Source organism: Zootoca vivipara, chromosome 2, assembly GCF_963506605.1.
Source record: "Zootoca vivipara chromosome 2, rZooViv1.1, whole genome shotgun sequence".
NCBI classification, from domain to species: domain Eukaryota; kingdom Metazoa; phylum Chordata; class Lepidosauria; order Squamata; family Lacertidae; genus Zootoca; species Zootoca vivipara.
The window spans coordinates 15,575,685-15,631,053 of NC_083277.1; the positions used below are offsets into that span (position 1 = coordinate 15,575,685).

The 55,369-nt window shown below is 45.5% G+C and overlaps 3 protein-coding genes across 6 annotated transcripts; all 3 read right to left on the reverse strand.

Annotated features, from left to right (window-relative positions):
* Positions 1 to 10,137: 10,137 nt before the first annotated feature.
* LOC118081058 (uncharacterized) lies at positions 10,138 to 26,226 on the reverse strand. 3 transcript variants are annotated; one of them, XM_035107193.2, is made up of 6 exons: positions 25,820 to 26,226; positions 24,348 to 24,446; positions 22,417 to 22,572; positions 18,195 to 18,593; positions 15,573 to 15,650; positions 10,138 to 11,723 (listed from the first exon to the last, which is right to left on the reverse strand). In XM_035107193.2, exons 1-5 carry the CDS (start codon positions 25,899 to 25,901, stop codon positions 15,616 to 15,618), a joined length of 771 nt encoding a protein of 256 aa, XP_034963084.1. In that variant the 5' UTR covers positions 25,902 to 26,226; the 3' UTR covers positions 10,138 to 11,723; positions 15,573 to 15,615. The 3 variants fall into 3 exon arrangements, with proteins under 3 accessions (XP_034963084.1, XP_034963083.1, XP_060127180.1); XM_035107192.2 differs by lacking the exon at positions 10,138 to 11,723 and adding an exon at positions 13,536 to 14,732; XM_060271197.1 differs by lacking the exons at positions 10,138 to 11,723; positions 15,573 to 15,650 and having other exon boundaries at positions 15,657 to 18,593.
* A 5,688-nt stretch (positions 26,227 to 31,914) lies between these two features.
* LOC118081059 (zinc-binding protein A33) lies at positions 31,915 to 44,816 on the reverse strand. 2 transcript variants are annotated; one of them, XM_035107195.2, is made up of 4 exons: positions 44,437 to 44,816; positions 41,295 to 41,390; positions 39,275 to 39,373; positions 31,915 to 36,274 (listed from the first exon to the last, which is right to left on the reverse strand). In XM_035107195.2, the coding sequence occupies exons 1-4, from the start codon at positions 44,516 to 44,518 to the stop codon at positions 35,751 to 35,753; spliced, it is 801 nt and encodes a 266-aa protein (XP_034963086.1). In that variant the 5' UTR covers positions 44,519 to 44,816; the 3' UTR covers positions 31,915 to 35,750. The 2 variants fall into 2 exon arrangements, with proteins under 2 accessions (XP_034963086.1, XP_034963085.1); XM_035107194.2 differs by having other exon boundaries at positions 41,280 to 41,390.
* A 6,172-nt stretch (positions 44,817 to 50,988) lies between these two features.
* Positions 50,989 to 53,583, reverse strand: LOC118076158 (butyrophilin subfamily 1 member A1-like). Its single transcript, XM_035098772.2, has 3 exons — positions 53,490 to 53,583; positions 52,162 to 52,257; positions 50,989 to 51,750 (listed from the first exon to the last, which is right to left on the reverse strand). Exons 1-3 carry the CDS (start codon positions 53,557 to 53,559, stop codon positions 51,227 to 51,229), a joined length of 690 nt encoding a protein of 229 aa, XP_034954663.2. The 5' UTR covers positions 53,560 to 53,583; the 3' UTR covers positions 50,989 to 51,226.
* Positions 53,584 to 55,369: the final 1,786 nt, after the last annotated feature.

The window sequence follows — 55,369 nt, forward strand, 5'->3', positions numbered from 1 at the left end:
TTATTATATTTTTCTCCAAAATATACCCCCCCCCAAGGTCTGAGGGACAGGGGACTGGCCGCCTGCTGAAAAAGTTTGCTGACCCCTGGTCAACATGGCTAGCTTGAAAATACTGAAAGAAGAAGGATGCTTTTGCCTCAGTTAGAATAATAGAATTGTAGAGTCTGAATAGGCCACAAAGGTTATGTAGTCTCTCGCCCTGATCTGGCCACAGTGATCCATGCGATGGTCACCTCCAGGCTTGATTATTGTAACTCGCTCTACGCGGGGCTGCCCTTGAAGCTGACCCAGAAACTCCAGCGGGTGCAGAATGCCACGGCGAGGCTCCTTACAGGGTCCCGGCCGCGAGATCACATGCATCCAGTGCTTTACCAGCTGCACTGGCTCCCGGTGGAGTACAGGATCAGGTTTAAGGTGCTGGTTTTGACCTTTAAAGCCCTATGCGGCTTGGGACCCTCGTACCTACGGGGCCGCCTCTCCTGGTATGCCCCGCGGAGGACCTTAAGGTCCACAAACAACAATATTCTGGAGATCCTGAGCCATAAGGTGGCTAGATTGGCCTCAACTAGGGCCAGGGCCTTTTCAGTATTGGCTCCAGCTTGGTGGAACGCTCTTTCACAGGAGACCAGGGCCCTGCGGGATTTGTCATCGTTCCGCAGGGCCTGCAAGACAGAGCTGTTCTGCCTGGCCTTTGGGTTGGATTCAGTCTGACCCCTGTGTTGTCCTCCCTCGTGGTTTGGATTTATGGACTACTTAAAATGAGGCTGCGTTTTAAATTTTAATATTGTATTTTAATCTGTATTTTAATCAATTCTTTTCTTTTCTTTTATGTCTTATTGTAATTTTATTGGTGTTAGCCGCCCTGAGCATTTATTATTATTATTATTATTATTATTATTATTATTATTATTAGTCCAACTTTCATTGTTTATTGCATCAGATTTCCATACATGCATGTTTATAATTTAAAAACAAGGCAGTGTTAATTTCCAAAACCAATAATTAATCGGCTGAACCCATAAATGCAACAGCTCGACTTCCCGCAGTGAAAATTCCCAGTGTTCAAGTATTTCATGCCAGTCTCTTATAAATCATAGCAAAAATGTTCCCTGCTTAAGTTTGAAGACTGGACTATACTGCACTGCTGAAGAGCATGCTGACTCTACAGCCAGCTATTCAACACCAGGCTATTCTGTGCTCACCCATTTAGCTTATGTTAACATAAAAAAAAAATGCTTGTAGGTTTCAGGCAGGTGACATTCCCAGCCCTTCTACCTGGAGATGCTGGGAACTGAAAATCTGGATCTTCTGCACCCAAAGCAAATGCTCTGGCCGTTCTCTGCCAAGCAAGTGCAGCCAGTTCTGAAATCATTCAAGTTTGCAGAAACATTCTCGTTGGTCATATTTTTACTCCTTTCTTTTTTAAAAAAATACTGAAAATTCAAATAAGAACATTATCTGTTGCTCTAAAAAGCATATCTCCAGGGCAGAAGTGGCAGCGAGAAAACAACCTCAAGACAGAGGAAAGTGTGTGTGCGGGGGCGGGGTGTGTGTGTGAGTTAGAGGCAGAAATGGTTGCCTACCACATCAAATTGGCCACTTTTATCTGTTCTGTGTGGCTTTCCTCCACCTTTCTTTTTAAAAAACCCCACAAATAAATAAAGATCAGTTGCAGGTGGTGCATTCTTCCGCAGAGGGGCGGTGAGTGAACTGAGCGACGTCTTCCCCTCTGACTGTTTCCTCACTCAAAATTGCCTTCACTGGCTGCTTCCCCCTTATAAGGGAAGAGACTAAAAAGGGGAAGCAGCTGCAGGGAGGGGGTAATTTGAGAAGTAAGAAACAAGGAGAAAAGGGTTAAGCAATTCCCTGCTCCCACCTACCTCCATCCAAAATACAAGTTGTATGCACATAGTTGGGGGCTCCCATGGCTGGCTTTGTTAAAAAGAACTTTGGGACAGATTGTCTGTCTGTCTGTCTGTCTGTCTGCCTGCCTGCCTGCTGCCTGTCTGCATCACTGCCTGCCTATCTATCTACTGTATCTAGCTATCTAGGTGCAATGTGTAGGTTCTTTGTGAACCTCCCTGCTACATTGCTTTAATAAATAATCCTATCAGTTTATGGGTGATTGTGTTCTTTGTTGTTTGATTCTCCCTCTTTCCTCTGCTAGACAAAATGTCCAACTTAATCAGGATTGCCAGCTTGGTCCTGCAATCGTGGGTGCCTGGGGCCCTGGGTGCCATGCAGCATGCATGGCCCTGGCACCAAAATTTGTGGGTGCCCGGCACCTTCATGGGGAATTTTGTGGGTGCCCGGGCACCCAGGGCTCCAGGGAAGTTCATTATTAAGTCTTGTGCAAATCTCGTGTTATGATACTTACCCCAAACTCCCATCACTATCACTGCCGCCACCAGGATGATGTTTCCAGCCCATCCAACCTGCAGCATAATTCCATGCCAGCGTGGGCACAGTTGGTGTTCTGCAAAAACGCAGGTGAAAAGATTGGGGATAATGTTCCAAGGCAGGCCTGCGTTCAGCTTTTATGATATGCAGGTAGGGGTTTTACCTGGCCAGAGAATGAATCAGGGGCTCTTTGCCTGCAAAACACCACTGCCTCCAATAGCGAGCTCAACTGGTGAGAAGGAATGGAGCCAAAATGAGACCACTAAGAAATGGGCCCAGCCTCCAACAGTTACCAGTGGATCGAATTGTGCCCAGAATCCTTTAGCTACATGCTAAAATGTACTGTACTCTCTACTGCCTAAACTAGGGCTAGCCCAAGGCATTTTGGCACCTGAGGCTAACCAATTTTTCTCACTTTGCCTGATGGTAGGGCCGCCTCTACTTTGTCTCTTCTTTTCCTTCCTTTGGTCATTTAGTGCTGCCCCCACCTTTTCACCCTCCTTCTTTATTAAGCCTGGTGCCATTTTTTAATACATTTTTTTCTTAATTTTGTTCTCTGATTAGTGCAGTTTGGGTTTTATTGTACTTGTTTTCAGGTTATTTTGTGAGCCGTTTTAGATATCCCTTGGCCAGAACCACACAATTCTAGAGTTGGAAGGGACCACAAAGACCATCCAGTACAACCCCCCTGCAATGTAGGAATCTTTCACCCAATGTGGGGCTCAAACCCACACCATTGAGATTAAGAGTCCCATGCTCCTACCAACTGACCTATGTGGCATAGAAATACATAAGAAAATCAACGAGCAAGCAAGCAAGTAAGTAAGTAAATAGCAGCAAGGCATTTGTTTCTCAGCTGCCATTCCTCAGAAACTCCAGAGCCAATGTACAACAAAATACATAAAACCAAATTCAGCAAAATCACAGCAGCGTCAACCACAAAAATAAATCTTTCAAGCAACAGAGCACAAACCAGCTCACCACGCACACGCAAATGTAAATGTTTCCACATGCCTTCTAAAGGCAGGTAGAGATTTGCTCAGAGGGGCAGTATCTGGAAGAGAGGTCCAGAAAGTAGATACTGTACAGGAGTGTGTGGTGTGTGTGTGTGTGTGTGCACGACACACACACACACACACACACAGAGAGAGAGAGAGAGAGAGAGATTATTCTGCTTCCATTACCATCAATTTAACATCCCCAATAAAGGTAAAGGTAAAGGGACCCCTGACCATTAGGTCCAGTCGTGACCGACTCTGGGGTTGCGGTGCTCATCTCGCGTTATTGGCCGAGGGAGCCGGCGTACAGCTTCCAGGTCATGTGGCCAGCATGACAAAGCTGCTTCTGGCGAACCAGAGCAGCACACGGAAACGCCGTTTACCTTCCCGCTGTAGCGGTCCCTATTTATCTACTTGCACTTTGACGTGCTTTCGAACTGCTAGGTTGGCAGGAGCTGGAACCGAGCAACGGTAGCTCACCCCGTCGCAGGGATTCGAACCGCCGACCTTCTGATCAGCAAGCCCTAGGCTCTGTGGTTTAACCCACAGCGCCACCTGTGTCCCTAACATCCCCAAAAGATGCCACCTTTTGCCAAGTCTTCCTGGAAATTCTAACAACTTTAGATGAATTCACAAGAGTGAAAATACTCCCATGCAAATATGTTCGGGTCCCAGTTTGTAGATAATAACAAGTATCTTAAATTGCACATGAAAAAACCACAGGAAGACAAAAATTGGTGTTATGCTCATGCCGATCTGTTCTCGGCAGGATATATATATATAATCACATGAACTTCTACGGTATCAGGTCATCTGTTGAAGTGGCACAAGTTCTCCAAAGTTCCTGTTCACCAGTCCTTTACATTTCAAGAAAGTGCATGAGGGAGCCATACAATCCTAACCATATCAAATGGATACGGGGAATTATTGCTTCATTTCTTTACATGTGAGACTGAACAAAAATTCACTACAGCACCTCAGTCAAAATGTGTTGGCCGACCGCAAAGGGATTATCCACAGATTATCCCAATTCTCTTTAGAATCAGAAGCAAATAATGCGGCAAGTCTTTGTCCCATACTTCAGATGCAGAAACACCTTGCTCATCCCCTTTTGCGGGTACCACTTCAGAAACATGGTGAGAAAGTGTTACATTTTCTCCCATTTCTTCCTTCAGTTTGCGTAAAGCTGCTCTAACTGAGGCGGAAAAGGACAACATGTTTCTGTAAACTGATTTCGAGCCCCCTGACAGATCCGGCGAGGCCTGGCCCACTTTGAGCTTTTTGAGTTACAATAAAAATGTAAGAAATGTCGACGCAGAAAAACAAAACAAGGCACCGAACAAAAATACCTGCTGAATAGAGGACACATTCCCCATGGTCTGCTCTTGTGCCATCAGAATGGACGTATTTTATATTTAATCATAGAATCATAGAATCATAGAGTTGGAAGAGACCACAAGGGTCATCCAGTCCAACCCCCTGCCAAGCAGGAAACACCATCAAAGCATAATATTTAGGAACTTTTAAAAACTTTTCAACATGGCATAATTCATATTATCTAGCAAAAGAAGGAACGAAAGAAAGAAAAATGACGAAAGGAAGGAAGGAAGGAAGGAAGGAAGGAAGGAAGGAAGGAAGGAAGGAAGGAATTTTACTAAATCACACCACTTATTCACTTAAATGTACAGCTGTAAGCTGAGACAGTGCCACATTTTGGTTTGCCATGCAATAAAAAAAAAAGGCAAAACTTTGCAATTGCCAAAACACGAATGTGTGCCTGCATTTGAGGCCTGGGCCACATGGCCCTCCTACGTCAGCTTTTAACTGGTCCTAACCTCAACCCCTTACGTCTTGCACAAGCAGTTCAAGATAATTCGCCGATATCAACTCAACATACCTGGCTTCTGAACTGAATCTAAGTTTCTTCCGCATGGGGAAACTTCAGGTAATTTTATGTCTGCATAGACAACTGCTCCATCCATGTTGAACTGTCACTCTGGAGAGTAGAACTATATGTGAGTGAGAAGCTTTCTTCACACCCACGTAAAACTCACGGAAACTGAGCTGCTCATGTTATCTTGCTTACATATCAACTCCCTTTTGTGTGACAGCAGCTAAATGATATCCCTTCTTCCCCAAGTACAGTTGCGGTTATATTCATCTGTGCTTACAGGAGGAGGAGGAGAAACATTAAAGAAAGTAGCTGCAGTCGAGAAAGACCCTTGCGCATCTATGGCCTCTGCTGTTGTGGTCAAGAAGGACACTGAAGTCAAAAGTCCACTACTTTCTTTTAAAACCTTTGTGTGCTTTCATTTCATTAACCAGGTCCTCCCCAACAAGAGGGCATGTGTTGCGGTGTGACCTGGCAACCAGACCCTGTGTTGTGGGTGGGAACGTTTGGATGGCCACAACACCCTATTGGAGGTCCCTCGATGCTGGGTGCAATCAGACCAATGGGATGCCAGCAAATTTGTATCGAGGGACCTCTATTTAAGCCCATGCACATGTCCCTGAGCTTTCTCTTTGGGGCCAGTGCATCGGAACACCCGCCCACCTCTCCCTATATTTAGTGCTTGCACACATGACCTTGCTATGCCGTCGTATGTTGTCTGTCATTGGGACAGGGGCACAGCAAGAATTTTCCCCACTTGGCTGATTGGCTGGTGCCATTTGGGTTTCGCCTGCCGTGTAGCAAATCGTCACAACTTGTAAGGTTGTGGATAGGCTCTGGTTTCAGGTGATAGGGGTGGCAGAGCGGTCCTGGGACTCTTGGTTGGTCAACCCTGAGAGGGGTTGTGCCCTGAGCCAGAGTCCGGGGGGGGGGCATCTGGCTGGTGGACTGGCTTGACCCCGCCTTCCACTGTGCCGGGTGTCACTCAAGGCTGGGTCAGCACTGCCTGCAAGGGTGCAGGGAGCTAGTCGAACCAGAGCCTATGCAACCACTCACTTGATTGTAATCAAGTTGTGGCCTAAATTCTGCCAAAAAACAAACCAAAAATTTGAGTCTTGTCTGAATTTATTTGGGGAAGGTTAAAGGGTCTACACACGCAAAAGCCAGTTGCCTAAATGCCAGGAGATGGACTTGTGACCCTCCAGACATTTCAGGGTTGCAACTCCAATAATCTCTGGTTATGTGCCATGTAAGCTGGGGGCAGCTGGTTTGAGTTGGATTCCAACAGCTTGGGAGGGCCGCATTCCCCACTTGGAAACCCATATACAGTGGTACCTCTGGTTAAGAACTTAATTCATTCCAGAGGTCCGTTCTTAACCTGAAACTGTTCTTAACCTGAAGCACCACTTTAGCTAATGGGGCCTCCAGCTGCTGCCGCACCACCAGAGCACGATTTCTGTTCTCATCCTGAGGTAAAGTTCTTAACCTGAGGTACTATATCTGGGTGAGCGGAGTTTGTAACCTGAAGCGTTTGTAACCTGAAGCGTTTGTAACCCGAGGTACCACTGTATTTATTTTACAGTAATGGCAACACACGAATGGCAAGTTCTTAAACAGCACCTCATTCTTGGTCAGGCCTTGTCCAGTTCATTTTGCTGCCTGAGGCGAAGCAGCAAATGGCTGGCACACACACACACACACAAACACACACACACACACACACACACACACACACACACACACACACCACTGAGGCAAGGTGCATCTTTCTGAAAGCCAGCCAAGTTATATTGGCACCTGAGGCAGAAAATCCCACAAGTATCTCTCCCTGGAAGAAAATAAAATGACGGCAAATTAAATAACTAGCAATTTGCTACCCTTTCTTTCCAGGCAAAAATCAGCTACTTGAGGTGCCTAAGGGTAGGACTGGCCCTTGAGTACTATAATTCAGAACAAAAATGAGATACATTTTCTCAATTAGGGTCACATCCGGAGGCCCACACTTTGGGGGTGTTGCTGTTCCTTTTTATAACAGTTATTTACCGCAGTAGAGGCAAATAAACAGGCTGCGAATGTTGACAAGTCTCTTCTGAAGCTTTGCAAAGTGTTAAAAAAAAAAAGGTTTTGCAGCACAAATAACTGGTAACTGGTGGGAGCGGATGGGGGGCAACGGAAAAAGCAGAATTCTATGTACTATTCTTAAGAATAGTAATGAACTGCTAATTGTATGGTGCAGTGTACAGTAAAAATATCAAAGAACCATGAAATTATAAAATCAGAAAATACAGAACAAATGACCAATGCTAAAAAAAAATTCAAGTCTCTATAAATGCTTGCTGAAACAGAAAAGTTTTCAGCAGGTGACAAAATACTGCAATTGTAAGTGGCCCATTGTATCAGTGTTTCAAAGGACTGGTGCCGCAGCACTAAAAGCTTTAGTTCATGGAGAAACTAAATGAATAATATACAGTATATCTGTGGGGAAAGTCAAGAGGGCTATTCTAGATGATCACAGTGATCTGGCCAGTGAATAAAGTGCAAGGCAGCCCTCCAGCTAACCTTGTCCTAGGCCTTTTAGTTCTTTATACACTAACACGGGGATTCTCTAACGAAGTGCTCCCAGGCCCTTGAAATGACTGAAAGTGATTGAGGCTCAGCAATCACAAAATGGCGTTGCAGGGACAGAGCTGGTCACGAAATGGCGGCTGATGCAGGACGAGTTTCACAGAACCAGGTGGAAATTACAGACACCACTCCATCATTGGAAATTGTTAAATTCTTCCTTGTGGTAAGGAGTTCTGTGCATAGCTCAGCTTTCCTCAGGTTAAATGGAGGCATTTGCTCTGGAGGGAATGTGATTCTTATTCCACCACCACACCCAAACTTCTAGTTTTTTCCATACATCCTCCCTTGTCCTTTTATCTTCATTTCTTCCTCCTGTAACAACTTTCCTCACTTCTCTTCTGTTTCCACCTGATTTATTGATGATGATTAAAAGTAAAGGTAAAGTGACCCCTGGCCATTAGGTCCAGTCGTGACCAACTCTGGGGTTGCGGCACTCATCTCTCATTATTGGCCGAGGGAGCCAGCGTACAGCTTCCGGGTCATGTGGCCAGCATGACAAAGCCGCTTCTGGCGAACCAGAGCAGCGCACGGAAACACCGTTTATCTTCCCGCTGTAGCAGTACCTATTTATCTACTTGCACTTTGACGTGCTTTCGAACTGCTAGGTTGGCAGGAGCTGGGACCGAGCAACGGGAGCTCCCCCTGTCATGGGAATTTGAACCGCCGACCTACTGATTGGCAAGCCCTAGGCTCTGTGGTTTAACCCACAACGCCACCCGCATCCCTATTGATGATGGTTACCGTATATCAAATATTAACATTTCCCCCTAGTTTTCTTCAACATCTCCTCTGGACATTTTTCTTCATAGGAAGGAGACCTTTCTCCCCATCCCTGACCCTCCGCCAACTTCTCTGGCTCCCACCCTCCTTTACTCAGCATTCAAGGAGTTGTTGGTGCTGCCATTGCTCCAACAAAAAGGCTGTGGGATGGCTAGGAGGTAGAACGGGTTGAGGAGGCACTGTAGGGTAGGCCATGGCACTGTGACACACCTGAAAATGGCCCAAGGCCCACATGTAGCTTCCAACCCACCAGAAATGCTGTAATATCTCGAATGAAGTCATTCAAAGTTACTTTGTGCCTGACAGGAATTAGGAACTTTTCTTTCTTCAGGGAGAAAGAAAAGGTGCTTCGTCCATGTCAACTTTCCTAGAGTTGCTGTTTCCCTCAACTGCTGACTACCTTTGAGGCTGCCCTAGATTACTCTCTAGGCCTCAATTTCCTGCGGGTAAATGTAGCGTCCAACCTGCACTTTGAGAAACAGCTCGTTCCTTCCAGTGTGTGGGTTTGTTTGGTCCGCATGCTTGAAGAAAGGGGAAGCTGGGGGAAGTGAAGTGAAACATCCTTTCATTGTTTTGATGAGGACAGAGGCATAGAAAAGTAGAAGTGGAGATAAGTGGTGCCAAAATGAGCAGACTGTCTCCACTGTGGCAAGTCTCAGGTTGTGGTCTGAGGGACATTTGACAGAGCAACCATGCTAAGGAGGACTGGGTCTGAAAGAAAATAAAAAAAACATCCTTCCAGTAGCACCTTAGAGACCAACTAAGTTTGTCATTCGTATGAGCTTTCATGTGCATGCACACTTCTTCAGATACACTGAAACTGAACTCACCAGACCCTTTTGAATAGTCAGAGGGTGGGGAGGGGTATAACTCAGAAGGGTGGTGGGAATGGGTGATTGGCTGATAGGTGTGGTAAACCTGAAAGGACGACACTTGGGATGTCTGCATACACCACCTTGAGTTGCATAAGAAATACAAAAATGGAACAAATATGTAGGCCAGGGGTGACCAACCTAAGGCCTGGGGGCCGGATGCGGCCCAATCGTCTTTTCAATCCGGCCCGTGGACGGTCTGGGAATCAGCATGTTTTCACATGAGTAGAATGTGTCCTTTAATTTAAAATGCATCTCTGGGTTATTTGTGGGGCATAGGAATTCATTCATATTTTTTTCGAAATATAGTCTGGCCCTCCGCAAGGTCTGAGGGGCAGTGGACTGGCCCCCTGCTGAAAAAGTTTGCTAACCCCTGATGTAGGCCATAAACTAACGACTAGTGCAACAGCACTACTAGGGTCTAAACCACCCAGGGTCTAAACCACACAGCCACTTGGGCTTGCAGATCGTAAGGTCGGCGGTTTGAATTCACATGATGGGGTTGTTGCAGGTCTAAAACCTGTTCTTCCTGGATCTTGCCAATGAGACACAGGAGACGGAGAGGAGAGAGAATCCAGCGTTTATTAGTTTGTGCAAACTAACTGATTTGGGGGCAGAACCTTAGTTTAGCAGAATTTTAGTGCTTTCAAAATGTTAATCTGGTTGGTGTTCTTCTGACACCACTGCACACACTTTTCCCTGCAGTTTTTTCAACAACTGCCAATTTAACTTTCTAGGTTTTTAAAGCACAAGCAAACTTGATGAAAATCATCAGGTGCAAACTCAGAAAGAGCCCTGTCGAAAGATAACGGAAAACAATGTAGGTGTTGCTGCTGGGTTGTGCATAACCCCAGTCAGCCTTAATCTCTACCAGCAAAGTCAACATCAAAGGAGGTGGAGGTTTTGTTTTTTTAACAGCTGGGGCCCCTTACCGTGAGTAGGAAAGAAATTGATGATGACAGCAATTAGAAAGAAATTAGTGCCTGCAAAAGAAAGGAACTTAATGTGCAACTACATGAGTGCTTTAAGGCAGAATGGTTTCTCAGGGATTTAGACAGAGTAAGGGAGAGGAAAACAACACACTGTATATGGTAGCAAACTTGACTCTCTGTTGGAGAGGCTTATCTTGAGACTGGGGGCAGTGCAGTAAACTAATTGCTCAGAGTAAAAAACAATTAAATGTGTTTTCTTCCACACTGACTTTGTTATTTCACAAGTGTTAGAAGAATGGAGATAGATTCTGGGCTGAATCCAACAAAACTAGAAGTGCTTAATAATATTTAACCCTATGCATGCCTACTGAAGTGCAAATCTCTTTGAGTCCAGCAGTCTCTTCTCTTTCTCTTTGGCGATCACTCGTAGCCGAGTAAGATTGTCTTCCATAAACACGGTTTAAAAAATGGGTCCGTAAGTGACTGTGGAGGCCAATTCTAGATCCACACGTCCTTCCACAGTGGGGACATTGGTTTCCAGGCGGGAGTTGATCATGGTGAGGGTTTGCCAAAGGTTCTTTCCTCTTTGCACATTTCTCCCTTGCGTCCTGAGATCGAGTGTATTCAAAGCCCATGACACCTTTGGTAAAGGCTGTTCTCCAACTGGAGCGCTTGCAGGCCAGTGTTTCCCAGTTGTCAGTGTTTATACTACCTTTTTTAAAGATTTGCCTTGAGACAGTCTTTAAACCTCTTTTGTTGACCAGCAGCACTACGCTTTCCATTTTTAGGTACTCACTCCCAGACCATGTAGTATCCTAGTTGTAAGGAGCCTCTGGGCAAAGGGGCTGCAGTCAGCAGAGGCTAATTGTTGTTGTTGTTTAGTCGTTTAGTCGTGTCTGACTCTTCGTGACCCCCTGGACCATAGCACGCCAGGCACTCCTGTCTTCTACTGCCTCCCGCAGTTTGGTCAAACTCATGTTCGTAGCTTTGAGAACACTGTCCAACCATCTCGTCCTCTGTCGTCCCCTTCTCCTAGTGCCCTCAATCTTTCCCAACATCAGGGTCTTTTCCAGGGAGTCTTCTCTTCTCATGAGGTGGCCAAAGTATTGGAGCCTCAGCTTCACGATCTGTCCTTCCAGTGAGCACTCAGGGCTGATTTCTGAAGGAAATCAGCCCTGAGAGGCTAATTAGTGTGCGCATAAGGGAAGCAACAGGTGACTTCTACCTAGGGATGGGGGGGGGGGAGAAATTCAGGTCTGCATTTTAATGTGAACCTTCTTAATTTGCCATCCTCACATCAAAATTCAAACGGAAATACAGCTACCCTACAAAATTCACTATTGTATGAAATTTTGGGAGACAGTTCTCCAACCCAAACGCCGTACAAAAACAAGTACCAGTATACTGGGAGAGAAATATGCATTAAAAAAAATGCATACATGAATATATTTTTCCTTGCAAAAATGTGTATATTATGATTGTGTTAAATGCTGACGTGTTTCCTGGAGGACTTTAAAAAAAGGGCATGCTCCAGAAATGTGGCAAACTGGACTTAAGAATGGGAAAAAGAGAAGCTCAGAAAAACAGAAACTTGTGCTTAGTTAGTAGAGCACAAGACTCTTAATATCAGGGTCATGGGTTCGAGTTCCATGCTGGGTAAAATATTTCTGCACGGTGGTGGTGGTGGGGTGAACTAGATGATCCACATGGTCCCTTCCAGCTCTAGAAGTCTATGATTCATTGATAGATTTGTCCCTTCTGTGCAGAAGAGCATATAATAGCCATTCAAAAAACAGCCATGCACAAGCCAGAGGTTTCTATACTGTCCCTCATCTCTCCATCCAGGCACCCAAGAAGCATTTCCGCATTTCAAGGACATATTACAGTCAGATGCAAAGGCACTTAAGGCAGGTGCAGAACAGGTCTGGTGAGGGGTGTGGCCTGGAGAGAGACCCAAAGACTGATAGGAAAATCTGGCCCTGGATGGCTGCATCTGGCTTGTGGTTGCCTGAGGTTGCCCAGGCTGCTGTCTATAGGATGGCAGTCTATAGTTGCCTGGGAGTAAGTCTCATTCACTTTAATGGGCCTTACTTCTGCTTAGACACCTATAGGATAGGCCTGGCCCTCCCTGTCAGGTGAAGAAATGGAACTTCCAACTCCAGTTCTGCCAAAGGCTTTAATTTTTAGGTCAGATCATAAGTACATAAGGCAAGGCACAGAGTGTAGAAATTAACAGGTACATGAGAGTTTAAATGCATGGCTGAGCGCGAACTAAAACACTGATCCAACAAGTGACACTCCCCACACCTTTCTTTTGAAGAGTGGGGCAGACAAAGCTATTTGCATGACAGGCAGCTGGTGTCCCAGGACTGGGCAAGCAAGTGGGCATCCCTCCTTCTGCATTGTCTAAAAGAGGTTTGTTCACGCCAGCACTAGAGTTTCCCTGTCAATGGTGATGGAGGTGGAATTGAGGCTGGCTCCACATTACTCTCAGCTGCTTCGCCTAAAGGCAAAGGATTTTGGGTGACAGGAGGAGGTAGACTAGGCATATCTGAAGGGAGCACAGTGGGACACTCCCCTGTTATCTCACTGTTATCCAGATATCCTACGCTGCTATGCCCCTCCTTGGAATCCGAGATCTCTTGTCTGGAATCTGCCACCTCCACCCTGCAGCCCACCCTGGGATACTCCAGCTCTCTGAGCTCCTTCCACTCTTTTCCAGATCTTACTATCTGCTTCAAGACACCACCACCATTTGTTTATTTATACTCCGCCCATCTGGTTGGGTTTCCCCAGCCACTCTGGGCGGCTCCCAACAGAATATTAAAAACACGATAAAACATCAAGCACTAAAAACTTCCCTAAACAGGGCTGCCTTCAGATGTCTTCTAAAAGTCCTTGAAATCTAGGGTTGCCAGACTCAATAGAGGACAGGACTTCTGTGCCTTTAATTGCCCTGCTCTCTTTTGAGTCTGGAAACCTTAAAGAGAAACCAGCAGAACCTTTGCTTGGAAATTAAACAAAGGGTCTGCTTGTTTCTCTTTAAGGTTTCCAGACTCAAAAGAGAGCAGGTCAATTAAAGGTACAGAAGTCCTGTCCTCTATTGAGTCTGGCAACCCTATTGAAATCTGATGGGATGGTGTTCCACAGGGTGGGTGCCACTACCGAGAAGGCCCTCTGCCTGGTTCCCTGTGATCTCACTTCTCGCAGTGAGGGAACCGCCAGAAGGCCCTCGGAGCTGGACCTCAGTGTCCGGGCAGAACGATGGAGGTGGAGACGCTCCTTCAGGTATACTGGGCCGAGGCCATTTAGGGCTTTAAAGGCCAGCACCGACACTTTGAATTGTGCTCAGAAACGTTCTGGGAGCCAATGTAGGTCTTTCAGGACTGGTGTTATTCTTACATGTGCAGTGCTGAGGGTGACAGAGGCCCACCTAAGGAAATCTAATGAGTAATGGATGGGACAAGATTTTCACTTGGGCCTTCCTGACAGCTTGTACACTTACAGTCCCATCCTATACATGCCTGCTCAGAAAAAAAGTCCCAATTACTTGAACGGGATTTAATTCCAGTTAAGGTGCGTTTATAATTGCAGCCTTAGTTACTATGCTGAGGCAACTGACTAATGAGCAACACAAATGAAACATTTCCAAATAACTACACTTTTTGCAGAAGGTACATAAGCAATGGTTTGAGATAGGGAGCTTTGTATAATAGCGCGACTTTGCAATTTCGAAACGGCTACTAGTGTGCAAAGTTATGCATTCAGTTTACTTTAAATGCATTTATTCCACTTATGTTTCTGTCCTGAAAGTCAAGCAGCATACATATGGATGCCAGGTGTCCAACATTCAGCCACTAGCCAGTCCCAGATTTAAGTGTTTTTGTTGTGCGTTGCTCTCACAAACTCATAACTTATGATGGAGATAATTTACTGTTACTCCTGTTTTACAGTTGAGGCTGACAGCTAGGGACTTAGGCACTGAAGGCTGACGGTGCTTGAATTCCACTCTACATGATCAAAGGCCAACTCAGTTACTAGTACACACTGGGTCACACTGGATCCAATCTCTCCCGCCCATGACTAGCAAAAATGGTCATTTATGGCCAAATTCTGAGAATGACTGCTGGAGAAGAGGAATTCATGCGTTGCTGTCATCTTCATTTTACTGTGTCTGGTTTGGCTTGATATAAAGTTTCATCTAGTTCTGTTGATCCACCTGCTACCTCTTTTGCTACGGAAGAGAAAAAAGAACAGAACTATTGCACAAGAAGAAAATCTATCTTAACTATCAGACAAGTGTAGTTATCAAAGGGGATGAAAGATGAGTTGCCTCCTCATGATGGCCACCTGAATCATACTGGGGGGGGGGGCTGAATGCTGCAATTTTTTACCATTCAATGTCCTCCCCTCAATTTGATCTTTGAATGGAGTGATAAACTGGAATAAAGTCTTTCTGCAACAGTCCTATGTATTAAAAGATTTCTAGATACCCTGCATTTAGGGCTACATCGAACAAGCAGATTCCCTTCCCCATACAAAAATCAAACACAATGATGTTTGAGTCAAGTCCTGAGAAACTGGGTCATCTGAAAGTGTCTAACACAATGGATTCTAGGACTGGTTTTTGTTTTGTTTTTGTTTTGGTGCACAAGCTGGATTGCAAAGGTTGCCTGATGTGAAGATTGGGTAATGTGAAGTCTGGCATGGCATTAGTGAATTTATCCCAATTAATTCAAGAGAACTTAAATCACTTATTCTTCAAATTATATGGTGTTGTGGACTGGACTGCTTGAGCTTCTAGCTGTATTTTTGTTTGTTTTTAGTTTCAGGTTTGAAATACAATAAATGCACTATAGGATCTGGAATTTTAAAGGTGAAAAAAACAGACAAGTAAACAAGCCAAAAACTCCAGAAGCTTCCCTAGGTATAGTCAAATTCAGCCCTCCAGATGTTTTGGGACTACAACTCCCATCATCCCCGACCACTGGTCCTGTTAGCTAGGGATGATGGGAGCTTTAGTCCCCAAACATCTGGAGGGCCGAGTTTGCCTATGCCTGGTATAGTCACTTACCTCTCCCAACAACAGCTGGAGAAATTCTCCTGACAATCTTCAATTAGTGTGATGGATGCCTGCTTCCTTCACCATCTCCTAACATATTTGAAAGGGAAAAAAGAAAAAAACATGGACATCATCACTCACAAGGTTGGAGTCAAAGGGGCATAGCAGAGGAGGATAAGAGCCAGACCATTGGCCCATCTAGCTCAGTATTTTCTACACTGACTGGCAGCAGATCTCCAGGATTTCGGACAGGTGTTGTTATCTAGTCAGTGTAGACAAAGCTGAGCTAAATGGATCAATGGTCTGACTCAACATAAAGTTGCTTCAGATGTTTCAGGCAGAGGTGCAAGTACACTGTCCCGTTCCTGCTCAGAGCCATTCTCCCTTCCTCCCTTACGGTGCTGGAATGATTGTCATCACCCTGATTTGGCTTCAAATTCCATCACACTGCCCAACTTCATACCGTTACATGGCACTGTCATGAAGTCCATTTAGAGTGAGAGCAATGCTGGATGGGAAGAAAAGCTTGCAAGGGCTCCCTGAAAACATCATGAGAAAGGAGAGAGCCCCGTTTGCAGTCTATGAACATGGTGCAACCCTATTTTCAACATTTTCATATTTCAACATGAACCCTAATTTCAACATGCAAGCGCAAGAGATCAGCCTTAAGATTTGAAGCAGGAAGCGCTGGCAGTGGATATGTTCAGCGCCTTCTATATATTCACTTTTCTAGAGGAAAAGAAATGCAAAATGACTTCCTCAAAGCTCCCCAAAAGACCAGTTCCATTCTAGATGGCACTCTGGTACTGAATTTTGTACTTTGTTAAATCTGCCATATCTTTTTCAAGGCTACATGCCCCCAGTTCATGAGATCTGTGGCTGTATTCTATGTAGGCTACAAAAGAACAGCAACAAAAAAAGGTCTTATTTATAGGGTTTACAAAGGCATGGTACATTTGATCACAGAACCAGAACTATCACATTCTACATTTGTTCTTGTAAGTGCAGAGAAAGGAATAGGTTATGAACACTTAATTAGATGATACCCTGTAAGATGCAAAACAGATTTCATATTGCACCACAGACCACTAGGACGAAAAGAGGAAAAAAGCCTGTCCCCTCCCCAGCTGCTACTCAGATGTGTAAACGCACTATGCTTGTGTACCTTGATTGCTTTCTGGCACCGAGGTTCCCCGCTCCTTGCCTCCAAGAACCAGTTTGTGTGAACCCTATTAAAGGTAAAGGGGCCCCTGACCATCAGGTCCAGTCGTGTCCAACCCTGGGGTTGCAGCGCTCATCTCGCTCTATAGGCCAAGGGAGCTGGCGTTTTGTCCGCAGACAGCTTCCGGGTCATGTGGCCAGCATGACAAAGCTGCTTCTGGTGAACCAGAGCAGCGCACGGAAACACCGTTTACTTTCCCGCCGGAGCGGTCCCTATTTATCTACTTGCACTTTGATGTGCTTTCGAACTGCTAGGTGGGCAGGAGCTGGGACCGAGCAACGGGAGCTCACCCCGTTGCAGGGATTTGAACTGCCGACCTTCTGATCAGCAAGCCCTAGGCTCAGTGGTTTAACCCACAGCGCTACCTGGGTCCCTATGTGAACCCTATTACGTTTGTTTTAAAAAGGGCTATCTAAGGCAGGCATAGGCAACCTTGGCTCTCCAGATGTTTTGGAACTACAACTCCCATGATCCCTAGCTAACAGGGCCAGTGGTCAGGGATCATGGGGCTTGTAGTTCCAAAACATCTGGAGAGCCAAGGTTGCCTATGCCTGATCTAAGACATCTACTGTAACTGTTGGAGATGCAATAGGTATAATGCTTCTCTAAAACACGTTTTTTTTCATTGTCCTATATTGAAAGATTTTGGTAGAAGGTAACTGAAATCATCAACAGAACTGTACAGAACAACCTTACATTTACAGAGCAGAATATCCTCTTGAATTATATACCCAGCACATGGAACTTTACAAAAGGACAATATGAGTGGACCCTCCGTGCCCTTACCATAGGAAAAAGGCTGATACTGATGAAATGGAAAAATAAAAAATGTGTCTCCGTTCTACGATTGGATTGAAGACTTATACAAACTCGCAACATACGAACAACTTGCATAGAAACGCAGACTTCCCATGGACAAATTCAATGATATTTGGAATCCCTTCTTACCAATACTGTAATAGGTTAAGATCTGGTGAAGTACAATAACAACCTTGTAAAATATACAATTTTGGGGTTCCCCCCCTTTGTTTTCCCTTCTGCACGGGTTCTGTTTCTGTTTCTCTTTTTGTTTGTGTATCACCATGTTTGGTGCACATACAGTTATGTACTTTTTGTGCTTTCAATAAAGATGTTACAAAACAACAACAACTGACACACATAGAAAACTAGCACAATTACAATCTCCTGGTGGTGCTCAATTTCTGTGCTCAGGGTTCTCTCCCTTCCACCTCCATGTGATGAAGAATTCAAATACCCACCCTCCACCCTTCAGGCTGAAGTGGTGCAAACCAGGAAAAAGTTTTGCCACTTAATTCTGGGCTCACCCAGGATGGTTTTGTGCTGTGTTTTTCCAGGCACAGGTCTGTGCTGTAGTGTACCAAACCTCCATACACCTCTCTGCCTCCTCTTACCTCCAGCCACTGAAAGATTCACAAAACTACATGCATCTTTCATGTTGTTGGATATCACTGTGATTTGATATCTCCCAGAATCTTCTGGTTGCACGTTGCAGATGACCAGCCAGGCGTTCGTCATGACTGACACTCTCCTCCGATGTTTCGGCAACACCTCATAAAAGAGGTGGCAATAACGCTGCCACCACTTCTGCGGCTTGCTGGTTAGGCTGCATGACCTCATGTTAAGTTTCAGGATAAAGTCATCTCCCGTTCCTTTGATGTGGTGCCACTGGATTTCAACAAAATCCCAGTCAGTCTTTGGGACTTTGACATCAACGGGGATGAACGCCGTTTCATTGACTGCTGCAATGATGGGGGTCTTTGGCACTTGTATGCAGATGGCAGAAGGTTCACCTGCGAGTAAAAGAAGGGAAACCAACAAGGTTGGAATTAAACTTTCATAGAATCATTGAGTTACAAGGGCCCACAAGGGCCATCTAGTCCAACCCCCTGCAATGCAGGATTCTTTTGCCCAGCATGGGGTTTAAACCCACAACCCTGAGATTAAGAGTCTAATGATCTATGGACTGAGCTGTCGCATTCTAGGAATGTCAAATATGGAAGATTTTCAACATATTAATCTGAATTTTCAAAACAAAATAATAAAAAATTCCTTCCAGTGGTGCTGGAGGAGACTCTTGAGAGTCCCGTGGACTGCAAGAAGATCAAACCTATCCATTCTGAAGGAAATCAGCCCTGAGTGCTCACTGGAAGGACAGATTGTGAAGCTGAGGCTCCAATACTTTGGTCACCTCATGAGAAGAGAAGACTCCCTGGAAAAGACCCTGATGTTGGGAAAGATTGAGGGCACTAGGAGAAGGGGACCGGGGATGACAGAGGATGAGATGGTTGGACAGTGTTCTCGAAGCTACGAACATGAGTTTGACCAAACTGCGGGAGGCAGTGCAAAACAGGAGTGCCTGGCGTGCTATGGTCCATGGGGTCACGAAGAGTCGGACACGACTAAACAACAACAAACAACAAGCACCTTAGAGAACAACTAAGTTTGTGATTGGTATGAGCTTTCCTGTGCATGCACACTTCTTCAGATACCAAAAAGCTCATACCAAAAGCACATGAAAGCTCATACCAATGACAAACTTAGTTGGTCTCTAAGGTGCTACTAGAAGGAATTTAATTTTTGTGTGTGTGTTTCGACTACGTCAGACCAACACGGCTACCTACCTGTAACTTAAATTTTCAAAGTTTGATATTAAAAGTTGAGTGGGTTTGTTTTTTAAAAACAGCATTTTGCCCTATTATGATTAAGGGAAGATTCAGCAAGCTGCCATCATACACTAATGACGGCAGTAGAATTTTCAGAGTAAGTTGGTGACAAATTCAACTCTTGCTGCAACTTCCATCATATGCAACCCACAGTTGTCCTATGAGTCATGAGTTCCTTGAAGATGTGAAAAGGTTAAGAAGATCATGAGGTTTTGGGTCAAACTGAGCTCACTGAAGAACATAAAATTATAAACAAACATGCATGTGACCTTGGGCTAACATTTTTACAGGCTGAGGTTGGCTGGATCTAGACACATTAAAAAAAAAACGTTTCAGGAAAACGCGTTGCAAAGCTCATAATGCAAAATCACATTGCTGAAGGATCGAACTGTACAGAGCCATTTGGTGTCAGTGTTATAACGCATTTATAATGCACCCCCCTTTAAACTAATGTAGCTGAGTCCCTTGTTCTCCCTGGAGAGACATTCTGCTCATTTAAGTATGTTCTTGTAGCAGTGGAAACCCAATGAACAATGCCAGAAACCTACATTTTTCCAGACAGACTATATGACAGTTTTAACATGTTCAACTTCTACAATGTGCTGCACATGGAGCTGTCTTTTCAGAAACTGTGGAAGCTGTCATTGGTCCAAAATACAGCTGTTAGACTAGATCAGCCTGATCCCTTCCCCCTCTTTCCTTTTCCTTCTGTCATGGATCCCCTATTTGGGGACTTCCCTGGCTTTTTTCTGGCCCACATAGGACCAGTCTGGATAGTTGGCCTTGGTGAAGATTTGACATTTTCTCCCCCCAAACAGTTTTGATCTGGGCTTCCACTGAAATGAGGCTGCATTTTAAGTTGTATTTTAATCCTGTTTTTAAGTTGTATTTTGATAAATTGTTTTTATACCTGATGTTAGCCGTCCTGAGCCTGGTCTTGGCCAAGGAGGGCGGGGTATAAATTAAATAAGTTGTTGTTGTGGTGGTGGTGGTGGTGATGGTTGTTGTTGTTGTTGTTGTTGAATGGAATCAGCTGAATGAAACATTTTGCCGACTCTTTATCATTTTTTTTTTTTGACTGGCTGCTGGTCACAAGTCAAAATGTACGGCGGACACTTGGGTTGCGAACATGATCCGTGCAGGAGGCATATTCGCAACCTGCAGCGCCACGTCTGCGCATGCGCGGGTTGCAATTCTGTGCTTCTGTGCATGCGCAGAGCACGATTTAGTGCTTCTGTGCATGCATGAGCGCCGAAACCCGGAGGTAACCCTTTCGGGTACTTCCAGGTTTGGCGCGGGACACAACCTGAAAAGACGCAACCTGAAGCATCTGTAACCCGAGGTATGACTGTATGTTTAAATTCTTAGTGTTTAATGTTAACGTTGAGTGGCTTCCAGGTCTGGGAGTTGGGAAGTTCACCTTTTCTGAATGAGGTTGCGTTCCCTCTGAAGCAACAGGTGCATTGCTTGGAGGAGCTCCTAGATTTAGCTTGTCACTGGAGGCTCAGATGATCTCTATGATGATCAGTACCTATTATCAGCTTAGGCTGGCACTATCCCTTCCCTGGACAGCAAGGTGTTCACACCAACCTATCTAGCTTCAAAGTCCAGGCAGGCACAGCCCCTTCTCTTGAGAAGTCTCCATCTCTGCGTGAGTTGCTGGTCTGTAAGCAGGCACTGGTTCTGGGTGGATGCATCTTCTCCCAGCTCCTGAGGTGGCCTCTGGTCAGGGAGAGAGCATGGGACCTGCCTCTTCACCCTGATTCCTGATTATAGCCATCCTAAGGCACTGCTCGGAGTCTTCCCTAAATTCTGGCAACTCTCCTCATCAGGAAGGGAAGGAGATGGAAGTTGTGTCTTCACACCAGAACCAAATGGAGACAGGGGTTCCACCTGTTCTTGCCTAACCTTTCTCCTCTTTCTCCAGAGTCTACTATTCCGGGATTGAACCCAAAGGCACTGTCATGACAGCAAGGCAGGAGCCAAACAGGCTAAGAACCTCTTTGGTGGTGGCGGGCGGCACCACATCTGTGGAACTATCTTCACAGGGATGCACACTTGGCACCACATCCAGTTTCAGCAAAAAAGAAAAGAAAAAAAAGCCAGTCATCTTAAGCTACTTGTGTGGGATGTAATCCACTGAGAGCAGTCAAGTACAACATTCCTTGTTTTGCTTTAGTGGACATGCAAGGGAATGTTTGGTCCAGCCAGTTGAAACTTCCTGTTCCTTCTGGCCTGGAGCATTCTTCTTTGCATGTGACTAGTGGGTGGGCGTGACCTTTCCAGACCCGGTAAAAGGACAAGGCATGCTGCCACACTCTCTCTTTTCCATCTTCCTTTCATCCGGCAAACTTCCCAGACTGCCAACTGCATATACAACCTGTTTGTATGTTCTTGTAACTTAAAGTCTTAACCCTGCCTTCAGGGATCACACTGTGCTCTGCCTGAGTAAACTTTCTTTTTGTGGTGTCTTTATTCTTTCCAGAGAGATTCAAGGGGTCTTACCAGGAAAATATTAGAACATATTTCAATCTGGACAAGCCAGATTGAATTGCACATTGTCTTAAGAAACTCACACGAGTTTGCAACTAGTTTTCTGCTGTGTAAAGGGGAATGCACTCTGTTAAGTAAAAGAAACTTGCTAATGCAAGTTAGGAAGGATATTATTAAACAATATATCCTCTCCTGCCACCCTGAAGATTCCCACAACTTGGTACCCAGTTTTTAGCTTTATTCAACACTGCTGTTTTAACAAGTTGCCTACATGGGGGGCACAAAGATAGGGAAAGCTGCTCTAAGATTTTGGACTTCTGAGCTAGTGGCCGATATCGCCACATCACAGAGCAATGAATTTCACTGTGTGAAGAAGCGTCATTAATGTTTGTGTTTTTGAATCAAAGGATTCCTGCATCTGATTCGCACCCACCCACCACAGAACTACCGTACTTACGCAAACATGAGGCAAAAGTGTCTTTGCATGAATCGTATCTTGGGAGTTTGGAGAGACGTTCCAACGCACTACTGTTTAGGGAGTCACATTGTTGTGCTGAGTAGATCACGGGATGTGGCAAGGCCACCTGGCTTCTTCGAACAGAGCCTTGGGAAGCTTGGAAGACATGGTGGCTTAGAGAACTGATAGCAATGAAGGGCAACAGGACAAAAAACAAACAAGCAAGCAAACCGCAAGAAATAGGCATGCTGACTTTGTACAAAGTACAGTCCCAATCTTACCCTACTTAGCCTTTTTATTTTTATTCTTTGCTTCCTACTTCCTGTTAGACTTTCAGTTCAGCAAAATGAAGTTTACCAATAGCTCTTGTGAGTTACTTATATTACATCTGGGTAAATGGAAAGTGCCTCATTTCCTTCGCAACAAAATATTGTTGTTTTAGAGATCTGCTCACCTTCTGCAGTGGGCGGTGTTGCAGCCCTGCATCCAGGACCTTTGGTGACCCAGCTGGGGGAGGTGGTGGAGGGATGCCACTAGGGTTGCCAGACTCAATAGAGGACAGGACGTCTGTGCCTTTAATTGCCCTGCTCTCTTTTGAGTCTGGAAACCTTAAAGAGAAACCAGCAGACCATTTGCTTTGAAATTAAACAAAGGGTCTGCTGGTTTCTCTTTAAGGTTTGCAGATTCAAAGGAGAGCAGGGCAATTAAAGGCACAGAAGTCCTGTCGTCTATTGAGTCTGGCAACCCTAGATGCCGCCCACGTCATTCCGACTCCCTGCACTGTCACGCCCCTGGCTGTCCAAATGGCAGCAGCCATTTGGTTTTCGCCTACCTTGTAGCAATCTTCACAACTTTGTAAGGTTAGGCATCGGGTAAGCCTTTGTTTCAGGGAGGGGAGGTTGTGGCCTCCGCATGCCCCTCCTCAATAAGAGTATCCTGTTAAAGGGATTGGGGGTGGGGCGTTGTTCCTGTCAGAAGCCTGGGCATGAGCTAGGGCCATGGCACGACCCCAACAGGGACCCCGTGGGGTGCCTCAATTTGATGTATGTCATAGGGCTCCCACTACAGGTGGTTTACCCTTAGTGTGACTCCCTGCAGACGGGCAAGAGTCAATATATAGCCAGGTGTCACCCAAGCCTAAGCCAACCCGCTCACATCAGTAACCAATAAAGTTGTGGCCTAATTTATCCCATTAACCTAAAACAATTGTGTCCGTGTGTTTATTATCTAAGGGAACTACGGGCCCGGGGCCTTGGCGTGCAATTATTTCTTTATTAAGGATATTAATCTGTCTTGCTTCTCAGTCAATATTGGCCACCAAAATGGCCTACAATAAAACATCTACATTATAACAAAAAACCAACAACAAAACATTGTGTATGGAGTAAGTGGAAAGTTTATGACATCCTTTCTGGTCGCAGGCAGCTGATAACATTGGCTAGGTTCTTCCCTCCTTCCCCAATCTGTTGCTTTCAATATGCTTCTGGACCACAACTCCCATCATTTCAGACCTTTGGCCATGCTGGAATTTGGGCTGGTGAAATTTGGAAATCAACAGCACCAGGATGCAGAAGCCGGCTCCAAAGGGAGGGAACAAAAGGAACAGCAGGTGGACTGTGGGGCTGGCAGATGGAAGAGAAGCACCCACCCACCCACCCCAATATGAATAATACTCTGCTTCCTGGCATCTGAAGCCATCTAGGCTTTTCCCTGCAGAAAGAAAGGGCAGAAAGCACTGCAGACGGAAACTGTTCTGCAAGGGAGACTGGACAAATGCAATATCCCTGCAAGAGGACCAAGGGAGCAAATGCTTGATTCCTGTTCAGCAAATGAATAGGAACTCTGCCTTATTTATTGCATGAAAGCAACAGTATCAATAGCATGAGGAAGTCCCCATACAAACCAGGATGGTCAGAACAGGGGTTACTTACCTGGAAGAGTGAGAATGATCAAAGCCAGTGTCAAAGCAACAATTCCCGCCAGTGAAATGCCAAGACCAATTTTCCACCAGAGAAGATTGGAGGATGGATCTGTGGAATTCAAAGTTTGTGGTGAACCACTGGCTGCTCCCCACCCCCACCACCACCACTACTGAGTGTGCACTGCGGCTGTTACTGAATCTGGTACTAAGCAGCAACTGAGACCACAGGGATCCAATGACTTCATTGCTCTGTGGAAGAAAACCAGCAATGGAGATCCACACATGGAAGCGGAATTCCATGTGTTCAGCTGACATCAATGAGGATTTTTTAATAATAATAATAATAATAATAATAATAATAATAATAATGTAGGGATATGTATCTAAGTGTATCTCGAGCAGCTGCAGGTGTGCAGGTATTTGCTCTTGAGCAACAGTTGAACCTGGACTGGCTTCCATTTTGTGTCTCAGAGGCTCAAACGTTACAATTTCCAAGTAGAGGAAGCTGTCCTCAGAAAATATCACAAGCACATCTAGTGCAAAGAGGTCTATTATTTTAATTGCTTACATTCCCCATCATACACCACACACTAAAAAGAAAGGAAGGAAGGAAAGAAGGAAGGGGCTCAAATCATGCTTTGCTCCTTGCTCACGCCCTGTATCAATAGGGCCAGAGGAGCCAGTAGTTCATATCTATCACAGCAACTAGCTGTTAGTACAGTAACTAGCAGGAACAAAAAAGTGGTACAAAAAAATTCAAAAATTTTTCAATGCATTCCTATGGGATTCACTAGACTAATTTTTCGTTATAAGAAAAGACCTGTGGAACGAATTAAATTCGTCTAGCGAGGCACCACTGTACTTTAAGGGTATTTGCATTAGGGTGCAATGAAACATGACCTGCCCAGAAATGAGGGTGCAGTAGAGGAGGTTCTGGCAGAGAGAGAGAGAGAGAGAGAGAGAGAGAGAGAGAGAGAGAGAGAGAGGTTTTTAATATGGTTTGGACCAGGCATCCCCAAACTGCAGCCCTCCAGATGTTTTGGCCTACAACTCCCATGATCCCTAGCTAACAGGACCAGTGGTCAGGGATGATGGGAATTGTAGTCAAAACATCTGGAGGGCTGAAGTTTGGGGATGCCTGGTTTGGACAGTTTAAGTATGGAAACTGAGCACATTCTACCGTTATAAAATCTGTGTACATGCTCTCCCTGACATTGCCTGTCTCTTAAGTGCCTAACAGGCACACATATCTATTGTGTCTAACCCCCGGCTCACATTTTCAGATTGCACATTATCAGCTATTCTGTGGACAACTGCACACACTAAAACAGAAGAAGAAGAAAAAGTCGCATGCACAAAGTTCACTGCAAACTCCTTCCAAATCAAACCTACAGGCTTCCTTTTAAGAAACTTCCTTTTTAGTCACAGTGGCTGCTCTCCTTAAAGAAAAAGAGTGGACATTTCAAAATCAAGTACATGTACCTTTGGTTTTCTTGAGAGGTGGTCTTGGGTACGTGTCCCGGGTGGCTGGCTCTATAGCCATGTACCCATCTTCATCCTCCATCTTCCAGTACTCTTTTCAATCTTAGCCGCCAGACTGACAAGACTTCAGAAAAGGAACTTGCAGATCCTTGAAATTCTTTCTGGCAGCCTGATGCAATTGGCTGTAATTTTGTAAATGGATTTACAAAACCAACTTCCCAGTTGGTGAAAGTCAGTTTCGTTTAGCTGGAATCCGTTGGTTAAAACTACTAGTATTGGGCAATGCCAACTGCTAGTTAGCTGATAGAAAGTGTCCTTTGTGACAAGTGAATGGCAGTCTTGATCCTTTCATCCACATCACCTTCCTGCCTGCTGTAGCGAGCCAAACTCCAGGTGCATAGGAGGAGAGATCAGACAACTGAGCTGGAAAGGAATGGGAGGGAGAAGCTGTATGGCTGCAGCTCTTGCAGCTTGGAGTTGGCTGCAGTAGTTTTAAAGTCACAGAACAAATTTCCAGGCACCGCTTGAATGGACCCCGATTCCTTGTGTATTGTGATGCTCCCAAGCAATTGGCATTCAGAGCTACACAAGCACAGCTAATCGATGCTGATAAACCTTCCCTGCATAATTTTTCTAAGCCCCTTTTGAAGCCACCTAAACCGATGGCTGACCTCTCACCTACGGGACCACCTCTCCTGGTATGCCCCACAGAGGACCTTAAGGTCTGCAAATAACAGCACCCTGAAGATTTTGGGTCCCAGGGAGATTAGGCGGGCCTCGACCAGAGCCAGGGCCTTTTCGGCCGTGGCCCCGGCCTGGTGGAACACTCTCTTGCAAGAAACCAGGGCCCTGCAGGATTTGACATCTTTCTGCAGGGCCTGCAAGACGGAGCTGTTCCATTTCTTTCTGTATAAGAACAAGCATTAAAGAGGCCTCCTAGCCCACTCACAGGTCCTTTATAAGACCAGTGGTAACAGTTGGCCCTGGAGAACATTAACCACTCTCAATTTTACCTGTGGGCTGTCATTTATCCAGATTTTAATTTGCTCTGAACTAATTTTAAGATGTATTTTAATTGATTGATTGCCTGTTTTTATGTTCTTTGTATACTGTGTTAGTTTTATGATGTTAGCCGCCCTGAGCCCGGCTGTGGCCGGGTAGGGCGGGGTACAAACAAAAATTCATTATTATTGTTGTTATTACACATTGTGGGAGTCGATTCCATATACAACACATGAAAAGCGTTTTCTTTCGGGGAATCCAGCCTTTGAGAACCTGAACGAGCAGCGAATGCTCAGTGCGCTTCTGCATATCTCAGCTGGCCTCTTCTGAACCAGCCAAGCAGGTAAGAAGGGTGGGGTTGGGCGGCTGCCTTTCTGCCGGGGTTTTCTGGCAGCAGGCTCTGTGCAAGTGCAAAGAGGGAAGTGCCCAAATGCCTTGGGGAAAGGCTGTGGCTCACTGTTAGGGCCCCTGCTTTGCACGCAGAAGCTCCCATGTTTCATTCCTAGCATCTGTAGGTCAGGCTGGAGAGCCACAGCTGACAGTCAGCGCTGAGCTAAATGAGCCAATGGTCTAAACCACAGAGCCCAGGGCTTGCCGATCAGAAGGTCGGCGGTTCAAATCCCCGCGATGGGGTGAGCTCCCGTTGCTCAGTCCCTGCTCCTGCCAACCTAGCAGTTCGAAAGCACCTCAAAGTGCAAGTAGATAAATAGGTACCACTCTGGTGGGAAGGTAAACGGAGTTTCCGTGCGCTGCTCTGGTTTGCCAGAAGCGGCTTAGTCATGCTGTCTACATGACCCGGAAGCTGTACACCAGCTCCCTCGGCCAATAATGCGAGATGAGTGCCACAACCCCAGAGTTGTCCGCGACTGGACCTAACGGTCAGGGGTCCCTTTACCTTTTATGTTCCTATATGATTCGTGGGAAATCAAGGTTGAGAATTCGGTCCTGGCACATATCTCACAGGCTGGTTGTTTGGTTTCACCTTTCTATTCAAATGGCGGGAGAAGCCTTTAGGTTGCTTCAGTGTGTGGGTGAACTCCAGGTACAGTGGTGCCTCGCTAGACGAATGCCCTGCTAGATGAAAATTCCGCTTAACGAAAGGATTTTCTGATTGGAGGTTGCCTCGCTATACGACGAGATTTTCTATGGCCACCGCTTCGTCTTGCGAAGCGTGGCCATCAAAACCTCCGATCAGAAAATCAGGGCATTCATCTAGTGAAAGGGGAACCAGCTGTAGCAAGGAAAGAAGGCAAAGGAAGATCAGCTGAGAGGCGCTGACAGCTGTCACCGCCTCTCAGCTGATCTTCCTTTGCCTTCTTTTCCTGCTGCAGCTGGTTCCCCTTTGTGTTCCGCTGGTCTCTGCCCCGGCAGAGACCAGCGGAACACAAAGAGGAACTAGCGGGGGAGGAACTAGGTGTCCGCCCACTTGCCTTCGCCGAGGCGGCGCTTTCTTGGCGAAGGCAAGGGGGCGGACTAGGTAGGTGTCCCCCGCTTGCCTTCACCGAAAAAGCCTCCCCCGCCACCGCGTCTTGCCGCGCACAGCCGGCATGGAGTGCGGTTTCGGAGGTGTCCGAAGCCGTGCTCCATGTCGGGGGAGGCAGGCAAGACGTGGCGGCGGGGGAACGTCTTCCCCCGCCGCCGCTTCTCGCCGCTTCTCACCAGCATGGGGCTTGGCAGAGGTGGGGGAAAGGCGCAGGATCGTTCCCTTGCCTTTCCCCCACCCCGCCCGACAGAGCTGGATCCGACGAAGCTTCTGAAGCTTCATCCGATCCGGCTCTGTCGTTGGCAGCAGCGGCGCTTGCTCTCTTGGCTCGGGGAAGCGCCTGCCTGCCTTCCCCGAGCCAAGAGAACAAGCGTCGTCGCCGCCACCAGTTCCCCCCGGAGCCCATAGGAACGCATTAATTGACTTTTAATGCATTCCTATGGGAAACGGTGCCTCGCTAGACGAAATTTTCGTAGGACGAATTGAGTCCTGGAACGAATTAATTTCATCTAGCGAGGCACCACTGTATCTATTAAAGATATGGGCCGCAAAGAAAAATGGAAAACCTTATGGGCTCCAACCTGTTATGTTGGCATACTTTAAAACTGATCCTTTTGCCTCTTTATTGAAGCTCTCTAGCTTTGGACCCAGGTGGACTTGCTGATCAGAAGGTCAGCGGTTTGAATCCCTGCGATGGGGTGAGCTCCTGTTGCTCGGTCCCAGCTCCTGCCCACCTAGCAGTTCGAAAGCACGTCAAAGTGCAAGTAGATAAATAGGGACCGCTCCGGTGGGAAGGTAAATGGTGTTTCCGTGTGCTGCTCTGGTTCGCCAGAAGCAGCTTTGTCAAGCTGACAACATGACCCGGAAGCTGTCTGCGGACAAACGCTGGCTTCCTCGGCCTATAGAGCGAGATGAGCGCCGCAACCCCAGTCGGACACAACTGGACCTGATGGTCAGGGGCCCCTTTACCTTTAGCTTTGGTAGCTTGCAGGGGTGCCAACTTGCCCTCAGGATTGTGGCTGCCCGGCCCCCCAACATGCAGACATGGGTGTGTGACGTTGCATGTTTGTGTTGCAGCGGCTGCTGCCGGCTCCTCTTCCTCCTCCTCACTGCAGCCAGCGAGGCACACTTTTCCTTGGGGAGAGGCTCAGAATTGAGCCCCAGCCCACCCGAAAAGGGTGCCTTGCTCGGTGGTTGTGGAGGGCGAAGCTGAACTGCTTCTCTCTCAAAGGCAGAGCCGCTGCTGCCTGCCGGCTTTTCTCATTGACTTTGTGGGTGCCCGGTCCCCACAATTATATTATTGTGGGTGCCCAAGCACTCACGCCCCCCTGGAGTTGGCTCCTATGGTAGCTTGTAGCGGTGGTAGTGCTGAAGATTACACAATTCGCGTGGCAGGTGCATAAGGCTGCACACACACACACACACACACACACCAAAGTGAAGGTACAAAACAGACCAAACACAAGTGTGGGCTCAAAGAGGCCACACCTTTATTGTCTAGAGCAGGCACCCCCAAACTCGGCCCTCCAGATTTTTTGGGACTACAATTCCCATCATCCCTAACCACTGGTCCTGGTAACTAGGGATGATGGGAGTTGTAGTCCCAAAACAGCTGGCGGGCCGAGTTTGGGGGTGCCTGGTCTAGATTGATGTAAGCGGGGTTGGCATGGCAATGGAGCTTCTATTATTATTATTATTATTATTATTATTATTATTATTATTATTATTATTACTACTACTACAGTATTAACATTTGTATACCGCACTATACTCCCAGATCTCATGGTGGCTCACAACATAAAGTCACAGTGATCACAACATAAGATCACAGTAAAAAATGCATTATAAAAACTTGAAAAGAGCAAATCAAGGGTGGTTATTATTATTATGAACTGTAATTTATTATTAATTAAATTTATTAATTAAATTTGTATGCCACCCTTCATTCATAGATTTCAGGGCTGTTCATGCTGCCTGAGCTGTTGTCGCCATGGATATTTGCTTACGTGTGGTAACAATCACTGTTGTTATCCAAATGATCCTGTATGATTCATCCATTCAGAAATCCCTATCTGGAAATTCTACCTGCTTCAGTCAGTTGGCATCCAAAACATTTACTCAGGATAATTAACAACAATGTGGAGAGTAAAGGAAAATCCCATCTGTGCAACTCCACAAGATCTCCTGAATTAAATGAAATTGGATTTTTCTAGCAGGGCGTAGACAGAGAAAAGAAATCAGTATTGTAAGATAAATGAACACAGTGCGGATACATGGTCACCTGCAATAGCCACACGTAGGATTCCATTCCATTTGAACACTGTTCATATTATGTGGAAGCGGGGCTTTTTCAGGGGGAACTCACAGGAACTCAGTTCCTGCACCTCTCGGGTGGCACCATTGCCATTCTAAGAGAATGAGGGAGGTGTTCATGGTTCTGGCTCCTCTTCTAGAAAAATAGCACCGTGGAAGCCTAATATGGAAGCAACTATAATGGGAATCCATGACAGCAGGCCAGGAGCACAATCACACTTCCCAGTAATTTCACGATGCCCCTTTATACATGCACCATTTGGGCAGATGAGATTTATGTTTATTTATGTTGCAACATTTACCACCCACCTCTCTGCTTGACAACAGCCCCACCTTCAAAGTTGGTCATCATTAAATGAAAACTTATACACATCAATAAGATACTTTTTGAAGATGACTTGTGAAGGCTGTTGGGGTGAAGGGATGTGCCAGTGTTGGTAAAAGTACATTTCCGACCACAGTTCAAAGTGTTGGTGCTGACCTTTAAAGCCCTAAACGGCCTCGGTCCTGTATACCTGAAGGAGTGTCTCCACCCCCATCGTTCTGCCCAGACACTGAGGCCCAGCGCTGAGGGCCTTCTGGCAGTTCCCTCACTGCGAGAAGCCAAGTTACAGGGAACCAGGCAGAGGGCCTTCTTGGTAGTGGCACCCGCCCTGTGGAACGGCCTCCCATCAGATGTCAAAGAGATAAACAACTACCTAACGTTTAGAAGACATCTGAAGGAAGCCCTGTTTAGGGAAGTTTTTAATAACTGATGTTTTAATGTACTTTTAATCTCTGTTGGAAGCCGCCCAAAGTGGCTGGGGAACAAATAAGTTGTTGTTGTTGTTGTTGTTGTTGTTGTTGTTGTTGTTAGAATCATAGAATCATAGAGTTGGAAGAGACCACAAGGGCCATCCAGTCCAACCCCCTGCCAAGCAGGAAACAAAAATGTTGTTGTTTAAAATGTCCTTTTCCTTGGACCTCAGAGCAGATTCAGGAATGTATATTCCTGCGTATAAGACTACTTTTTAACGCAGGAAAATCTTCTGAAAAGTCGGGGGTCGTCTTATACGCCGGGTCGTATTTCTTATACAGTGAGTATATCCCAAACTCTATATTTTAATTGGAAAAGTTGGGGGTCATCTTATATGCCCAGTCGTCTTATACGCCGGAATATACAGTAGGTGGTGTCACACTGAAGAACAGATTCCTTTACAAGGGCAGATGAAACACTGTGTGGCACTTGTGGGCTTGCACATATCGCGGGAGCGTCACCCTGGTGATTCATCACACAGAGGAGAAGAAAAGTGGCGTTGCAACTTGTTTATTTATTTCATAAAATGTATACACCGCTTGACTGTAAAGAGAAACTTCAATACAGTTTAGAAAGAGTTGTTCAGAGGTGCTTCTGGGGTTCAGATTTTTCTGAACAGGTTGTTTCTGAGTATAAGGAACTTGCAAGTTTTCCAAGCTCCCGAAGAAGGTATACTGTAGTCGGAAACATGCAGAGCCTATGTAACAGCCTTGTCTTCTGGAACCTGCCTTCCTATTGCTTTATGCTCCCCATGGCACTTCCCCCTCTTCCTACACAGTGCTTGCAAAGCTGTCAGGTCCACAGAGTGACTAATTGTGGATGGAAGCTTCTGTTTTCTAGATTCTCTGTGCTATTTTAAAAACACGGTTTTCTTTTTCTTTTCTTTTTTTAAAGTCCTTTCGCTCACTTTCAGCCATTTCGCTTTGGGACCTTGGGACGTGTTTGTGGTTTGCAAAGAGATCTCATGACAGCGCTGGGGATTCCAGGAACCTCTGGCTTCTATTTCTTCCCTTGGAAGTCAACCCAGTCAGAGCTTTTCAAGTCATCGTTGAGAGCAGAAATGGCTGGGAGGAACGGGCTTTTCACTGAGTCATTCTGCATTTGTCAAGCGGCTATGGGAAATCCCCCAACCTCTGACCTCATCCCATCCCCCAGGAAATGATCACAAGTCAACTGCCTTACTGGGTTATTAGGAATCTAAATTAGATGAGGATTACAAGGAATTTTGCATGCTACAATCTATAAATAACAAAGGTGGAGTCCAGCTTGTACCTTTGTGCAGAAATAGGGAGCCCATGCCCCTCAGCTGTAGCTGAACTTATAATAAGAATAAGAATAATACAGGCAGCCCTCTATCAAGAGGATTTAATGCCTGATTTTTTATTTTATTTTTTAGATATTCCGCCCAGAATGGCTGGGAAACCCAGGTGAAACTCAGAAAATTAGAATATCGTTGAAAAGTGCCTTTATTTCAGTAATGCAACTTATCATTGTTTTCTTTTTCTTTTAATTTTTACAAATGCTTTCTTTTGGAAATTCCACAGTAATAAAACAAATAGTTACAATAATACAAAAATAAACATCGCTATTACTTTTCATTACAGTGATGTCTCGCAAGACAAATTTAATTCGTTCCGCGAGTCAATTCATTTTGCGAAAATTTCGTCTTGCGAATCACGGTTTCCCATAGGAATGCATTGAAATTTATTTTTTTGCCCAAAGGAACGCGTTAATTAAATTTCAGTGCATTCCTATGGGAAACCACGATTCACAAGATGAATTTTTCACAAAACGATTTTGTCTTGCAAGTCACCATCAGATCGCAAGACCTTGCGGATAATTCATCTTGCAGGGCATTCGTCTTGCGAGGTACCACTGTAATTACATTCCATTTATAATTGTCCCGCCTAATGATAAATAATTACAATTACAACAAATAAAGGCTTGACAAATCTTGCGTTGCATGTCATGCATTTATCTCATATATTGGTTTCACCTTTTAAGTTGCATTACTGGGCTGATAAAGGGTGGCCGTTTATGCCTTACCAAAATTGAGAAAATGTGTCACTAGACAAAGAGGATACTGATTTGCATAAAAATGTATATAGGTGCAACTTTAGAAATTTAAATTGAGAAAGGTAGATAATGTTATAAGAATTTTAAGGTCTTAGATATATAATAAATGTTCATAAATGTACGAGGCAAACCCGTACATAAATATATAAACCAATGACTGAAAACAGTACAGGAAGACAGTCCTGAAACCATTTTGACTCCCAAGCTGACCAAATGTTTCTCTGTAAGGAGGGAGGGGGTGAGGGAACCTTCCCATTCTCTCAGGAATTAAGTAATTACCATCTCAAAGAAATGGCCAGACTGCCAGGAAATTAGATAAGGCATTATCAGATAACCTGGCAGGAAAAACAACAACATTCAAATTTCTGTTGTAGACCGCCTTTACTGTGATGTAGGTATGATGTATCTGGGGGGTGGTCTTGGGCTACACCCCTTCTGTGATGTATGTATGGTGTATGGAGGAGTGGTTTTGAGCTCCAGGGCAGGGAATTTCAAAATGTCTATATATATAAATTTGTTCTGGGTCCTCCTCCTTTCTCCTGCCTGTGAGTGAGCACCCTGTTGCAACAGTTCAATAAAGATCAGGCTTACTAGCTGCTTTCCTTCTCAATATTCTCTGGTTGGCCTCTGTTATTTCTCCTACCGATGGAGATCCTACAAAGGACTCTATAAGGGCAGAATTTGTTTCCAACAGTAAAAAGGTAAAGGACCCCTGGATGGTTAAGTCCAGTCAAAGGCGACTATGGGGTACGGCGCTCATCTTGCTTTTCAAGCCGAGGGAGCTGGCGTTTGCCCACAGACAGCTTTCTGGGTCATGTGGCCAGCAGGACTAAACCGCTTCTGACACAACAGGACACCGTGACAAGTGCCAGGGCACACAGAAAAGCTGTTCACTTTCCCGCCACAGTGGTACCTATTTATCTACTTGCACTGGCGTGCTTTTGAACCGCTAGGTTGGCAGGAGCTGGGACAGAGCCATGGGAGCTCACCCCATCACGCAGATTCGAACCTTCTGACCTTTTGATCAGGAAGCCAAAGAGGCTCAGTGGTTGAGACCACAGCGCTACCTCCTCCCCTATTAAAATGAGAAACATTACACCTTGCCCTAATGGAGAAGATTGGGAGGAGGTGATCCATGTCCCTGCTCAATCTGCTGTGCAGGTGAGGACTCTGTTGATAGACTACTTCATGACCCCTGCTCCTCTTCCTTCTTAGGGCTCTTTATCCTTGGACCAGACAGCCCTTCAAATAGAGGATGTCCTCAAATAGAAGCCTGTCTTCCATAGGCTGATATGACTTGCCAAATGGTGTTGGAGCCCAACACTTTATGAAGGGCTACAGGCACACCATCCCTGATCTAGGTGGAGTATCATTTGCTAGTCATGTATGGAAGCCCACTAGAGCCTTCATAAACTCTTGCCCATAGAAGCAAGTGGCGCGGGACACCAGGGCGCCAAGTTCTGGAGGGCGCCTGGGAAGAGGCGGAGGCTGGACGCAATGCCTCCGGGCATCAGCTCATTGCCCTCATCTGCCGCGCCAAAGCAACACCACGCCCGGAGCCTCTGCCTACCATGGTCACTCCAGCACGGACACCAGGGAAGAGGCAGAGGCTGGGCGCAGCGCCCTTGCCCACTACGCTGAAGCAGCGCCACACCCGGAGCCTCCGCCTCTTCCCCGCCGGAGGAGCCGCTCTCCAGCCACTGCCCGCCTCCTTAAGCCCCGCAAAGCTGCCGGCCGTGCTATATAAAGGTCAGCAACTCTGGGTAACGGGGGGGGGGAGGGATCTTTGAACCACGGCGCCAGATAGGCTTAAGACGGCCCTGCATAAACTTCCTGCTCCCTGTTTGGAACCAGCACTTAGCAGGTCACCAAGTATACCTGGCAGGTTGTGAACACTGTGGAGGCCTGGTGTTGACACTGGACATGAGGAAGCCTAGCATCTGGGCCCCAGGTGGCTTACAAAGTCATCAAGTAGCTCAAACATTTTGCAGCTTGGCCAGTAGCCCTGTGGAACTGCATGCTGGGATAAAAACCACGCACTTATTCAGAATGTCAAATCGAACTTCAAATAGTACATTTTCTGTGTGGCCCTAGTAGACAAGATAAGTTAAGTAGCCATGCCATGAGTGATACCCCCTTAGTATTTATGAGTCTGTGGTTGAGTGGCTGGGCTATAAAGTATATTCTTGTATGAGAGCCTTCCAGAGCTATAGAGACTGGTTTCAGACCCTAGAAGAGCAGCGTTGGGATGCTCCTCTCTCTCATGGATAGACCGTCAGCTCCCCATTCCATCCATAAATCAAGAACCAGGCATGGACCTTTTCCCCAGAGAATTTTGCTTTCGGAAAGGTAAAGAGATGGGCATCAGTATCGCCGTCAAAAAATGCTACCAGGCCCTCTGTATAGTCTAGGGAAACCCGGATCCTACTCGGGTGATGGCATAAGGACAAATTTGTCCTAGGATTGTCAGTAATAGACTGGTACTGCCCATCAATACGCTGTACCCCCCAGTACCCTCCCTCTGGTGCAAGGTAAATTTGCCCGTTTCTGTTTGCAGACTGCCTCACGATTCCCACACCCCACCAACTGCCCCCTTCCACCACTTCCACTTCCCAGCAATATTTCCCCGAGTTGATGCCCTGATGGCTTAGGACGCTGGCCATCACGTCATATCTCAGGGGACCAGGAGACACATTTTGTTTCATGCCTCTCCATTTCACACTCTTCAGATCTTCTGATACGTAGAGCTGGGGATGAGCTGTGCTCGGATCCAGAGTCAGATTTGCTGTGAAGAAAAGAGGAAAAGGAGTCACCATCCATTGCACATTGGCTTGCTTTTATCAGCCATTTAAGGAAAAATAAATATTATTAGCAGCACTCCAGTTAGAGGGCAACACGAATGGACAAATCTAGATAGCATCTTAAAAAGCAGAGACATCACCTTGCCGACAAAGGTCCGTATAGTTAAAGCTATGGTTTTCCCAGTAGTGATGTATGGAAGTGAGAGCTGGACCATAAAGAAGGCTGATCGTCGAAGAATTGATGCTTTTGAATTATGGTGCTGGAGGAGACTCTTGAGAGTCCCATGGACTGCTAGAAGATCAAACCTATCAATTCTTAAGGAAATCAGCCCTGAGTGCTCCCTGGAAGGACAGATCGTGAAGCTGAGGCTCCAATACTTTGGCCACCTCATGAGAAGAGAAGAATCCTTGGAAAAGACTCTGATGTTGGGAAAGATTGAGGGCACTAGGAGAAGGGGACGACAGAGGACAAGATGGTTGGACAGTGTTCTTGAAGCTACGAACATGAGTTTGACCAAACTGCGGGAGGCAGTGGAAGACAGGAGTGCCTGGCGTGCTCTGGTCCATGGGGTCACGAAGAGTCGGACACGACTAAACGACTAAACAACAACAAGCTGGTGGGGGAGGGTGGGGGAGGGAACCCACTTTATTAACAGTCCTGGAATCAGGTAATAATCAGGTAATAATTAATTCAGAGTTTTTTGAAAGAGATGCTAGGTTCTCTAATATAAAATAAAAGTGGGACGTGCAACCATCTGTTTCAGTGTGCAGATGTCCTGTTCTGGGTTGGCAATAAGCCAGTCAGTATTCTGTGTCCACTGAGCAAGCAGTGTTGGATTTATGTATAAGCTAAATAAGCTATAGCTTAGGGCCCCACTCTCTTGGGGCCCCCAAAGAAAGTTAAAGGAAAAAACAACTGGATGTAACATTTCGAACATATAAGATAAAAAAATAAAACCTACATACAGTGGTACCTCAGCTTACAAACCCAATTGGTTCCGGAAGTCTGTACTTAACCTGAAGCGTACTTAACCTGAAGCGAACTTTCCCATTGAAAGTAATGGAAAGTGGATTAATCCGTTCCAGACGGGTCCGCAGAGTACTTAAACTGAAAGTACTCAAACCGAGGCATGCTTAAAGCGAGCTATGACTGTACAGCCAGTGTTTTGTGTTGTGTAGGCCCCATATTAGGTCCATAAATTACCATATAGCATATATTCAACACAAAAAACAGCAACAATTTGTTGTTGACAAAGGGCAGCTGGTCATATAAAGGGCCCCATCACCTTCAGTAGCTTAGGGCCTCATTAAACCCAAACTCAGCCCTGCTCAGGTCTCATTAATCTATGTTTTTGTTCCCCTACTTGGAGTTCCCCCAAGCCTGCTGATACTTCCCTCTTGTGCATGGATGGTTTTGTGACATTGTGGTGTACATTTGGAGTATGTTATTAGCCTAAAGGATGGTTAAAGGCTATAGTTTATAATGTAAGACAAGAGTCATATAGAGAAGATATAGTGGGGCGGGGTGGGTGGGGCTTCAATAGGAAAATATTAGGCTTCAGATAACTTGATTTGTTTTCTCTCCACCCCCTAAACTTTGAACTCCAGGAGGTCTGACTACTACAACCAATGTTAAGACTAGGGGCTTGTCCACACTGGAATGCTCCTGAATGGGAGGAGGGTAGCCTTTTCAGGAAGTCTATTTCAGGTACACTTAGTTTTTCGTTTTCCTAATCATGTTCTGCAAAATCAGACTGCAAAATTTCTTAAAAATGAAATAAGACAAGTCATCGTGAAAATTCAAAAGTGAATTTCCCCTAATATACATATAGTTTTGTGTGCAATTTTGCCGATTCAACACAACTTTGCAAAGCAATTCTCCCTAATATAACACATTTTTTCTGTTTGTTTGTTTGCTAATGTATGCATTTTTATACACATAACTTTGCAGGAAAACTGCATTGCAAACTTCAGAGAAATGTAAATTTTGAAGGAACGGCTGTATTTTGGTTTGCATACAGTGGAACCTCAGTTTACAAACATCTCGGTTTACGAATTTTTGGTTTACGAACAATCGTAACCCGGAAGTAAGTAAACCAAGGTTTCCGAGGCCTACGACGCTCCGATGCCTTTGCGGAGGCCGGGCCTTTGCTCCGGGCCTTCGCGGAGCCATGGGAGCACTTCCGCAGCTGCGGCCCAGCTGTGGAAGTGCTCCCATGGCTCCGCGAAGGCCCAGAGCGAAGGCCCGGCCTCCGGAAGGCATTGGAGTGAAGGCCCGGCTGCCTCCTCTGCCCTAAATGTTATGAATCTCTTCATGGCTTCACCGCTTAATTCCATTTTGGATTTGCCAAGAATGCTCTCTCCAGCCCAGGGGAATCCAAAAAAGGTAGAAAGAAGACCACTCCTACCTTACATATCTAGGGGATACTAGCCTAATTTCTAATGTTAAGCGGCAATTCAGGGCTGATCCACATTGCCATTTGGCCTGCTGCTTTCTCCCAGGAAAACCGGTGGTTTAGCACAAAATCAGAACTAACGGCAACCAGGTTTTCTGCAGGTTGCTGTTTGTTCTGATTTAGCACTAAAGAGTGGGGGGGAGGCATCGGGGCAGAGGCAGAACTGCTTGGACCCATGGGACACACAGAAAACCACTTGTTTCCTAGGCAAAGGGCAAGTTGAAGTGTGAGTGAGCCCTCAGTCACTGGAGAAAAAAGCCTGTAAGAAAAAGCAGAGGGACAAGCCTTGCTTTGCTATCAGCTTTCAGACTCAGGCTGCCATTCCCTGCAGACTTCTCTGGTAAGCCATGCTGAACACAGTGGGACTTAGTTCTGAGTAAACTATGCATGAAGTTGCGTTGTCAGTGACTTTAAGTAAGTCATGAGGCTACTTTGGGCTTAGTTTTACTTCCACATTTTGTAGATCTTTTAAACCAACAACGAAGGGAAGCAAAAATGTAGTTCTGGGCTGGGGGGGGGGGGTGTTACCTGTTGTGCTCGTCTTATCCGAGCTGCAAGGGACACATCTTTTCAGGCAACTCCGGATCTGGTTGTGTGGAGGTTTGCTGGCAAAAACGTCCTGGGAAACTTAGAAAACAGTTTGACTTGAAGAATTCCCATCTGTTTACAAAGTTCGCGATTTGTTCACATTGAGAGAGCTTTGTAGAAAACTCATTATTGGCGGAATCTGTATTTATTGTTGCTGCTTTGAGTTGTTGGGTAGAAGAAACAATCCCCCAATGTATAACAGTAAAAATTCAACACTAAGGGCTGTACCCAATGTTAATCAAACTCAGAGTAGACTTTTTGAAATTAATGCACATGATATAATAATAATAATAATAATAATAATAATAATAATAATAATAATAATAATAATTTATTATTTGTACCCTGCCCATCTGGCCGGGTTTCCCTAGCCACTCTGGGTGCCTTCCAACAAAGATTTAAAATACATTAAAAATGTCACACATTTAAAAACCTCCCTGAACAAGGCTGCCTTCAGATGTCTTCTAAATGTCGGGTAGTTATTTATCTCTTTGTTTGACATCTGATGGGAGGGTGTTCCACAGGGTGGGTGCCACTACCTAGAAGGCCCTCTGCCTGGTTCCTTGTAGCTTTGCTTCTCGCAGTGAGGGAACCACCAGAAGGCCCTGGACCTCTGTGTCAATTTAGCTAAGTTCCATTAATTTCAACTGGTCTCTGATTAGAACTCAGTTGGAAACAACCCTAAATTTGATAGGCTTTCCTGTTTGTGTTGGGATTAGGGATAAGTATGCTCTGTTTCAGTTTTACTGGCATTCAATCAAAAGCCTGTTTTGTCCTGTTGTATGTGGATGATAACAAAGGAATGAAGAAAGGGGGGGATCTGAATTTTTATTTAGTATGCATTTCCCCTGAAACAGACAATTGCTTTTCAAGCACCCCCCTATAAAATATGCATTATAATAGTAAGGTAAAAGGTAAATGACCCTTGGACGGTTAAGTCCAGTCAAAGGCGACAATGGGGTTGTGGCGCTCATCTCGCCTTCAGGCCGAGGAAGCCGGCATTTGTCCACAGACAGCTTTCTGGGTCATGTGGCCAGCAGGACTAAACTGCTTCTGGCGCAACGGGACACCGTAATGGAAGCCAGAGCGCACGGAAACACCGTTTACCTTCCCGCTTGGAGCGGTACCTATTTATCTACTTGCACCGGCATGCTTTCGAACTGCTAGGTTGGCAGGAGCTGGGACAGAGCAATGGAAGCTCACCCCGCCGTGGGGATTTGAACCTCTGACATTCTGATCGGCAAGTAGGGTTGCCAGACTCAATAGTGGACAGGACTTCTGTGCCTTTAGTTGCCCTGCTCTCTTTTGAGTCTGGAAACCTTAAAGAGAAACCAGCAGACCCTTTGCTTGAAAATTAAACAAGGTCTGCTGGTTTCTCTTTAAGGTTTCCAGACTCGAAAGAGAGCAGGGCAATTAAAGGCACAGAAGTCCTGTCCACTATTGAGTCTGGCAACCCTATCGGCAAGCCCAAGAGGCTTAGTGGTTTAGACCATAGCACCACCTGCGTCCTATATAACACAGAGATGCACTGCATAATCCAATTTGAGCCACATAATTGCACCGGGGGGAAATGGATGTGAAAGCTTATGCATTGCTTCAGAAGTTGATGGGTTAGGAAAGTAGCAGCACCATGGGTGGTGGCGAGGAAACTGACAACCCCATAACACTTTAGGTATCTGGGCAATGGGAACAATATTATTTTTGCTCCAAAACAAAACTTCATTTTATTAATATTGGGGGAAAGCAAGGTGCTTGGTTCCATTTCATATTCATATATATATATATATATATATATATATATATATATATATATATACACACACACACACACACACACACACACACACACACACACACACCGTATCACAATTGTGTATTCATTGCATGACCCCCCCCCCCCAAAAAAAATCCTACCCCACACTCTGCATGAACCTGAAAGCCTTACCTGGAATCTTCTTACCTGGAAGACTAAGAAAAACAAGAAGAAGGACCAGAGCAATATTCCCTGCCAGCGCAATGCCAAAAGCGACTTTCCACCAGACATTCGAGGGAGAACCTGTAACATTGAAGATAGGAACGAAGTCCAGCGTTAGTTTCCCTCTGCCTTGCATGAAAAGTGAGCTGAAAGTGGGGTGGAGATGGGTATTTGTCATCTGTGAAGTTGGGAGGGAGACAGTTTTCTGCTGCTTTTGGAGGGTAGGAATATAACATTGCCCCCTTGCATTTAAAACATAGAGAGGGGGGAGGGAGGGGGGAGGGAGGGAGAGATTCCGATGAAACATCAGGAACAACTTTCTGACAGTAAGAGCTGTTCAACAGTGGAACAGACTCCCTTTGAAGGTTGTGGAATCTCCTTCAATTGAGGCTTTTTAAGCAGAGGTTGGATAGCCATCTGTCATGGATGCTTTAGCTGAGAGTCCTGCATTGCAGGAGGCTGGACTAGAGGACCCTCGGGGTCCCTTCCAGCTCTACAATTCTATGAAACGTTTACATTTTGGTTTTGCAAAGCACCCAGATTGCTACGCTGCTGGATGGGCTATTTATACATTTAACAAACAAGCGTATCAAGCAAGCAAGCAGGTTGGAAGAGCGGTCCGATGGAAGGAAGTGCTCCATAATCGGGAAGAAGAAAAAAGACGGAAAGCAGTATTTTTGACACCCATCCGCAACTTCCCTCAACATTAAGGCTAAGGGCATTTGCCTGAAGACATAAGGAAAATAAGCTGTGTGCTATTATATATTTTAAAAGAATATGAGGTGTAAACTAGACATTTCCCCCAATCTTCAGTTGCTACACTATTAGGAACCAACTACTCAAGAACTCCTACTTTGAACAGTTGTGCAAGCTAGCACAAGTTACTTGGGGGTAAGCCCCATTGATTTGAGACCCTTGTTGGAAACAATGAAACAATCATTTCATTCGGTGGGACTGAGCCATGAATCATTTGAGTGGAAATGGCAATTTCCAAGTGAGCAGGTGGCAAGTATATCTCAGAAAGACATCTCTCACACAAGTGGCAGCAAGGGCTGATCTACTTCAGGTGTAGCCAATGAGATGCCTTCCAGATGTTGTTGGACTACAATGCCCATCGTCCCTGACTACTGATGATGCTGACTGGGGCTCATGGGAATTGTAGTCCAACAACAACTGATGGATACCTCAACTTTCTTATTAAATGCCCCCAAAGGCGCAGAAACCTGACCAAAGCCAACATTCTATTGTCCACAGAAACCTTATTTGCATACAGACTGGTTGCCCTTTTAAATAAATAAATAAACAAATAAACAAATAAATAAATGATAAAGGAGGAAGAAGTTTAAAAAGCAACTAGGTATGGGTGTTCTCTTTTTTGTGTGTATCTTGTGTTGTTTTGAAGATGATTGGAATACTTGTAATATCTAACTAATAAAACATTGCAAAAAATAAAAATAAAAATAAATGAATGAATGAATAAAAATGGACATGAAACAAGACCCAAGTCAGTACAGGGGCTTCTGCCTGATGCTACGGTAACATTGGCATTTTCAACTCTCTAAGAAAGCGGAAGATTTGTTTGCTTTTGAGCAATGTAGCTGCCATTTGGGCAATGAACAGACTGGAAATAACAGTGGGAGGGAAATGCCGTGGGGGAAGGTTCAAGAGAGGCATTAAAGGTAAAGGTAAAGGGACCCCTGACTATTGGATCCCGTCGCGACTGACTCTGGGGTTGTGCCGCTCATCTCGCTTTATTGGCCGAGGGAGCCGGCGTATAGCTTCCAGGTCATGTGGCCAGCATGACTAAGCCGCTTCTGGCGAAACCAGAGCAGCACACGGAAACGCTGTTTACCTTCCCGCGGTAGCGGTACCTATTTATCTACTTGCACTTTGACATGCTTTTAAACCGCTAGGTTGGCAGGAGCTGGGACCAAGCAACGGGAGCTCACCCCTCCGTGGGGACTCGAACCGGCCAAGAGAGGCATTACTTTCACAAAAACAAATGCCCATATGCGTACATTTAGTGCAGCCATACCTTCTAGAAATCTCCCCAAACATCTGAAAAGGCTGCCGTATAGTGGATAGGGCTTGCTGATCAGAAGGTTGGTGGTTTGAATCCCTGTGACGGGGTGAGCTCCCGTTGCTTGATCCCAGCTCCTGCCAAACTAGCAGTTCGAAAGCACGTCAAAGTGCAAGTAGATAAATAGGTACCACTCCAAGCGGGAAGGTAAACGGCATTTCTGTGTGCTGCTCTGGTTCGCCCGAAGTGGCTTAGTCATGCTGGTCACATGACCTGGAAGCTGTACGCCGGCTCCCTCGGCCAATAATGCGAGATGAGCGCGCAACCCCAGAGTTGGTCACGACTGGACCTAATGGTCAGGGGTCCCTTTACGTTTACCTAAACAAGTTGTTGTTGTTTAGTCGTTTAGTCGTGTCCGACTCTTCGTGACCCCATGGACCATAGCACGCCAGGCACTCCTGTCTTGACCTAAACAAGTAAACAAGTATAGGGCCCCAAAAAAATTTAAAGGGAAAGAGACCTGGATGTACATTTCCAAAATATAAGATAAAAAACAAATTAAATAAAACCTACATACAGCAACAGTGTTTTGTGTTGCCTAGGCTCCTATAAATTACCATATATTCAACACAAAAAAACAGCGAAAATTTTTTGTTGACAAAGGAGAGCTGGACATATAAAGGGCCCCATTACCTTCAGTAGCTTAGGGCCTCATCAAACCTAAATCCGGCCCCGCACACCACCTCATTGCAAGAAAGGTGTGCTCTAAATGCAACAAAACAACAGGCAAACAAATAAATCCCATTGAAACCAAGTGAACTAGTTAGTCACAATGAAAGCCCTGTTGTAAATACCATTTTTTGCTAGATGAGATGAAGGCGCACTCAAAACGTTGCCACACACACATATCGAATGCAAAGCACATTCTACATTTTAACATTGAAGGTGTGTGTCTGTGTGGGAATCCAATGGAAGAAGTTCATAACAACACTTTCTAAATCTTGTTTGCCAGTGGTGGTTGTTTGTTAAGTTACCGCAACTGCTGCCCTGCTTTTTGCTTCACTTGTAAAGGTAAGCTGAGAATTATTATTTTTTTCCAAACAATACCTTTGGTGCACTTGGGAAGTGGTGCGGTGCGCTGTTGCTGGCTTTTCGGATCTATTTGCATATATCCATCTTCGTCTTCCATCTTCCAGAGCCCTTGTTAGCTGCCGGCGCAACACTCTTTTAAATAAGGAATTGGCAGCTCCTCAAGGTTCAGAAAACAGCCGGCCTGTGCAATTATGGAAAGTTACACAACCAGGCTTCCGGTTTGCCAGTTTCATTCAGCTGGAGTCTGACAAGTTTATTTCTTAGTTAAAACTTCCTGTGGGCATTGGACGTCTCTTGGCCCAAGTCTGGCCTGCAGGTTCCATCTGCTTCTCCTTCCTTTATCTGCTCTGGCGGAGCAGGAATCGAAGTGTGCATCACAGCAGTTGGGGAAGAAGTCAGATGACTGGATTGGGAAAGGAACTGGAGGGAGGGAGAAGCTGTGGTACCTGTATTTCCTTGCTCAATCAGCTACTGATACAGGACACATTTCCAAGTTGTGCAACACGGCACTGTTGGTGACGGAACGGTCCTTGATAATGTCAGCTGCTGTACTTCCTTCTGGATATCCCTCTTTTGCAGTGACTTAAGCAGCTGCAGGTACAGACTTCAGTTCCTTTACCCATACAGATTATTGGTTTATCCACACTTACCTTGCCTCCAGTTTTTCCAGGCATGGTCCATGCTTTCAAGGTCTAAGAACCCTTCCTGCCCCCCTGCCCACCAGAGCTTTTCCCATAAAAACGTGCTCTCTAAAACTCAATTGGAATAAACGTCAATTCGTGGTAAACCAGAATTGACATTTGCTCCGATTCAGCTTTAAAGAGTGGATTTTTGCAGGGAAAACTCAGGGCAAAAAACCCACCACCAACAATGTTTGGACATGGAGCATTAAAGAGTAGACAACTTAGAAAGAGCAGGGCAAAAGGTAAGGGTGAATAATCGCTTACACACAAGGTCCCATAAATTCTGCATCCCATGCTGCTGAACATGGAGGCTTCTTTTAGCCCAGAGAGCAATCTTCCATGCATTGGGTGTAATCTCCCTCTAAAGCAAGGATGAACAACCTCAGGTCCAGATGCTGATTGGTCCTTGGAACTCTCCTCAGGCCACAAGCGACATCCTTGCTTTCATAGAATCATAGAATCGTAGAATCGTAGAGTTGGAAGGGATCCCGAGGGTCATCTAGTCCAACCCCCTGCAATGCAGGATTGTCAGCTGAAGCATCCATGACAGATGGCCATCCAACCTCTGCTCATAAACCTCCAAGGAGATTTGCACCCTCCTAAACGGTTTTTGCCTAGCTCAAATGTATCCTTGAACTACAATAATATTTCTTGCTTGCCTGAATAGAGAGAGATGTGTGAGTAAATTTCTTGCTCCACCCACTTTTACCCCTAGTCCCACCCACCTGTCAGGAATGAGCCAGCTCCAAGTGGAACTTTACAGCCAGCTGCAGAATATGGGCAGGAATAGAGAGGTTTAGATTTAATGGTTTGGAGGTCATCCTCTGAGCATGCACACACTACGTTGTCATCAGCATTCTGAAGCTCTATGACAGAAGTTACATTAACCTTACTCTTTGCTTTCAGCCTGCTCAGATTGAAGTGGTATAAAATACGCAACACGTGGATGACAAACAATAATCCCTAAATTAATTATGCATTATTCATCATACATTATTTATCAAAACTTCTAGGAAAAATACAAAACTTTATGTGAAAGCCACAGAGACTTGCAAACTACCAAATCTGAAAAGAACTATTGATATCTGATTCCAATGAGTTTTTCAAATGTTTGACTCAGTCTAAATGTCCAATTCTAATATGTTTTATAATACAGTGGAACCTCGGTTTATGAACACCTCGGTTTATGAATTTTCGGTTTATGAACACCACGGACCCATCTGGAACGGATTAATTCATTTTCCATTACTTTCAATGGGAAAGTTCGCTTCAGTTTATGAACGCTTCAGTTTATGAACAGACTTCCGGAACCAATTACACCCATGCTTCGGGTTAAGTACGCTTCAGTTTAAGTACTCCGCGGACCCGTCTGGAACGGATTAATCCACTTTCCATTACTTTCAATGGGAAAGTTCGCTTCAGTTTATGAACGCTTCAGTTTAAGTACTCCACGGACTGTCTGGAACAGATTAATCCACTTTCCATTACTTTCAATGGGAAAGTTCGCTTCAGTTTATGAACGCTTCAGTTTATGAACAGACTTCCGGAACCAATTGTGTTCATAAACCGAGGTACCACTGTATTTAACTCAGTCTTTTGATTTCCTTTGGATCAGTTCATAAGGATACCAACAGAGGTAAGTTTGATGTTATTAACAATATTCCATCTGTTTGATATATGATTTCTACTCTGGTGGGGGGGTTTCCCTTTGACAATGTGTAGGATCATGGCAATGAAAATAATAAATAGAGTTGGGGCGATAACACAACCCTGTCTAACACCTGATCTCACTGTGAATGGTTCACTTTGAGAGCCATTGCTATCTGTGATTGTTGCTGTCATATTATCACGGAGGAGCTGAAGGATGTTCACAAATTTATCTGGGCAGCCAATTTTCAGAAGGACAGATGGGGCAAATTTTGTGGCATGGAATTCCATTATGCATTCTAGGCATTGTGGAGGAATCCGGCACTGGGAAACCTACCGGTATAGTGAATGCTCAGAGCGCTTCTGCATGAGTGAGCAGGCCTCTTCTGAACCAGCCAAGCAGGTAACAAAGGTGTGGTTGTGTTGGGTGTCTGCCTGCCTGCTGCGATGTCCTGGCAGTGCAAATGGAGGTGTGACTAGCTTAATACCAGGATCGGGAATTTTCACAGTCTGGTTGGTTGATTCATCCTTTAAATATTGCAAGATTGTAGCAGCTTTCTTTTTGTGTGTAAGGCAGCTATGAAATAGTACAGGTTCAGGAACAGGAAAGGCTTCCACTGGACTCCCCCGAGATATTTACATGAAGGAGTCACTGCTGTAATTGAGTATCAATGGTTAATGTGAAGCTTCCTTTCTGGGAACTCAGTATGCCATTTTCCTGATTATGAAGCTAGTGCTTCTGTCCTGTTGTCTCTCACACTGCAGCAGCCGCTGCATTATGGAACTGTGGCTTTTTGACTGATATGCCAGCATGCCACCCTACATTTCATTCACACCAGTGGGCATGGTGTGGCACAACAAGGAATTGACTTACAATGTCACTACTCCCCCCTCCCTTTCCACACATGTAATAATAACAATTAATAATAATAATTTATTTATACCCCGCCCATCTGGCTGGGTTTCCCCAGCCACTCTGGGCGGCTTCCAACAAAACATTAAAATACAATAATCTATTAAACATTAAAAGCTTCCCTAAACAGGGCTGCCTTCAGGTGTCTTCTAAAAGTAAGACAGTTGTTTTTCTCTTGAGATCTGATGGGAGGGCGTTCCACTGTGTGTGTGTGTGTGTGTGTGTGTGTGTGTGTGTGTGTGCTACTACTGAGAAGGCCCTCTACCTGGTTCCCTGTAATTCGGCTTCTTGCAGCAATGGAACTGCCAGAAGGCCCTCCGTGTTGGACCTCAGTGTCCGGGCAGAACGATGGGGGGTGGAGACGTTCCTTCAGGTATACTGGACTGAGGCCATTTAGGGCCTTAAAGGTCAGCACCAACACTTTGAATTGTGCTCGGAAACATACTGGGAGCCAATGTAGGTCTTTCAAGACCGGTGTTACGTGATCTCGGCAGCCACTCCCAGTCACCAGTCTAGCTGCCACATTCTGGATTAGTTGTAGTTTCTGGGTTACCTTCAAAGGTAGCCCCACGTAGAGCGCATTGCAGTAGTCCAAGTGAGAGATAACTAGAGCATGCACCACTCTGGCAAGACAGTCCGCAGGCAGGTAGGGTCTCAGCCTGTGTATCAGATGGAGCTTCTGTTCCCTGAGGAGTCACCCTTGGAAAAAACTGCACCCCTAATTTTATCACTTTATTCCTGCCTTTTTCTGGGTTAATGAGGCATTGCAAACAGTCCCCCCCCCCCCCGGAAACAATTAACACAGAAAGGAGTGCTGAACTTCCACTTCATTCCACAAGTGGCTTTTTACGTCATGTGAAAGCTTAGCTATAATGTAGGAATTAACAGAGAGAGAGATGTCAGGGAAATGGAATAAACTGCTGTTGTGGGTGCTGGGTCATGCGTGATACCGCCAAAAAAAAGAGCAGCTAACGCTATTCTTATTCTAGGTTGCGTCCACAGAGGTATAGTGTCCCAATCAAGGGAAGTAATAGTACCACTCTATTCTGCCTGGGTCAGATCACACCTGGAATACTGTGTCCAATTCTGGGCACCACAATTTAAGAAGGATGTTGACAAGCTGGAACGTGTGCAGAGGAGGGTGACCGAGATGATCAAGGAAGGGTCTGGAAACTAAGCCTTACGGGGAACGCTTGAAAGAGCTGGGTATGTTTAGCCTGGGAAAGAGAAGACTGAGAGGAGATAGGATAGCCATCTTCAAATATCTCAAGGGCTGTCACATGGAAGATGGAGCAAGATTATTTTCTCCTGCTTTGTAGGGTAGGACCCGAACCAATGGCTTCAAGGTATAAGAAAGGAGATTCTGATTAAACATGTGGGGAAACTTTCCAGGAGGAAGAGCTGTTTGACAGCGGAACGGTCTCCCTCAGGAGGTGGCGGACTCTCCTTCCTCGGAGGCTTTTAAGCAGAGGTAGGATGGTCATCTGTCATGGATGATTTAGCTGAGATTCCTGCAATGCAGGGGGTTGGACTAGATGACCCTAGGAGGTACCTTCCAACTCTGTTGCCAGGGCAAGAACATAAGAAGAGCCTGTTTGGATCAGGCCCAAAGGCCATCTGTTTCAGCATCCTGTTCCCACAATGGCAAACCCCCAAGCAGGATCTGCCCTGGTGATCCCCAGCCATTCATAAACATGGGGAGAGAACATAGCTATGGCTATCCATGAATTTATCCAATCTCCCTTTTAGGCCGTTCTTTATTTCTATAATCCACCCACCAAGAAAGCTGTGGATAATAGCTGGATTTTATATTTTGGAAAATGGGAGCCCGGCCATTGTGTGTTTCGTCTTACCAACAGTCCGTGGGGCAACAGGACAACTCCACAGAATCTCATTTGAATGTCTGCCTCCTTCTCCCACACAACAAGACTCCATAACATCAGCCAACACCAAGACTTCTCCCCCACCCCTTTATTTAGATACAATCAATTCACAGACTGCAAGCACAAATATTTTCAGAGAGGTGTGCCTATTAAAAACAAGACAGTGTTGCAAACAACAGAGATAATAATCACAAATCTTACAAAGAGTTCTTGGGGAAATTGAAAACTTGCATGCTGTTTTGTGGCACTTGGGTTTGCCTGGTAAAGGAATTACCGTAATGTCAGTTTAGGGATGTGAAGGGTGTTCCTGTATGGGAGCCCTCCAGGCAGTGGCGGAGCTTCATGCTCTGGCACCGGGGGGGGGGCGGAGAGCAGGCGGAGGGGTGTGACGCCCAGCGCGGGAGGGGGGCAGGTGTGCTCCCCCCACAACCCCTTCTCCCGCCAGTGCCTCCAGGCCATTTACTTCAGGCTCTGTACACACTAAACTAGGGGTAGGCAACCTAAGGCCCGTGGGACAGATGCGGCCCAAACACCTTCTCAATCCGGCCCATGGATGGTCTGGGAATCAGCGTGTTTTTACATGAGTAGAATGTGTGCTTTTATTTAAAACACATCTCTGGGTTATTTGTGGGGCCTTCTGGTGTTTTTACATGAGTAGAATGTGTGCTTTTATTTAAAATGCATCTCTGGGTTATTTGTGGGGCATAGGAATTCGTTCATTTTTTCTTTCTTTCCAAAATATAGTCTGCCCCCCCCCACAAGGTCTGAGGGACAGTGGACAGGCCCCCTGCTGAAAAAGTTTGCTGACCCTTGCTAAACCTTTAAAGCACATTTGAAGCACATTCATTCCATCAGAGAATTCCGGGCACAGTAGGTCACCCCTCACAGATACAATTCCTTGCATGACATTAAGAAACCAGAGTGCCCATAATTCTTTGAAGGCAACGCGTTCTGGATGTGATTTAAAGGTATAGCGTCCACAGAGCCAGAGAGTGATTTGAGGCCCTAGAGAAGCAGGGTCGAGAGACCCTGAAAGCATCAAGACAGTGGTTCATAACCCCCCCTCAATTCCCCATGGACAGTAAGAGCAGTTGAAAAGTGGCGGACTCTCCTTCATTGGAGGTTTGTAAACCTCCATCTGTCATGGGTGCTTTAGTTGCGATTCCTGCATTGGAGGGGTTTGGACTCTACAGTTCTATCATTCTATGACCACTTGAAAAGTGCTGAGAGTCTCGGCCGGCCACTTAATAGTTTTTCTGCCTGTTGTAGCAATTGCAAGTCCATATAATTCAAATTGTTAAAAAAACAAACAAAGCACAAACAGCGACCATTTTCCTTGGGGGTTCCGTTCCCGGGGGCCCCACGCATAAGTGCGTCCCATCCCATTACACCCCACCCCTGTTCTGCCCCCACCCTGTCCCCATTACACCCCCGTTCTGCCCTCTTCCGCGTCCAAAAGGACTCACACGGTGGCAACCATGCATCTGTTGGACACGCCCAAAATAGTCACTGCCTGTACAGTATAAGAAATGAAAGAAGCTACAATCAATAGGACTATTTGATGTGGTGGGTGTTCCGTCAGCCGTCTTCAACTACAAATCCAGATAAATACTATGGACCACCTGAATGAAGATCATGGACCACAGCCTGGTAACTCTTGATTAAGATGCTCCTCTCTCTCATGGATGGACCATGAGCTCCCCATTCCACCCCTCAATCAAGAACCAGGCATGGACCTTTTCCCCAGAGAATTTTGCTTTCGGAAAGGTAAAGAGATGGGCACCAGTATCGCCGTCAAAAAATGCTACCAGGCCCTCTGTATAGTCTAGGGAAACCCGGATCCTACTCGGGGGATGGCACAAGGACAAATTTGTCCTAATATTGGCAGTAATTGACTGGTACTGCCCATCAATATGTTGTACCCCCCAATACCCCCCTTCTGGTGCAAGGAGAATTTGCCCGTTTGTGTTTGCAGACTCCCTCACGATTCCCACACCCCACCAATTGCCTCCTTCCACCACTTCCACTTCCCAGTAATATTTCCCAGAGTCGATGCCCTGATGGCTTAGGACGCTGTCCAACAAGTCATGTCTCAGAGGACTACTGTTCGCGCTTTGCTTCATGTCTCTCCATTTCACACTCTTCAGATTTTCTGATACGTAGAGCTGGGGATGAGCTGTGCGTGGATCCAGAGTCAAATTGGCTGTGGAGAGGAAAAAGAGATCACAACCTGTTAACTCAGTCCCTAAAACAAAAGATTGAAAATGAGGTTCTTTAATTTGCCCCAGTGGGTAAAAGGATGGTGACCAAGCAGAAGAAAATACGTTTGGAAAGACTATTTTAATAAGCAGAAGATCAACTGTTGCATGTTAGGACCCCTCCAGACCTCCTTTTTTATTGTACATTCATGATTACTTGTTCTCATGGTAGTATTGGCTATGTAGTTTTGCTTTCGATGCTGTTTGACTTACAAAAGTTTTGTTGCTGAATGCCCCTAAATGAGAAGGGGCCCTTAGCCGGGTCACTTCTGCACCTGGAGTTCAGTTCTACACCTGGTGCCAAAGTGCTTAGATCTGATGGATGCATCTGAAGTACCAAAAGGTTGGGGGGTTACCTGTCACGTGGTTGTTAGCGGATCTGCAAGGGATGCATTTTTGCCGGCAACTCTGGATCTCATGTGGATTTGTTTTCTTAGCAGGAACCTTGGAAGCTAAAAACAAACAAACAAAAAAGCCCTCTGCATTAGAGCAGGGTTGTCATCCATTGCTGTTGTGCAGAGAGCTATTCTTCTGCATAGGTGTCTATGCATAGAATGTCGCTCTGTCTATCATCCAAAATATGTCTTCATATTTAAGGTGGTGCGCACAACAGAACTCTGAAGCACACCCAAATTCAAAACACGCACACCCAAAAAGGAACCCTGGGAGCTGTATAGTTTACCACCCACAGAGATACAATTCCAAGCATAGAATCATAGATTCATAGAGTTGGAAGGGACCACAAGGGCCATCCAGTCCAACCCCCTGCCAAGCAGGAAAACAACAGACTACAATTCCCAGGATTCCTTGTGGTGGAGGGCTGTGCTTTGAATGTAGGGTGCTGTGAATGCAGTGCTATTTTCCTAGGTAAAAGAGGTGCTGGAACTCACCTGAACACCTCCCTTGTTCTCTTATAAGGGCGATGGAGCCTACCTGAGAGGTGCTGGAACTGAGTTCCAGTGAGTTCCAGCTGAAAAAAGCACTGTGTAAATGTATGGTGTTTATGGAACATGGAAAGGATTAGCTAGGAAACAACAACAACAACAACAAACAACAACAACAATAACAACAACTTATTACTTATACCCCACCCATCTGGTCGGGCCTCCCCAGCAACTCGGGGCGGCTTCCGATATTAAAAACACAATAAAACATCAAATATCTCCCCCTTTGTTTTCCCTTAGACAGTGGTACCTTGGTTTACGAACAGTCCTGTTTACGAACTATTCGGTTTATGAACTCCGCAAAACTGGAAGTAGTGTTCCGGTTTGCGAACTTTGCCTCGGTCTACGAACGGAAGCCGAATGGTGGAAGGGCACCGGCGGTGGGACACCTCATTAGGGAAAGCGTGCCTCGGTTTAAAAACAGATTTGGTTTAAGAACGGACTTCAGAAACAGATTAAGTTCGTAAACCGAGGTATCACTGTACACGGGTTCTGTTTCTGTTCCTCTTTTTCTCTTTTTTGTTTGTGTCTCACGATGTTTGGTGCACACATGGTTATGTAATTTTTGAACTTCCAATTAAAAAAAGGGGGGGGGAGAACAGCCATGCCAAAGCAAAACAAAAACATTAAAAACTTCCCTAAACAGGGCTGCCTTCAGTCTTCTTGTACATAGTAGGCTGGCATTTGGGTGTTAGCCCTGGCTCCAATCTTTAGACTACATGATGAAACTGTACAATTACCGGACAGAATCATAAAGATCACAAACCACTTCAGAGCGACGCTCGCTACCAGCAAAACCCCAAAAGCCATTCCAGGCCAGAAGGAAATGGAAGAAGAAGGATCTGTGGAGAATCAAATGGTGTGAAACTCAACAATACAGAAAATGTACATGAAACCTTTAGCACTCTCCACTACAACTGGGGGCAACAACCCATTTCAAGAGCGCAGGGCACACACGCAACACTGCCCTCTAACATCTCACCGGCATTCCTTTATTACTTCTACAAAATAGTAATAAATAATATATTTGTGAATCCCCTTTCATGTGCGTCTCAAGGTGATTTACAAACTTTCCTTCCCCTCTGCATGTGTTGCCTGAGGCTACTGACTCCGTTTCCCCAGGGGCGTCGCAATGGGAGGGCAATGGGGGCAGGTAGAAAGCAGAGTTTGTATCTGGAGGCCTGCGGCTTTGGAGGCGCGGGGGCGCGGCGATACCCCGCCACATAATGACGCATGCGCCCCCCCCCCAGGTACATGGCAATTTGCCGCTCCGGGTGTCGCGGCACCTCGCTACGTCCCTGCCTTTCCCTAATGGTAGGTCCAGCCCTGAAGTCATCAAGCAGTATCACAAAACGTACACACAAATACAAGCATTTTCACCCTCCGTCTGGGCACAGGCAAAGAGAAGAACCTAATATTCTAGGGAAGGGAAGCCCACAATCTGAGTCTGAGAAGCCCCAGTCAGAGGCTCCTAACCTCTGCGCTTCATAGACTCAGATATTGCTATTATTATATAAATCACACACACACACACACACACACACACACACACACACCATATTTAAAATACATTCAGTAATAATCCAGCACATTCATCCATGGGAGCTTTCAGTGGAAATTTTCTCTGAGGGAAAGGGACACAAAATTACAAGCATTACTCTTCTCTTCGGGAATTCACTTTTCTCCATTTTTGTTATTAGAAGCTGCATATATCTTGGAAAGGAAATCGTTTAACTAAAGATTATGTCTGAAAACAAAGTTTTGAATTTGTGCTTGGACTTACTTATCATCAACAGGTTCTCCATTTATATGCTGTACACTGAAATAAGAATCTGTATTCAAGACTATAGCTCACAGGTAGGCAAATTAAGGCCCGGGGCTGGATCCGGCCCAATCGCCTTCTAAATCCTGCCCGCGGATGGTCCAGGAATTAGTATGTTTTTACATGAGTAGAATGTGTCATTTTATTTAAAATGCATCTCTGGGTTATTTGTGGGGCATAGGGATTCGTTCTCCCCCCTCCCCAAAAAACATATAGTCCTGCCGCCCCCCACAAGGTCTGAGGGACAATGGACCGGCCCCATGCTGAAAAAGTTTTCTGACCCTGCTATACATCTGGGACAAGTAACTTGCTCTATGCTCACCTCAGCTGAAAATAAACAACAGCCATAACCCTTCTCCTCCTCATTTGACCTTCAACTTCTCACTTGTCTGTCAAGTACTTGCCCTGTGCTTTATGTTTGTTTTTCTGTTAATGTATTTACAAAATATTTGTTCTGGAACTTAAAAGAAAGGGCTAGCTAGCTACATCGGTTGAAAACCAAAAGCAATATTTAGAATATTTTGATCAGTACCTTTGGCCTGAGCACGAGGCGGTATTGCAGGCAACACTCCTTTCTCTGGTCCAGTTGCCCTTTGCTTTTCATTCGCCATGTTCATCAAGTATTTGATCTGACTTATTGACTTAAAGAGCAGCACCCTCCAGAAAAGGAACTAATGATTCCTCAGAACTCTGCAAATCTGATAAACGTCAGGAAAGAAACCACACAGGAAGTGGCAATGCAACTCTTAAATTCAACTCTTTTCGGGATGAGCCAACCTCTGACATTTCTCGCTGAAA

Bases quoted from the DNA above. Each gene is read 5' to 3' on its own strand.
- LOC118081058 (XM_060271197.1), bottom strand. From the start codon at position 25,901: ATGGAGGATGAAGATGGGTACATGGCTATAGAGCCAGCCACCCGGGAC. The intron at 22,573-24,347 runs GTAAGTAACCCC...ATGTCTTCCAAG, and splicing joins GATCATTCTCACTCTTCCAG to CTTCCCAAGGCTCTGTTCGA. The intron at 18,594-22,416 runs GTAAGTACGGTA...TTTTACTCGCAG, and splicing joins CACTTTTGCCTCATGTTTGC to GTGAACCTTCTGCCATCTGC.
- LOC118081059 (XM_035107194.2), bottom strand. From the start codon at position 44,518: ATGGAAGACGAAGATGGATATATGCAAATAGATCCGAAAAGCCAGCAA. The intron at 39,374-41,279 runs GTAAGGCTTTCA...CTGTTTTCTAAG, and splicing joins TCCAGGTAAGAAGATTCCAG to TTTCCCAGGACGTTTTTGCC. The intron at 36,275-39,274 runs GTAACACCCCCC...TTTTCTTCACAG, and splicing joins GGATAAGACGAGCACAACAG to CAAATCTGACTCTGGATCCG.
- LOC118076158 (XM_035098772.2), bottom strand. From the start codon at position 53,559: ATGGCTTTTGGGGTTTTGCTGGTAGCGAGCGTCGCTCTGAAGTGGTTT. The intron at 52,258-53,489 runs GTAATTGTACAG...GTTTGTTTTTAG, and splicing joins GATCTTTATGATTCTGTCCG to CTTCCAAGGTTCCTGCTAAG. The intron at 51,751-52,161 runs GTAACCCCCCAA...TCCTCTCCACAG, and splicing joins CGCTAACAACCACGTGACAG to CCAATTTGACTCTGGATCCA.